The 72,089-nt window shown below is 34.8% G+C and overlaps 5 protein-coding genes and 1 long non-coding RNA gene across 8 annotated transcripts; 5 read left to right on the top strand and 1 right to left on the bottom strand.

The window, feature by feature from the left end:
* Positions 1–18,815: 18,815 nt before the first annotated feature.
* On the top strand, positions 18,816–26,239 carry LOC147393302 (F-box/kelch-repeat protein At1g55270-like). 3 transcript variants are annotated; one of them, XR_015182206.1, is made up of 5 exons: positions 18,816–18,988; positions 19,643–19,702; positions 22,297–23,773; positions 24,895–25,175; positions 25,289–26,239. XR_015182206.1 is itself a non-coding variant. In XM_086456349.1 (3 exons), the coding sequence occupies exons 1-3, from the start codon at positions 18,962–18,964 to the stop codon at positions 23,545–23,547; spliced, it is 1,338 nt and encodes a 445-aa protein (XP_086312475.1). In that variant the 5' UTR covers positions 18,816–18,961; the 3' UTR covers positions 23,548–24,048. The 3 variants fall into 3 exon arrangements, 1 of the variants encoding a protein (XP_086312475.1); XR_015182207.1 differs by lacking the exon at positions 24,895–25,175 and having other exon boundaries at positions 25,289–26,236; XM_086456349.1 differs by lacking the exons at positions 24,895–25,175; positions 25,289–26,239 and having other exon boundaries at positions 22,297–24,048.
* A 2,336-nt stretch (positions 26,240–28,575) lies between these two features.
* Positions 28,576–39,717, top strand: LOC147393301 (DNA-directed RNA polymerases II and IV subunit 5A-like). Its single transcript, XM_086455910.1, has 4 exons — positions 28,576–28,887; positions 29,323–29,502; positions 31,538–31,651; positions 39,408–39,717. The coding sequence occupies exons 1-4, from the start codon at positions 28,690–28,692 to the stop codon at positions 39,531–39,533; spliced, it is 618 nt and encodes a 205-aa protein (XP_086312036.1). The 5' UTR covers positions 28,576–28,689; the 3' UTR covers positions 39,534–39,717.
* Positions 39,718–50,569: 10,852 nt separating this feature from the next.
* Positions 50,570–51,249, top strand: LOC147393300 (uncharacterized). The gene is made up of 3 exons (XM_086455102.1): positions 50,570–50,760; positions 50,823–51,090; positions 51,154–51,249. The coding sequence occupies exons 1-3, from the start codon at positions 50,570–50,572 to the stop codon at positions 51,247–51,249; spliced, it is 555 nt and encodes a 184-aa protein (XP_086311228.1).
* Positions 51,250–55,890: 4,641 nt separating this feature from the next.
* Positions 55,891–59,945, top strand: LOC147393299 (pentatricopeptide repeat-containing protein At1g18485-like). Its single transcript, XM_086456655.1, has 2 exons — positions 55,891–56,390; positions 56,448–59,945. Exon 2 carries the CDS (start codon positions 56,487–56,489, stop codon positions 58,920–58,922), a length of 2,436 nt encoding a protein of 811 aa, XP_086312781.1. The 5' UTR covers positions 55,891–56,390; positions 56,448–56,486; the 3' UTR covers positions 58,923–59,945.
* Positions 59,946–60,842: 897 nt separating this feature from the next.
* On the bottom strand, positions 60,843–61,915 carry LOC147393298 (uncharacterized). The gene is made up of 4 exons (XM_086455101.1): positions 61,835–61,915; positions 61,146–61,299; positions 61,044–61,101; positions 60,843–60,954 (listed from the first exon to the last, which is right to left on the bottom strand). The coding sequence occupies exons 1-4, from the start codon at positions 61,913–61,915 to the stop codon at positions 60,843–60,845; spliced, it is 405 nt and encodes a 134-aa protein (XP_086311227.1).
* A 255-nt stretch (positions 61,916–62,170) lies between these two features.
* Positions 62,171–65,474, top strand: LOC147393297 (uncharacterized). Its single transcript, XR_015182251.1, has 3 exons — positions 62,171–62,652; positions 64,143–65,198; positions 65,291–65,474. It is a non-coding gene; the product is annotated as an uncharacterized LOC147393297 (long non-coding RNA).
* The last annotated feature ends 6,615 nt before the right edge of the window (positions 65,475–72,089 follow it).

The following is a 72,089-nucleotide window of genomic DNA, read 5'->3' as shown; positions in this document are numbered from 1 at the left end:
TGTTGGCTGCCATGTGCTGCATTGTAACTCTTCTCCTATTGACCTTTTGTCAAATCCTTGATAAGGATCGTAGTGGTTCGCGATTCCTAAGGTTGTAGCTAGTTTGGGTCTGCCTTAACCCAGTTAATCTTCCACCAAAAAAAAAAAAACATCACTTTAGGCATAAGTCACTATGCCCCATTTGCTAGGTGTATGATATCAGTGTTGAATTACTGATTAATAGCTCCACGCCGTGTTAGCCTGGATTATGAAGTGACAAATCTCATTCACTCTCTTTAACAAATCTCAATCATCAAAACCATGGTCAAGAATATCATTATTATTGATTAATTAAGTAATTCACATGTCATAGTGTTATAGTTCTAAAGGATAATTTTGAGGTACGTACCCCTCCCAATTTCAGTGAAAAATTAGTGACATTACTCAGTTTTTTAATTGATTACATACCCCTTGAATTTGGTCTTCGTTCAGGGACTATAAAATGATCGAAATGCATTTATATTCAATCTTATGCCAAAATCCCTACTTTATATATATATATATAGCGACCGTTAGCATTTTCCAACACTTTCACTTTTCAAAAATACCCTTATTAATTTTTTCTTAGAGTGAAAAAGACATGGGCATATTAGTCTTTTATATAATAAATGTTTGTTAACATATTAAATATTTTTCTTTTAGATAATATAAATATTAAAGACATATATGTGTCTTTAGATTTAAGGATCTTGTTAACATGTTGTAGACACCCCATTTTTGCATCCGCCTGATTAATCAACTCGTCAACCCGATCGCAATGATTCCCAATGATGGATGTGTATTCCATTGCTTTATTTTGTTACCAGATGTGTTTCAGAAATCCGGATGAGGTATCTCGAACTGACAAAATCTTAGAAACCATGCTACGCTAGGAAAATACGATCCCAGAAACATAAAATTCATCATCTTGCAAACAAAAAGAAGCTTTACGATAAAAATCACTAAAAATTGACCAAATTACCAAAATACCCCTAACCTCAAAACAACCCTAGAGCCTACGTTACGCTTAGGAAAACTCTCTCGAACACATAAAATAACAAATCGGAACCAAATAAATCATTTCACCAATTTTAACAGAATTTGATAAAATTACGAAAATGCCCCTCATAAAGTTCATGATCATTTCACACAAAAAATTTCATAAACGACAAAAACTAATATTTCCATTGAATTCCTTATAAAAAATTGATTCTAAAACATCCTAGAACATTAAAAACCGACTTAAAACGTGAAAAGTCCTCTCCGGGGGCAAAACGGTAATTTCACAATTTTCATAATTAAAAAATTCGAAATTAATAAATAAAATATTAAATAATTAAAGTGAAACATTAATGAAATTAATTTAAAATTTTGAACCGAAGAAATCAATCAATCGAATTTTCAAGTAAAATTGTTGAGGGTTCGTGAGATATTTCTTTAAGGACCCCTCCATTTGGGGGTCCAAAGAATTAAAGATATTTTAGAGGGGGATTCTCCAAAAATTAAAAGTAAATCAAGCAAGACTAAAGTCAAGGTATTAAAGTCAATCAAGCAAGACTAAAGTCAAAATTAAAGTCAATTAAACAAGACTGAAGTCAAGATATTAAAAGTCAATCAATTAAGACTAAAGTCAAAATATTAAAAATCAATCAAATAAGACCAAAAGTCATAATAGAATTCTAATTAAATAATAACTCTATCTAATAGAGTTCTAACTGAAAAACAATTCTACCTAAAACAATTCTAATTAAAACACAATTCTACCTAAAACAAGTCTAACTAAAACACAACTCTAATTAAAAGAACTTCAATTAAACACTAACTCTATCCAAATCAACCCCTAAAAACATCTATAAATAAAGGTCCCCACACCCTATTTTCGTATCAAATCATAAACCCTAAGAGAAGTAGGTCTAAAAGCCCCCATATCCTCCCATAAACCCTAGTTTTAGAGTCCCAACTCCTTACCTAACACCCCTCTTTCAATTTTAGCCTAGAAAACACCTAAAAGCCCTCCAAAAATATCCCAAAATCCGCAACAAACTTGAAGAGTTCAGATCCAAAAATAAGGAGATACCTTACCTCGGAGATCCGAAATCAAATCCGGATACAAAACGAAGCAAGGGAGTACGGTACAAGGAGTTATTTTTGTCAGATCTGAGGGACCAAAATCCTTGTTATCGAAAAGGTATAAAATTTTTTATTTTTATTTTTATCTAGGTTTTTAGCAATGTGATTTATTTGGGAATTTAGTAGAAACCGGCTTTGGCCGGGCGGGGTTGGTGCCTAACACCTTCCAACCCCGTAACGTGATCCCCGAACTCTTTTTCTCTTTCGTAGATTAGTTTGCCTTTTTTAGAGTCAGTTTGGTTCCTAGACCTTAACAACTAGGTGGCGACTCCCAAACCTCAAGGGTCAAAAGCGGATCCGCGCACCCCGCGGATCGAGGGCGCTTTCACATGTGCTCTTAGGGCACACTTTAACATGACCCTAGATTTAAAACTTTGTTTGTAATTAATGATTTGGCAATTAACGTTAACATAATAAATGTATTAGGCATAGTAAATACATTTATTGTGCAAAAGCCAAGATGCCCTTGTTTTTTTACTAAAAAAATGAAATGGACAAGAGTGTTTTTGGAAAGTGAAAGTGTTAGATTTAAATATTTTGGTTGCAATTAATGCTTTGGCAATTAATCTTAATATAATAAATGAATTTATTAAAAGTATAATAAATGCATTTATTATTATATAAAAGACCAACATGACCTTATCTTTTTCATTAAAAGACAAAATTAGTAGGGGTATTTTTTAAAAATGGAAGTGTTGCAGAATGCTAACATCCCCATGAGATCTTGAACGTTAGCATTCCCCTATATATATTTGATTGGGGGAGTGGAATTCTGTTTAACTCATTAATCCCTAAAATAAATTTTTTACCATTCTTCAAACTCAAGATTCCATCTCCTTACCTTCAAACCTAGAGGACAATATTGGATTTTTGGGGAGGTTGAAGATGATTAGTATGGGTAAGAAAAATTAAAGGCTTTGACAAGTGGAGAAATAAGACGTTAGGAACAATGTTTAATCTACTTAGGCAATGTTTCTCGATTATAAAAAGAAAGAAAACAAAAATCAAGGGCTTTTTTTGGCAAGAAGTTGAAGGCAAGAGCATTCTAGTCATTTTATTAGTTCCTTATGAAAGCTATGGTCCACGGATTTGTGATCAGTTTGAAAACTGGGGGATCTCTGATTTTCACCAAAATTCAAAGGGGTACTTCAAAATAAAAAAAATAAAAAAAAAATCCTAAAGAAGAAGAGGGATAAAAAAAATTAAAAAGAAAGAATGTGAAATGAGATACTCAAAACAGATAGGAGAACAATTGGAAGTTGGAATTAAGACAAAAAATGGAAAAAAAAAATTTGTTGCATATGAGAACATTTAAATTAACATAAAACATACTTTTGAGAGAATTGATTGGAGGAGCATGATTTGTTTAGCAAGTATTAAAGAGGAGTCAACGCAAAACTTGAATTATGGAGAGAGATGGAGTCCAAGAACTTTAGAATAAGTATAATAAAAATCAAATAAGTGAAATGTAAATTTAGTACGAACATCCAAGAAGAGGAATGTCCAATAAAAGTTGATGCTCGTGAACTACTTAAAAACGATCACATTTTTTCACTAAGATTTATTATACATAAGAAAGGAAAGATTGACAAAGATGTACGTAGCCCATAGGATTAGAGTTGGATGTTTAAAGTGGAAGTGTGCTTTTAGAGTACTACTATGTGGTCATCGAATACCAATTGAAAATGGAAGAATTTTTTTTATAAGATGATAGTAAGACCAATTATACTGTATAAACCTAAACATTGGGTGCTCAAGAAGGATCATACTAATAAATTGAGAATAGTAGAGATTATGATATATATATATATATATATATATATTATATATATATATATTATATATATATATATATATATTATATATATATATATATATGGTTAGAAGTTTTGGATTGAAGTGATTTTTTGTGAGGGTGATCTCTATGATGAGATGATCATCCTCACAAAGAATCAGCTCAATCTGAACCTTCTAACCCCATAAAAGTGATTTAGAATGTGGATCATCAATTTTTTACCAATAATTTGTAAAACACTTTTGATGGATTTAGAAGTTTCATATTGGGCTGATTTTTTGTGAGGGTGATCTTCTTGTCATATAGATCATCCTCACAAAAAATCAGTTCAATCCGAAACTTCTAACCTTTATTTTGAAAAATGATTGTTTTTACATATGTTTTTTATTTGTGTCCTTTGAACGCCCCTATACATATATATATATATATATATGATTAGTTCAAATAATCGAAAAACTAAGAGAAATATGGTATGTTCAACAAAAGCAGGCTATAATTTTAATTGAAAAAAATTAATTACAGTTGATGATTTTTTAAAAACGAAAAAGAGAAGATCTCAAAGAATGTGGATTGAGATAGTGAAAGCGGAGTGAACTCACTTTCAATAGCAAAAGACATGACTTTGGAGAAAATGAAATGGAGGGATACGATTAGTTTGCCCATGTCCAAATCCTCGCGATAAAGGCTTGATGGTGGTGATGATGATGATGAGAGTGATAACAAAATATTAAAGAAGGGAAGTTATAAATACACGCCACTTTTCTTTTAGGGCACCTCAAATATTTACATTTTTATTAACATCACTCCATCTTTAAGTGTCTGTTAAGGACACTCCATCAATAGCAATTTAAAACCAGCATATCTTGTTATAAGACTCATGTATTTCTGACTCCATTGATTCTGACGACTTTCGACTCCATTGATTCAAGGGCTCATGTATCTTTGATTCCATTGATTCCGGTAACCTTCGACTTTATTGTTTCAAAGGCTCATGTATCTTCGACTCCATTGATTCAAGGGTTCATGTATCTCCAACTCCATTGATTCTAGTGACCTTCAATTCCGACATCTGACATATTTGGATCAATGTTAAAATCGGATCCACTATTACATTTTGAAAACCAGTGTCAAAAGTGGACATCTGACATGCTTAGATCAATATCAAAAGTGCACATATGACACACATGTTAGACATTGTCACTTCTGTCCACTTTCATTTTTATTTTGACTATTAAAGCTCATGTCAAGAGTGGACATCATTGAGTGTATTTGAAGTATTAAAATAAATAACGTAAATACATTTGAGCTACCAAATGAAATCATTGAGATAAGAATGACTCGCATTTTACATTTTTTGAAATAATGTTTACAATTGGTCATCACATTCTGTGATATGTGGAATTCATAACCACTCTTGTTCATATCCTTTAAAATATGCAAATCTTCATTTGTAAGTCAAATGACAACAATTATCCCTACGATTTTTCCAATTTGTCAATATCAATCAAAAAGTTCATCACGGGAGTCAAAATCTACAATCAAATAACACATCATTAGTCTTACATATAAATGATCAGTTAAAGTGAAAAAAATTACATAATGAAATAAATATGCAATATTGAGTTTAAAATATCATATCAATTGAATGAGCTTTGATAGCCAATATATATAATATGTGTCAAATGTGCACTCTTGACATGAGCTTCAACATATCATATGTGCACTGTTGACACACTGAAAAAAAGTGATGTACAACCTGCACGACGTCAAAATGCGCCCAAAAACAATAGCTTTGGGCCATCGTTTTCCATGAAAATGACTACTTCTACCACCGCAAATTCTTTTGTTAAATATGTAGTCGCTATTGTAAAACGACTGTCAATATGAGTCATCAAAAACAACTGTTTTTGTCTGTCGGAAAAAACGACTGTCCATAGCCATCGTTTAATCTGTTGGAAATGTTTTATTTTAACGACAGCCTAGGATCAACAACTAAAGATTGAAGATATAAGAAAGGGAGATTAGAGAGTTCAATGTAGCCTTTGCAAACCATCCACAATGCAGATTAATTCTAAATATAACTCAATCCATGTAGCAAATCATTGCTCATGGATCGGAAAGTGGAGCCGTTTAATCATTGAATGTAACCAAAGATTATTCATGAAAATACTGATTTAATTAAGATTGTTTAACCTATATTTCAATTCTTCACAGAGCATATCCATTCTTGAACTTATCTAAGTAATCACTATCAAAGCTTGAATCATAAATATAAGTTAAGAGATCTAATCAAAGGAGAATTTACAGAATGTTTAACAAGATAAGTAAGAATAATGAATTTAAAACTACATTAAATGGATGGACTTGCTCTGGCATTATTGAACTCTCTAAGGAGATTCTACCCACTCATTGCAAAAATTATAACTGCAGAAATAAGAAAATACAGAAAATAACAGATGAAGAAGATAATGTAAAGTAAAGATGCAACTTGATTCCTTCTTGGATGGTTCTCCAAAAGAGTTACAATAAGAAAATAAATGATGAAATCACTCTTGTTGTTCTCACTACAATAAAAAACTCTCTCTAAAAGAAAAACTAAGAAAAATACAGAAAATTAGGGAGAAGAAGAGGGTCAAGAGGGACCCCTTATCTGAAATCAACCCTCCAATTTATAGCATTCGTAATCGGGTCATTGGATTGATTTTCCTGATGATTTGTTTCGAAAGAACCATTCTGTTATAACCACCGAAGTGTCTAGAACATCTTGTACAAATCTCGAGAAAAAATTCCTCGAAATCACCGCGGAGCACCAAGGCCTAATCGCCGCAGTGACGTGACACCCTTTTCAACTCAACTTTGGTTGGTTGCTTCCTTCTTACTCGCACGTTGTAACAGTAGTTGTTACATATTTTGTTGGTTTCCAAATGTACCCTTTTTGCCTGAAATTAGTAACAAATTTTCATTAGCTACATTAATTTGGAATTTTAATATAATTCATTATTATTTAAAGGAACTAGCATTTAAACGATGATAATCTTAATGTAATTACGGTCCCAAAATCGAATAGTTGGGACCTTATCACACCCCCAAACCTCAATTTTGCTAGTCCTGAGCAAAATTTAAATCTAAACAACTCCTCTTTCGTGAGGTTCCTGACTGTATTTAGCTTATGCAGTAAGCCCTTGAACCCCTAGGTTACCCCTAGTGGACGAGGTTGACTCGTGAGGGTTTGCAGAGAATATACCCACAAAATTCTAACACTTTACAAAAATTTTAAAATCAAAATCAAAGTATGTAAAGTGAACATAACAATATTTCATAAATCAGTCAAAGGTCATCTATGTTTGAATAAAGTTCTAAGTTTTTATTCCTCATTTTAGAAAATTTGAAAGATAAGTTGAGTGCTTCTGCGATTTTCTGATATATATATTTCTTTTTAAAAATAACATCTTTTTAGGAGCAAGATTTCACTTCCTAACTACTAAGAATGGTCGGTTATACCTAAGTTCTACTCGAAACTAAGCATATTGTCTGGGATTGTGAGAGGTGTGGATGTTCACTTTAATACCTCTAAGGGACTTTATCTGTGATATTCCAGTTTACTCACGCTTTTACCATTGACGGCTTTCACCCTACTACACTATTTGATCTCACCGGACTCTTTTCATTTTTGCAGTTCTAGCCATCTTTGACATTTTTCTTGTATTTTTTGCTTCTTTTTTCGATTTTATCACACTTCACCATTTTCTGGTGTTCTTTTTACAAAAAGCAGGTAGCCCTTTTCAAGGTACCCAGTCTAATCCTATGGTTGCTGTCCAAGTAATACTAACTTCAGTTTTGTTTTTCTTCTAACCAGCCAATCAAAGGACAAAGAAGTCATAGTTCACTAGACTAGGTTTCCCCTAATACTCTAGACAGAGAAGAAGGTCAACTTTTGTTCCATAAAATCTTTTTTTTTCAAGTATTCAATCAGAAGTGAATTTTTAAAGTAATTCTTTCAAGATTTTCTTAATGAGGAATAACCAAAAAGAACTTATGATAAAAAGTTAGGACATGAGCCTGAAATTTGAAATTCATATGTAAACAATACATAGAAAGAGTTTGAAAAAAATATTTTGCAAGTATTAAATTTTTGAATTTTTTTTAACATGAAATTAAACTAGCAATGAAATAAACATGAAACTAAACTACCAATGAAATGCAATGCAATTGTGAGCTAACCTAATACCCCCAAACCTAAATGACATATTGTCCTCAATATGCAAGTAGTAAGGAAAAATAAAAAGATTAGATTACACCTGAAATGAATTGGGTATTAATGTGCAAAGTCTTGTTACAACTAATCTGAAAAGAATGAAAGTTATAACAATGATAATTTCCTAAGCAGTTTTTTTTTTTTTTTTTTGAGATGCATAAAAGAAATCCTTCCTAAAATAGAAAAATAACCTAATTAAGAAATTAAAAACATCTTAATCTAAAATTTAAACCTATCTTAATCCGAACATTCAGTGGCCTATGTCTTCGTCTCCTCAATATAGACCAACATCTGTTGCTATTACTTAATCAACAATTGCTGACTAGGCTGCAGTCCTAATGGCGTTGATTGATTGATTTGGTTGAGAGTGGATTTTGAAGATGAAGATAATGAGAAAGGGATTAAGGTTAGAGGATTTTTTTTTTAAGAAAAATTTTATTTTCTAACTACACTACTTATTAAAATAAAAAGACATGAGTTGCCTCCCAAGCAGCGCTAAGTTTAACGTCTTCAGCCGGACCTATCAAAAGGTCCGAATCCTAGGTATTTTCCTAGCATCTAGTTTGACAGACACGACGATCGACTTCCCACCCCAAATGATAGGCAGACATATTTTTACTATCGTTAGGACATGAAAATTATTATTTTAAATGATCAACATCACTCGTTTATCCTCAATTCTTAGTGTCATCACCTTTTCGAAAAAAATTTCAACCATCGTATTCCAAAAGAGAATGAAAGTTATACAATAGGCAGAATCTTTACAATCTTGTGAAAAGATAGACTTGATGGGATACGAGGTTAGATCAGTAATGGTCGAAATTGGTGTGACTAACAAATTATAATTCATCCTTGGTTCTTCCTGGACAATAGTATCCTTAAATGGTGGATCAGTTTCCTTAGCCAAATTTGTATAATTGATTAACTCATTGGGAATTTGAAATATCGGTTGGCTCTCGGGGGTTGTCTCATTTGGAAATTGACCATTCTCTATTTCTTCTAAGGGCACAATAAGCTGACCTAGTTGGACTTCCATCATTGTTTAGGTTGGAATTGTAACCTCATTGGTTTGAATTTGAACTTCAATTGAGACAAGGTTATCAATTATTGACGAACAATCATCGAAATCTCAAAAGAGTAGAACTGGTCACTAAGGTTATTTTGAAAGAATGGTGGATTTTCTGGGATTGAGATATCCTCATTTTCGAATTTATCAAATTTTCTTTTTTCTAAGGATAACGTTAGGTGACTCAATTGAGATCCTATGTTGAGTAAGGCTTGACCCATATCCCATTGTTGTTGATGATTTAACAATTGTTGTTGATGATTTAATAACATTTGTTGATGAAGCTGTTGTTGTTAAATTAAGAAGGTAGACATCATAGACTCTAATGACGATGATTGAGGAGAAGACCAATATGAGTGAGTGGATGTTGGCTCAGGCTCTGTAGCTTTGTAACCGGAGAAATATTGAGAATCATAAGATTGTTGGGAAATTATGGTTGGATTCATCATCGAGGTGTCATGCAAATAAAAATCTTCATGGTTACCAAAATTACTACCCTGAGTGAACTCGTTCTGATACGGTATGGAATTTGGGGAAAAAAAACTATCTACGTGGTATGGTTGGTCGAACGAACTGGGTGTCGGCATCCAATACAAGTTTTGAGAATGATGCATATTGGCCTATGTAACATGAAGCATGGGCAGATTCGGACAATGCTCGAGAGAATGACCATAATTATCACATAAGACTCACTGGATCCAAGATGCTCTCCTAAACTCCATGATGATGTAAATCTGCTTGAGATTCTATATTTATACACTATTGATTTGCACATAAGAGAGGGAGGAATTCATACGCGAGAATTGGGTTCCTATGACTAGACAGCTCCTAACTGGTTCAAAGGATTAATCAAAGCCTCCAACCCAAATCTCTGAAATCAGAACAGTCAGTTTAATCCCCAGGGGAGAGGTGGCGCACAATGCTGAGCAAGGACACTCTTAAGTCACCTCTCATCTAAAATAGACGTGTGTCTATCCCCTGACTACACGTAGTACTACGGGACAGGGTTGCGCTTAGGCACTGTTCACGATCAAGAAGTGCAGTTGGTACAACTTTTGATAAATCTTTACTTAATGAGCTCGATGGAACCTAGGGTCAAGTCTAACCAAATTTTAATTATTTAAGTGGCTGTAAATTCAATTTTCCTAGAAGGACAAGATATCGGTGATGAAATCCGATTCTTATCTTATGGTGTCATCCTCGTAAGGGTGCCCTTATTACTAGGTGCAATCTAAGGTGTACATATTAGTCACTCAAAATCAATACAGAAACTCACTAGTGAGAGATGCGTGAGTGTTTCGAAAATTTACCTCCCGTTCTAGACGGGGGATGATCGAGCTGAGTCGACTCGGGCCACCAACACCAAATTTGGTGTACGAACCCGAGAGGCTGAGATAGTTTCATCCCACTATCGTCTGTCCTTAAATCTATTACAATCCGAGTCCTCTCGGATGAAATTAAAAATTAATACAAATTCAAGTTCCTAATACAAATTATTTTCTAGTAAAAAAAATAAAATGAAAAATAAGTTGGAGAGATGCTGTCTTCTTGGTGAGGGAAACAATTCGATGGATAAAAATTTCCACGTGTTACCTTTCGTCAACTTCCGTCGAGTCCGTCACCTGAAAATAACAAAATTATCCAAATCAGAATGCTAAGAAAAAAACCAATATGCCCATTACAATGTTCATGATGTCAGAAACTTTTTCAACAAAAATTATTGCCACGTCACCGCGGAGCACTAGGGGGTTACCGCTGAGCGATGAAATTTTGATGAAAATTGATTTTTCAAATTGGAATTGGTTTTTGATATCCTGAGGATTGTAATGAAAATATTTTCAATTTTTTTTCTGTTCATTTAGCTTCTGTTTCCAACTAAACAAGTTCGATTCTGTTTCGAAAATTGTTTCCGACTCTTTCCAAATTGAAAAATGAATCAACTTGCTGTCCCCGACGTCAGCACCATTTTGATCATTGTATCTTTGTGTAGAAATTGTTGAAAAATAGAGAAATTAAAAGATAAACTTTGGGTAAGTCGAATTCATTCCACAGGGACAATGAAGATTCAAAGATTCATTTGGATTAAAACCAAAACAGAGTTTAGAAACAAAAACATATTAGTTTTAAAAGCAAACCAAAGTTATCGCAGAAACTAGAATGGAAATCACTTGAAATTGAAATTAAAACAACAATTAAAGATTGAAGATATAAGAAAAGGAGATAAGAGAGTTCAATGTAGCATTTGCAAACCATCCACAATGCAGATTAATTCTAAATATAACTCAATCCATATAGCAAATCATTGCTCATGGATCGAAAAGTAGAGCCGTTTAATCATTGAATGTAACCAAAGATTATTCATGAAAATATTGATTTAATTAAGATTGCTTAACCTATATTCCAATTCTTCATAGAGCATAGCCATTCTTGAACTTATCTAAGTAATCACTATCAAAGCTTGAATCATAAATATAAGCTAAGGGATCTAATCAAAGGAGAATTTACAGAATGTTTAACAAGATAAGTAAGAATAATGAATTTAAAACTACATTAAATGGATGGTCTTGCTCTGGCATTATTGAACTCTCTAAGGAGACTTTAGCCACTCATTGCAAGGATTATAGTTGCAGAAATAAGAAAATATAGAAAATGACAGATGAAGAGGATTATGTAAAGTAAATATGCAACTTGATTCCTTCTTGATGGTTCTCCAAAAGAGTTACAATAAGAAAATAAATGATGAAATCACTCTTGTTGTTCTCACTACAATCAAAAGCTCTCTCTAAAAGAAAAACTAAGAAAAATACAGAGAAATTAGGGAGAAGAAGAGGGTCAAGAGGGACCCCTTCTCTGAAATCAACTCTCCAATTTATAGCATTCGTAATCGGGTCATTGGATCGATTTTTTGGATTATTTGCTTCAAAAGAACCATTATGTTACAATCGCCGAAGTGTCTAGAACATCTTGTACAAATCTTGAGGAAAAATTTCTCGAAATCACTGAGGAGCACCAAGGCCTAACCGTTGTGCGGTGACGTGGCACCCTTTTCAGCTCAGGTTTGGTTGATTACTTCCTTTTTACTCGCACGTTGTAACAGTAGTTGTTACATATTTTGTTGGTTTCCAAATGTACCATTTTCACCTGAAATTAGTAACAAATTTTCATTAGCTATATTAATTTGAGATCTTAATATAATTAATTATTATTTAAAGGAACTAGCATTTAAACGATGATAATCTTAGTGTAATTACGGTCCCAAAATCAAATAATTGGGACCTTATCAGATAGTCATTTTTCAATTTTCTATTAAAAAAAATAATTAATCATTTTAGGACATTCTATGTTGTTAGTTGTGCCCCTGTTGTAGACCAGACCGGGTCCACAGCTCTATTCGGGTTTGCAACACCACCTCCAAAATCAAATGGATCAACAAGTTTTTTAGTGTCTCCCTCAACAAATATAAGTTCTCCGTATGGATTAGTCACCCATATCGTTGAAAAAAATTATTTAGTAAGATAAATTATACTTGTCATCTTCAAGTTAATTTTTTTTTTTAATTTTAAATTATTGGGTTAAACAAGATCTTAAATTTGAGAATTAGCAATGGATACATACTCATTTTGATCATAAAGTTCTTAATCAAAAGAGTTGTCGCTTGCCCGGGTCATCTTCTTATTGTTGGTGTGCACAAATGGGATATTCAGTGTTTATAATTCTTCGCATAGACTTAATCAATCAAATTCCAATATCATTAACTTTAGATTTTAAAAATATCGGCCGATTCAATAAAAGTTAGAATTACTAAAGTGACTGAACAATACCTATCCATTTAGGAAAAATAATTAGAAGTAAAAAAAAAAAGAACATATACCAGTTGTGATAATTGCCGATTTGGTCATAGCTGGAGAGCATTTAGGATGCAATGACTTAATAATAAGTGGTACAATTCCAGCTACGTGAGGAGCAGCCATCGACATTCCCAAAAGAAAAGCGAAAGCTTGATTCTCATCTGGTTGTAGTGACTTTCCAGGGCTGATTGTTGCTAAGATATGTAAACCATTGACAGCTATGTTCGACTGCGGACATTATTTTTATATTTTTAAAATAGAAAAAATTTCAAAGACTGAAAAAAGTATTTCACTAAATCATTTTCTATTTCATCTACTAGTCCTTCAATATTTCTAATAAGATCACCTGAATACATCATAATTAACTTCCTTTCTAGATAATCCTTCTAAAGAATAAGATTTTGAAAAAAAAAAAAAAAAAATTGTCTAAAACTATATATAATAAGCTTACCTTCAGAATCGTAGGAACCAAAGAATTAGGACCTCGAGAAGAAAATCAAGAAATTGATGTTGATATTGGTTTACCAATAATAGTTTTGGTAGGGTTCAACAATACATGAGGTGATCTGCTATTTAACAATCAATGTAAATTGGAGTGATATGTTGTTATATTCGAATGATTCAGATTGATGAACGTATGGATACATATGAATATATGGTTTATACTCATCACCTAGAAGATCGAATGTATCTTAATAGCCGAGTTCCAAGCTTGTAGTTGAATACAATGTAAGAGAATCTAAAACTTTCCATCGCACCATCTGGGTTCTTAGCCACAATGATTCCAACAGCCTTCCTTTTAAACACCTCAAATAAAATTTCATCAATAGAGATATCTACGTTTGCGAATGGCAACAATCATTTGTTGTTGCTTATTTCATACATGAGGAGATAGCAAGCAGTACTATGAATATGCTTTTACTTGGGCTTTCGAAGAGGGTTCACAACCTTTCCAATCTTTGTGGCCTGAAATGAAAAAAAAAAAAAAAAAATGAATCTCCATGAGAAGCTATTCACCAACTTCTGTAAACACTAAATAAAGAAAGAGATTGAATGAATCAAAGAAAAATAAAACTTTGATACAAATTAAGAAAAGCCCACAGTAGGAAACAATTAATAGTAATTAAGAGATTTGAGTTCAATAAACTGGCTGGAGATACAATTCACACCTTTAAATTATTCACAGAGAGTGTCATCACTCGAAGTCTTTTTAATGATTTCAACTCATATAGGTTGGGTTCTCGGGTTGGTTCGGTTCCTTACACCCCCTGAACCAAGAATCGACTCGAACCATTCGATTTTACCTTTTTTAACCCAAAATTGAATCGGTACTCACTCCAAACCTAACCAAACCAGCCCAACACTCTCGATTTGGTTCAATTCTCGGTTTGAGCTGGATCAACTTGCACCCCTATAATGAACATAGTCCTAAGAGATAATATGAATGCTCCAACACACAAGAAAACTCCTTAAATGATTCAATTAAAGAGCTTGACTACACCCAACAAACAGGCTCAAACATCAAGATGGATTCAAGTTATTCAACCTCAATTTATAAAAGGGTAGTCTTATTCAACCTCAATATCATTTAGATTTCTTTCACTGCCACCAAATAATGGAAATCCCTTTAGGATATCATAAAGAAATGGAGGGAAATTCAAACTTCAATAGATTGGCACTCCAACAAAGATTGTCTCAGAATATGACCAATGCCCCTTCTCCCATTCTAAATCATTACTGATAGTGTCTTAGGAATAATAGTTGAACTTGAGATGCATAATAGTTGAAGACTAAGCCATCAACGAGCTATAGGTGAGAAATAAACAACTCCACTACTCCTGCCTTAGAACCCACTATCATACCTTTCTATCATCCATTAATGGGGTCCGAAGATATTTTTCTAATTGACCAACTCCCAACTCTAAGAATAATTGATATACTACACAAGGCTCCCAATTTTGAGTATTTGACAAGATACCCAAAAAAACTGGCATAAGCTTGAGAGGCCATAAGCTTGCTTACATGCATGTTTAGTTTAGACTTGCCTTACGAAAAAATGACACAACAAAATTACATGAAATAGTGAAGTTGAAGGTCCTAAAAGAGGATATGACCTCACTCTCAATAATAGAAGACTTTTATTTAGACATTGTGGAATGAAGGTACCAAAGTGAAGTTTAAATACTTGCAATAAATATGGGGAAAACATTTATATAATGTGGAGGACTCTATGTATGATAGCTGTTTTAAACTACTCTTGTATGAGAGGATCTCTGTTTTCCAACATTTTGCTGAGCAGTGACTGGAAACCGACATTCCCCAAAAATATTTTTGAATGATATCGTGGACTCTCCATTCTATAAAATAAAAAGTATAGAAAGAGATGGAAAGAAGGAGCTGGAAGTAGAGTAGTTGCAAAAATTTACCTTAAAACTAGGAGTTGATAGAGAAGATTAATGTTATCTTGCAATCACACCAAGATGGCCTCACATGATCACTAGAGAAATGTTAGAAACTTAGTAAAATTTGTATATTCATTAATTATTGAAAAAGAAAACTATAAATATACATAGGGTTTCTCAATGCAACGAAAATCCCTACCCTAAATAAAACTATGAAATAGAACCCATTGTGGAGCTCTTCTTCCTATTCCAATTGTGGAGTAATAGAGCACTACTACAGGGGCAAGTAAAACAATGATTTCGTGATTTTGTTGTCTTGTTATCCAGTTCCAATGAAACTTTGAATTGGTGAGTTCAAGTCCAACTTTCCAACCAACCAACCAAAAAATAAATAAGTAAATAAATAAAATTGGATTGGATGTGGTAGATAATAAAATAATAACATTACTTACTTGTAGTAGAAGAAAAGTTTTTATAATTATAAGAGATTCTTAAGGTATAAAAATGTATGTCTATCGTTACTTGACTAATCACATACAATATACATATTAATTAGAATTCGAAATTATAGTATTTGAGAAATGATAATAAAATGCTAACCCTCAAATAAAGTACTCAGCGCTACAAAATCGATCTTGTGTAAGCCAAACAACAAAATATTCAATTTATACAAACTTACAATTCCTATACTCCATATATCCTCTCACTTCTTTCTATACTCCATCTCAAGTATTATGTGTAGAATGAATATTTCACATCTTATGTACACCATATTTGGTGGGAATGCAAGTGGAATATTTGGCAGATTTGAAGCATTTTTTTTTTTTCATAAATCCAGATATGGGCATGTAAGATTACATATGTAAGTGAAAAAGTTATTTTATAGGCCTATGATTACATATGTTTTCCAGAATTTACTTTCCCGCATAAGGCTTTTTTACCCTATTTTTTTACATCCCATTCCTTGGAAAAATAATTTTCCCACCTCATAAAGTTGTCCCCACCCCCAAAACTAATACACAACTCAGATGTCCATTCATTCGAGTCTAGGAAACTACGTTGTCTAATTATTATTTTTACCTCATTTGGTGCATTTTTTTATATTTGACTTGATGATTTACCTAGTTGACTTTGCGAGTTGGTCCCATTGAATTTTGGAGTTGATTCACCTCGAGATTCAAATGAGCGTATTGTGTTCGTTGGAAAATGAATTTCCTACCCATAAAAAGAAATTACAAGTTTTGGGAAAATAGTGGACTTCCAGGCTTTTACAACTATCAGGAACCAGAACCACCAAATGGTATTTCTGTTTTTGGAGATGCCTTTTGATACACTGAACAAAAGTGATGTACAACCTGTGTCATATGTGCATTTGAGATTTGCAATAATGTGAGATACATATTAAATGGAGAAGAAGGAATGAAGAGGGGGGGTGTTTAAGAATGAGAAATGTAACCTAAACTAACATTTAAAGAAATAGTTTAATGATTTCAAATAATTATCATTGAAGATTCACTATTTTCCATTTTTCTTTTCCGATTAGATTTCTATTTTGATTATCGATGTTGTCATCGGTATTAAGCCTTGCAATTTTTTATGTCTTGGTCACCAAAACACGAAGATGTGTTGAAGATAGAGGAGAAAGAAGATGAAAATGAAAAACAAACTTATGAGGTGCCCTTGAAAATTTGTCTTTTCAAGTCTTTTAGAAAAGTTAAGACACTTTTGGTGGGCACTAAAAAAAGAGTGGCTGTGTCAATAAAATTTCCCATTATAGAAAACAAAAGAAATATCGTACCATGCTCACAATGAGTAAAGAAAAAGGGGTTTATTGGTTTAGGTGGGTACGACCAATGAGAGGACAAGAGAAGTTAGTTAAAAAATGAAGTACTCACATAGAAGGAAGTACTCTTATGGACAAACTCTTGACAAATGTAGAAAACCCAGAGGAGCAAGTATGTGGATGTTACATTAGGTGAGAAAATTACCTTTCTAACATACTTTTCACACAACCACTTCTCATTATCATTTGCCCTAATTTGGATTAGAATCATTTTTTAATTTAGAAGTTTTTATCCAAAATTCCTAAACTGCCCTCATATCTTTTTCAAAGAGCTTTTCAAACACTTAGATAAGAAAAGAAAGTTTTCACATAATTTATGCATTAATACATTATTCAAATAAAGTTTTGAAGTAGACTAATTTTTTGTGAAGATGATATCTATAATAAAGAGATCGTCATAAAAAATAAATAGTCAGTCAGGAAACTTTTAATCCCATAAAAAATTATTTACAAATTAAAGAATCATTGACTGTCAATTTTTACATTAACTTGCAAACAACTTTTGATGAGGTTAGAAGTCTTGAAATTGACTGATTTTTTGTGAGGATGATCTCCTTTTATCATAGAATTTATCCTTATAAACAATCAACCCATTCAAAAATTTTTAACTCATAATAGATAGGGCTGTCAACGGATGCTTATTGGTCCGGATACAGTAATATTCGAATCCGAATCCGAATCTTAAATTTTTATCTGATATCCGAGTTCAAATTTGATTAATTTGCATATTAAAAAAAATACAATTTTTCCTTATCCAATTGATTTTTCATTATTTTAAAAAAAAAAAACACCTACTATATAATATACTTTGTTTATAATAAATAAAAAAAATAAAATACTATATATTATATTATTTATATAAAAAATAAATAAAATAAAATAATATATATTATATATTATTTCTAATAGGATATTATCAGATACGAAATATTAATCTTCAAATCTGTATCCAATAAGGATTCGAATATATAAAATTATCCGAATTCGAATCCGATATCCAAAACTTTTGGATAATATCCTATTTTTCAAATTCGAATTCAAATCGGATTCGAATTTTCGACTCTCCATTGACACCCCGAATAATTGACAAATGGTTGTCAAATAAGGTTGTCACCTACTCCCAATGACACTTATCTCGAAGATTATTTTCAATTGTTGGATCTTCTATTTGTGACAATATTTTTTACAACACCATCGGATGCCGTTGGATCTTAAATGTACGTAAAATTGACATGTGTAATGCAGTCGACAACAAAACAGTCCACTGGAAATTAACAAAATTGGTTATGAGAAACCGTGGGCCAAAATAAATTTGAATTTACGCGCCTACAGAGACTCTTGACACGTAGAGGAAAACGCCTTGCATACTAAAAAGGAAGGATTCATGGGCGTTTAATCCTTGCCATCCATTAGTCCCCTGAGTTAATCTAACCACAATAATTACTCATCCGATGCATCGATATGTTAACCATGGTTAAGGGTCATAATGTGTATATAAACAATGCAGTTCTTTCATTGTAGCCATTCAAGGAATTTAAAGAGCAAAGCCATTGATTTCTACTCTGTTCAATTTCTTTCTTCATTGCCATTGTTTGTGGGATCTGATGGGTAATTTCTTCATAACTCCTAAGGTAAAGTCACTAAACCTTTGTTTTGATTTTCACTTACAATAGATGGAAATATATCTATCAATTAGCCAACTTATATGATGGATTTGAGGTCTTTCATCTTCAATAAACTCTACCCCACTATGCAATCCGAGTGCTCTAACCCTAAGTGATCAGGACCTTTGAATCTTGTCAACTCCTCGGTCAAAAAAAAAAAAAATTGGGTGATCTAATTTCTGATTGAATTGGTGGGTCATGCATAAAGATATGGTGGATGGGGTCTATTGATGTTGATAGACCTTTGGTTCAGCATAAATTTTCTCAAACCAGTTGATTTTTTTCTCTTCCCCTAAAAGAGTTGACCGACTGATATGCCTTTTGTCTTAAAATCAAAATTCAAGAAACAAATATTTTTAAAATCGAATAAATAGAAATAAATTAATTAAAACCATATGAAAATGAGAAGTTGGTGGAACCGTGGAAGCCATGGGTCCAGCTGTAATCGTCAGTTATAGAGAGAGAAGAGAAGAGAGAGAAGCAAAAAAATTTCTTCTTGGATCAATTTTTAAACTTTAAGAACCTCGATCTGAGTCTCTCTCCAAAGCTTCTCTGTCTCTCTTCTTCTAATTCTTTTGGTTTCTCTTAGAAAGATTTTGTTGATGAAGTTGTTATTTATAGATGGCGAATGTTGAATCTTCGTCGAATGCGCGGAGGATTGGTCGTGCTCGAGCTCCACTGGTAAGCAAAAACCTGATTTTTACCTTATTTGATTGATATTTCTTCAATTTGTGAATTTCTGAAGATACCCAAATAGAATTATTGATCAATTTCTATATCTGGAGAAATTTCTATAGTTATTTGACATTGATTTCTTCAATGCATATGTTTTTTTGAAGATACCCATTTGAAAATATTGTTAAATTTGATTTATCTGAGGAAAATCTCTTGAATCTAAGGGAATATTTGTGCCAGATGATCTGCTTGGTTTCAGTAATTTAGCTTAATTAGAAGGTTAAAAACATGAAATTGAGTTTGGTAGTTTTGATGCAAAGGGGTATAGAGAATGAGTGCGAAATCTTGTTATAATTTAGAGATGGTTTGGTGGATTTTTCAGTTCTGCTCATGGTTCTCGTCTGAGACTGCCCGAGTCATCTCGGTCTTGTTCATCTTACGAGGTAAACGAGATATCTCGGACGATGTTTTGAAAATTTCATCTGAGTCAACCAGGATTTTGTAGATTTTGATACATTTTTTAAGATTTTAAATATTTATTATATAAATAACCACATGATCGTATGACTAAACATTTCTTAAACTATGTTATTTTATTACAAAATTATAATTATTTTAATTTAAATATATGTAAATCAATCAATGTAAACCTAGTTTAATGGATTGTCTTGTCCATGGACGAGACGAGACGTCAAACCGACTTTTGAAACCATGGTTCTGTAGGGTTTTGAAAATATGAAGATTCCATTTTCCTTATTCAGAGGTGAAACAAGTTTCTTTGGTAGTTTATATATATATATTTGCATATTCTTATGTTCGATTGGCTTTGTTTGTTTTGTTACTGTTTTTTTTATTTTTGTTGATGTAAGTTGTTGAAGGTCTAATATGAGGCACAAAGGTGAGTTTGCAGATCATCTAGCCCTTGAAAGGGACTTTAGATGTTCTTGGCATAATTTTTTGTTTCATAATGGTGTTTATAATTCATTAGGTGTTTGCCATTTTTGGCAATCTAGAATCCTAGGCCTTGTTTAGGAATAGAATTAAGGTCCATAATGCTTAGTTCCATTTAGATATGGAATTGAAGTTGAGCTATCTTAGCATTGTAATGGGGGTGCTGGGACCTTACATAAGAAGCAAGTAAACCCTATTAGGGACGATGCAGTGCTCTTGATGGACAAAGAGTAAAGTTTCTTGGCAGTACTCTTGGTGTGCACAAAACACAAAACTATTCTACTACTGCTTAGTGTCAAAGTCATATTGCGACTTCCACACTGTTCTGAAGCGTTGTGGTGTGTCATGCATCATTGAATAGCATCTCAAAGGTGATTATGTTGTAGTCTCAAGGTGGAGCCTGTGTGGATGTATGTCAGGATAGATATCCAGCCATCTATATAAGATACACCATCAGTCATTCTTGGCTGCATAGGAATGTTCAAATGTCCACAGGTACAAAAGGGAAGCTGTCTCTATTTTACTCTTTCTTCTGGAGATTGGTAAGTCTAATTGCCAAGCTGTAATCGTCAACCTTGGCAATACATACTATCCTTCATGATTCTGGCATATTTGAAGTACCAAACTTTACTTAAACCCATGCCAATGTCTTTCCATGATTTGCACCTTTACCTGAATACTTAACCCTGAACATCCCTTCCCAAATTGCTGATTCTATAACATTCCATGGCTTTGTAAGCAAGTTTGCTATATCTGATGGTATACATGATTTCATAAATTTCAAAGGATTATAAGTCATAAATTTCTTAAGTATATGTTTCACTACAATGGTCGCTAGGGAACATTTCGACATCTATTTTCTACCTAGCTTCTTGTGGGGATATAAGTAGGTACTCACCGTTTCGTAGAGTTTAGGGATTTCCTATGACGAATGAAACCATATTTTTTTAGTTGTATTATCTCATGGAGTCAACTGTACTGCACCAGAGAAGAACCGTCCATTGTCGACAGTAAATTCTAAGGTGAGAATGAATATACAATAGGCAACAATTGAAAGTTGTGACCATGGCTTGCTATGTAGATTACTTGACTGGGAATGTCACCTGGAAGCTTCTGTTTCAATTTCTTAAATTTGATGGTCTGCTGTGAACAGCCCACGTAACTGTAGTGCTCTAAGTGTCACTCTACTAAATACCATCTTTCTCCATGGCTCTAATTCTTCTTCTTTTTTTACTACCAAAAATATTGTCTCTTCAGGAATCCTTGGCGTGTTACTGCCATGACTATCTAACTTTTTGCTTCAAACATGAAATAACCAACGTGTCCTCATTGGTTATGGTAGGGAACCTTGCCTTTAGTTCAATTAGTCATACATGATATGGGTACAAAAACCTTGATGCTTTTCACCCTTGCTTGCTATATATAGATTTGGTGATGCTTTTTTTTCTGTTTAGGTTTCCAATGCAACTTTTTTATATTCAACTCTTCTCTATCCACTTGGCTTCAAATTTTTCATAAATAGTAATGGCTTTAGCAAAAACATTGCTTTTGTCTCCACTCTTCATCTAAACTATCTTCGAAATTCTTTATATATAAGTTTCCCTAAAGAGTCCCCATGTTTGTATCTTGACATTGAATATATATTGCAGGTTGATTCTGTATCATGCTATGGCAGAGTAGATTCAGGCTTAAAAACAGTTGCTGGTGCTAGGAAGTTTGTCTCGGGAGCAAAACATTGTATCCGACCTGACATCGTACCTCATGCACACAAAGATAAGAACTTGCACAGAGAGAGGACCAGAGTCCAAGCCCCTCTCTTGCCCGGCCTTCCCGATGATCTCGCCATTGCTTGTCTAATCAGGGTTCCCCGTGTTGAGAATATAAAGCTCCGATTAGTCTGCAAGAGATGGTATCAACTTCTAGCTGGAAACTTCTTTCACTTACTCAGGAAAAGATTGGGATTAGCAGAGGAGTGGGTTTATGTAATCAAAAGAGATCGTGATGGAAAGATTTCATGGCATGCTTTTGACCCAACCTACCAGCTTTGGCAGCCACTGCCACCTGTCCCAGATGAGTATTCTCGAGCCGTAGGGTTTGGTTGTGCTGTTCTCAGTGGTTGTCGCCTATACTTGTTTGGAGGAAAAGATCCACTTAGAGGGTCTATGAGACGTGTCATCTTCTATAGTGCCAGGACAAATAGATGGCACCGCGCGGCAGATATGCTAAGGAAACGACATTTCTTTGGTTTTTGTGTCATAAATAACTGCCTCTATGTCGCGGGTGGGGAATGTGAAGGGATACAAAGGACTCTCCGTTCGGCTGAAGTTTATGATCCCAATAAGAACAGGTGGACCTTTATTGCGGATATGAGCACCGCAATGGTACCCTTCATTGGGGTTGTTTTTGATGGGAGGTGGTTCTTGAAAGGGCTCGGATCCCACCGCCAGGTTCTGAGTGAAGCTTATGCACCCGAAACCAATACTTGGACTCCTGTTAATGATGGGATGATATCTGGTTGGCGCAATCCAAGCATCTCTTTGAATGGGCGTCTCTATGCCTTAGACTGCAGAGATGGATGTAAGCTGAAAATCTATGACGAAACTACAGATTCGTGGACAAAGTTCATAGACAGTAAGCTCCACTTAGGGAACTCACAGGCCTTAGAGGCTGCTGCGCTTGTTTCCCTCAATGGGAAGCTTTGCATCATCCGTAACAACATGAGTATCAGCCTTGTGGACATTTCTAGTTCTGATAAACATGTTGAGAGTAACGCTCAACTTTGGAAGACTATTTCCAAGAAAGATCATTTTAAAACTATGGTCACTAATTTATGGTCAAGTATTGCAGGTCGAAGTGGTTTGAAGAGTCACATTGTGCATTGTCAAGTGCTTCAAGCATGAGGACAAAGCAGCTGAAACTTCTCTTTCTGTTCTTGATGGACTACCTTTAGTTGAGATTGAATAATTTTCTTTTTTATGGTGGTTGGTCATGGAGTTGGATTTTACTAAGTTCAAATTGCTTTTTATGAGAACTATTGCTTCGCAACTCGCAAGAGGCTTGAGAAGGAAATTGTTTCGTATACTTCATCTGGGTGTTGAAAGTAGATGCAAAAGCGTTGTTTTAGAGGTATCTTTATCCTACAATTCTACAATTTTTTTTTTTTAAATATATTTCCAAACTGTGATAATGTTATTATTATCAAAGAGGTTTGGGTACTAGATTGTTAGTACCGAGTATGGATAGAAGTAGACAACATATTTGAACATGTATGAAGAGAGAACAGTATTGGGTCTTAGCTATCTGTTTGGTTTCCGGGAAATTGTCTGTGAATATATATATATTTTCTTCAAAGACCATCCATGGATTACAATTTTAATTGTATCAATCAATTTGCTTCTATATTTGCTGTTTTTCTTTACCTCTTGCATATATTGATTGATGCCTGTGGTCCTCTTTGGAAAATAACTGATCTTGAATTTGCTTTTTCTGACACCAATGTATGTAGTAGATTCACGATCTGGTAAGGTGTCCAGTTCCTATAGATAGGAACGGTATCTATGTTACCATATTGTTGGTGGTGACATGCTTGAATGCAATATCTTGTATATTTGTTTATTTCAGTACTAAAACATTGCCATATTGTTGATAGGTTGTATCTTTATTAGAAATCACAATATCTCGTACATGGAGTATTTGAGATCCATCCCTACTCTAACTTTCAACTGGGAACCAAGCACCTTTGGACTCCGGTCCGATCCAGGTAGTCTTTTGACTAGGGACCGAACTGTCTAGTTTTGTGGATTTTGATTATCCCACATATGAATCTCGGGGATAATTGAATTGATTAGGATCTTTTGATCAAGAAAATTAAAGCCATAACCCATAACCCAGGGCATCATTAATTTCAACTTATTTCTACTAATCTAAGTCATAAGAGTTTTAAAACATTAAAAGCTAACTTGAAATAAGAAGCAATTCAAGCTCATTTAAATAAAGCCAACTTGAATATAGAAAATTTTCTATACAAACGTAATACACCTACACCTACCTACCCAAAATAAACTAAGTTTTAATTTTGACGGCATTAATTGATTCAGTATCTTTCTGGTATATTTGTTTTTGTCTGGATCTTCTACTACAATTTGGTCACAAACCAGACTTAGCTTTATATTAAAAGACTCCATTTTCTATTATTTTAATATAGTTATTAGAAGAATCTATAGAAAATTGTCTTAGATCATACGCAGACACTCAATGGAGGGGTTGAAGCTCTTAGGAACAAGGTTGAGTCCATTCAGTTTCAGAGTTCAATGGCCATTTAAATGGAATCAAATATGAATTCATCAATGAAGATCTTCACAACTAGAGCCCATTGTTACTTGCATCGAACCCAATTCAGAAGAAGATTCCATTACTCATCCATGAGACTGATACCCGAGTCCCTTATCATCCTCGAATTTATCAACAAGACCAGGAACCTTACAAGAGATCAAGAGCGTGATTCTAGGCTAAATTTGCAGATGATAAGGTGATGCTCACCATTTATATATCTAATTCAGTTTATGTCACAATTCTTTACAATCAAAATCATCTAGAGTATATTACGATTTATTTTGATCAACAGTTTTTTTCTTGGTGCAGTTCTTGGCAGAGATAGAGATTACATTTGCTTCGGTGGGAGAAAATCAAGTAAAGGAAGTTGAAGGAGCAGTACAAGCTTTAGATGTGATCAAGGGAAAGAAGTTCTTTGGAGGAGGGGAAAGGATTGGTTTTTGGACATTGTCATCGGTTGGATTGCTTATTAGTTAGAATTTGTGGAGGAATCGGGTTGCTTCAAGGTATTGAACTCGAAGAAGTTTCCATCATTCGATTTATGGATGAAGAACTTTCTAGAAGTTTCAATTATCAACGAGAACCTTCCACCTTGTGACGTGTTGCAGAGCTTTTTTTCCATGAGCTTCAACAACATAAGGTAGCTTCCATGGATACTTGAAAAATCCACTATCGACCACAAAGATTACACTCTTTGTCATGTACAATTCTCTCAGCCGCAAAGAACCTCACAAAGCAAAAACATTAAATAAATAAATATTAAAAAACAAAAAAAATCTCCCAAAAATATAAAAGAAAGTTGCTTCGGGGGCACTGCCCCAAAGGGCATGAGCCGAGTTCAGGCCAAGGCCCGGAGCTTTGGAAAATGTCCCCTTTGATATTGTTTTGCCTCTTGAAGTCGAAGCCCAATAGAATACTATACATCTATCTCACCAGAAGTCATGAAAAGGATGTTGCAATCTGTGCTGTTATCCTCGGAGCAGAATGTCATTTAGGAATCATCTTTTGCGTACTGTGATGTGCTTGAACTTGTCTAGAAGTGTATTGTACACTTCATGGATACGCTATTGCCGACATTGAGTGTATGATTCACAAAATATGTTACAGAGAGATGTCTAAGCAACACCAAAATTGATGCTCTTTGAGAGAGAGAGAGAGAGAGAGAATTGTTAATTATGTCTAAAATACCATGCTTTGGGTTCGGAAGATTACATCGCTCTCTGTATGCTAATGGGGCCTCACAATTTGGTAATTTTTTTTCTTCTAAGAACCAGACTAATTACTTATTACGAACAATCAAAATCTTGTTTAATCCAAGGTTAAAAAAAAAAAAGAAGGGAAATTTGGACATACAGGAGGAAATTGGACATCCATATTATGTATTGAATAACTTGTAATTTTGTTCTCAGATGTAACCGAGAAACTATCAACTTAACCAAAGCATTCCAATTATTTGTTACACAAACCAAATTTTGTTATTACATCTACAACACAACAAGGGAGCATCTTGAAAATGGAGATGCATACACACATATATACAAACAAGGGCACACAAAAAGGAAGCGTATGGAAACTTGAGATGCACGCACACATAGAAACATACACAAATAAAAGTCTACACATGGACACAATCAGATTGTCAAGCTGGAATCGATGGCTATGTGATATGGAGTCGCCGTCATTCATTGAGTTAACTGGGTGTGAAGGGCCATCCAACTTAATTTTTTAATTAAAAATGATTTTATTTTTCTGACGAGTTGACTCCGAGGTAATCTACGGTTCAAAGATTCGAGTTAGGGGTTCAATTGTGATTCGGGGAAGGTGTTAGGCACCTCGACTCACCCGTTTACACAATTAACTACTTAACGTCATTTAATTTTTAGACTCGCATGATTTTTTACTTATTTATTTTGATATTTACAATTTATGTACAATGAATCGGGTTGGATTGAGTTGAATCATATGGACTTGATCCACTTGTGGCACGATGGTTCGAGGACTTCTGGTTTGGTCACTCGCCCATTAATAAAGCGAAACACGTGACTTCTGGTTTGTATATTTTAATTAATTATATATATATATGGGTCCCGTTCGCCACCCTAAGCTTTACCCTACACTTTAACAAACGTATTTTGTCCTACATGGGTTAGAAGTTTTGGAATAGATTGATTTTTGGTAAAGATAATCTCTATGGTGAGGAGATCATCCTCACCAAAAATCAGCCCATTCCAAAATTTCTAACCCCATAAAAAATGGTTTACAAAAAATGGATGGTCCACGATTTTTCAACTTGTAAACATGGGGTTAAAACTTTTGAATGGGCTGATTTTTGGTGAGGATGATCTTCTAATCATAGAGACCATCCTCACCAAAAATCAGCCCATTCTAAAACTTCTAACCCATGTAGGACAAAACACGTTTGTTAAAGTGTAGGGCAAAGCTTAGGGTGTTGAACATTTCCCTATATATATATATGAATAAATAATTGTAAATTGAGTTAAATGGTTTACGTTAATGAGACAAGTTGACAAGTCCGAGATAACTTGGTCTCGTCCATAGACAAGATGAGACGTCAAACCGATATTTGAAACCATTTAAGAAACTAATAACAATAATTAAAAAAAAAAGCCTCTGAAAGAGAGATAGACTATGGTTTCAAATCTTATCCATAATGTTAAGTGTCTCAAAATATGTATTTTTTCATTGTTTTATAGAGTACTTAACTATATTTTCTAACATAAAACTAATATATATATATATATATTTTATGAAATCATGTATAATAGTTAATTCATCATAAGTTATATTTTATTAACTAAATTACATATATTTTTGCAGATTTCAAATATTTAATTATATGCCCATTTCTTACAGGTAAAACAGATAGAAATTGAAAAATCAAATAATGAATACCAAATTTAAAGTCAAAGTATTGTCTAAGAGATTTTTGCTTATCCGTCATACTTGACGTAATTCATTACATTTGGAATAAAATTCATTATATTAGATGCTTGTCGTGATGGATGGTCATTAGACAATAAAATATTTTAATGGAAGAAAATTTTGATCAATTAATTAAATTTATTTCGCAAGAATTTTTAATGAAAAATATTTCAAGTCAAGATTCTTAGTTGGATTTTTAATTTGAATTATTTGACAAGACTTGAATAGTAAGATTAAATTTAATTAGATTATTTTGGTATATTCATTTTCCCTAGATTATCTTAAACTGTAAGTTTTTCTTAGTTTTAATTATTTTTGATAAAATTTAATTTTTCTTTAAAATCATATATTTTTTTCTTATTTTTTTAAATATTAATCTCTCATTCCTCAGTGGAAGGATCTTATTTGTCAATCTAAATAAGTTTTTAATTATATATTTTTTATTGTTCTTTCAAAGACATCTTTGCGATGATAGACTCCGACTTAGTCAATTGGAATTTTGTATATTTTAATTAGAGTAATTCATTTTTTTAGAATTTATACAAATATTATCTAAATAATTGTAGACCGAGTTAAATGATTTATTTCGTCCGAGACGAGACAACCTGGTCTCGTCCAAACCACGCGCGAGACGGAGAAAGTTACAAAATTTAGAACTCTTGTAGGCTAGGGTTTTAGAAACCTATAACAGCAAGTAATTGCAGAGAGAGAAGAGAGAGAAAGAGAAAGAGAGAGAGAGAGAGAGAGAGAGAGAGAGAGAGAGAGAGATGTCTTCAGACGAAGAAATCACGAGATTATTCAGAATCAGACGAACAGTGATGCAAATGTTGAAGGATCGAGGATATCTAATTGGAGATTTCGAGGTCAACATGACGAGAGCAGATTTCCTCTCTAAATTTGGCGACAACCTCAAAAGAGAGGATCTTGTCATCAACAGGACCAAACGCGGCGATGACTCTGATCAGGTACTCAAATTCTTTCCTTCCTTCATTCATAGAATTTTAGGGTTCAAATAACTCAAATTGAAACATTGGTGTTAGATGCTAGAATCGAAGATATTCGATACTCAGATTTCTCTTTCAAACCAAACCCCCTTATTTTTTGATATCTATGGTGATTTCTGGAATCTCAATAGATATTTAGGGTTCAAAGATACTTAAACATTGGTGTTTGATGCTAGAATCAATCTTCAGAATTCTCTATCTATAGTGATTTCTGGAAACTCCTTTATTATACTTAAATAAATTGAAGGATGATTGGAATCAATTATTTGCAGAATGTCAATTGAATCTAGTTTCTTATTATTTAGATTGAAGGATGATTCAAACCATGTAATTTGTGGAACTTCTGTTCGATTATGTTTGATCACTTATTGTTTTATGTATTTTGTTATGAACCAGATATATGTTTTCTTTCCAGAGGAACAAAAGGTCGGTGTGAAGACGATGAAGACTTATACCAATCGTATGAAATCAGAGAATGTGTTCAGAGCGATATTGGTCGTTCAACAGAACCTAACCCCCTTTGCCAGGACTTGCATTAGTGAAATCTCTTCAAAGTTTCATTTGGAGGTTTTTCAGGTGATTGATTGGTGCTTCTTTTTCATGTAATCATTTTTTTAATAAATAATTAAAGAACATTATTAAAGGCGGTCGAGGGGACCAAATGAAAATATATGGAAGGAAAGAAACATAAAACAAAAGAAAAATGCAACCCAACCTGGCTACAATAGAGACATTGAACAAACACAAGCCCGTCTCCCCAATAAGTCCTTAAAAAAGTACACCTTTGAACTCATTGAAAAGCTTATTCCTCCCGAAGAATAACAAACCCAAAATAAAAATGACAATGAAATCATAAATTTACATTGTCATCCTTTGTGTATGGTTTAGTTAAGCAACTTTTCTATTCATTATAGGAGTTCAGTTAAACAACTTTTTACCAAAGAATTTTAAATTTGAAATTCAATCTTGTTTAGTTAAGCAATTTGGATTATTCTTTAATATGGGGAGATTAGGTATTAGTTGGGTAGGTTTTACCTATATTCTAGGTACATTGTAGTGGTAGAACTGATGCCAGTATTGAGGTTAATGCCTGCTATTAGATGGTTTCCTCAAAGAAGACCTCATAGGCAAAACATATACTCAAACCCTCTGATTGCATTTGTTTTGACATATAGGCCCTGCTTGGTATACTGCATATCATTTGCAAATGCAAATAATTTTCTGAAATCAATTTTACTGGTGCTTGGTTACACAATGCAAATGATTTGCATTGCAAACAATTTGCATGGATCACCTAAATTCTTAAGAAGTTTCAGCAGATGATTTGTGGCATAAAAAGTACTGCAAATCATTTGCAAATTCATAATGAAATTTTTTATTGCAAAGATTAACCAATCACAAACAAAGAAGATTTGCAAGAGATTCCCAATGGTTACCAAGCAATAATAAATCATACATTGCAGACCATTTGCAAATGCAAATGATTTGTTGTGTACCAAGAAGGGCCATTGAGGAAAAAAATCATACAAGAGTAGGGTTGTCTGATGAATGCGATTTTTTCTTGGGAAATCTCTTAGTTGGGATCCATTTGATGAATGATCTGGTCTCTTTGCATGCATGTTAGTCATATTGTCATGTTGTTGGTATTATGTTTTCTTTCTGGGTTACCCATGCGTGTAACTTCTATCCCCTATTTGATGTTGCCTTATTGCTAAATGTGTAAAAAGATGGTAATAACCAAGCTAGTTTTCCTGTACTGTTTTATGCATGGTGGGTACATGCATGGCCACAAGTACAGGTTCAAAACGGAAAGGGAAAATTTTGGAAAAATGTGATATACCCTGAACCCTAAAACTTATGAAAAATATAATTATATATACTTCATCAGACATGTATTTTTTCTTAGTTTTCAACATATTTTTGAGGAAAAAAATGCATTATTGAATATTTGTGTATGATACTATGTTTCTATAGATAAACATACAGGTTATGATACTAAAAAAGTCTGACCATCAACATATCTTTTTACAATGGAAAAAATTAACAACCATAACATAAAGACATTATCATCGAATCCCACGCTAAAATACATTCATGAATCACCAAATCACAAACAATCGTAAGGGCACCAAAAAAAAAATTTCAATAGCTAGGAATGACCTATTAGAAAACAAAAAACACACAAAAAAAGAAAGAAAGAAAAACATACAAAAATGCATTTATTTGCATGTTTTATTCGCTAAATGAATGAACCACATTTTAAATGCATCTTTTTAATAAAAAACAACAGCGTGGTTTTTGTGACTCTGGAATATATGGCACCTGTATCATTTTGTTGCTGATGGATTGTACATATCATGTACAAGATCGGTAGCTTTCTTTCACTTCTTTCATTGGTTACTACATAGATATGGTATGTTTAGTGACTTTGTGAACTCTCCTCAGTTTCTATTATTGTTCTTGTATTTCTTCATTGATTAGTGATAAACTATGAATTTGTCTTAAGGATTTCTTGCAACGAACAGTTGCTGCTTACACCTTATGTTTTTAACTTTAAAAAAGCGGATGAAAGAGAACATATTACATATGTATTCTAATAAGTTTGATACAGGAGGCGGAGCTGCTGGTCAACATCAAAGAGCACGTTCTAGTTCCTGAACATCAGGTGCTTACCACCGAAGAAAAGAAGACTTTGTTGGAGCGGTATACTCTGAAAGAAACACAGGTTAGTGCCAAGCAAGCATAATGGTATTGTTTCATTTCACATGGTTCATTTTGTTTGTTTCATTTTTGAATCAATATGGATATCTATTAACTATAAACAACATTCCATTGATGTTACCATCCAGTCGACTGGATCAATTATAAGCTTGTTTTTTAGTGAGAAGAATGATGGTTAAATATCATGATGCTTATTAGCTTGGTAAGTGGTGATTGTAAATATCTCTTGTAGTCAACTCAAAAAGTTATGCTGGACAATAAGACCAGTTTTTTTCCTCTTTATCCCTTAGGTTTAGGTTTATGCTTTTTAGATAGGCTAAACTACTGAAAAGAGATCTTGAATAAGTTCTGTTCAAAAGTATGGACAGTGGGATTTAGGTTGGGCAGAATTGATTTTAGGGCTATAATAAAAGGGAAAAATGAATTGAGATTTGGGATTGATTTAAACAACTGAAGGTTGTATTTTTGGGTTTAAGGTTCAGAATCGGGTCCTCAGATATGAAATTAATTGACATAAAATAACAATAAAAATAAAGAAACAAAGTGACTTAAATAAAGAAGGAAATGAGGCTTAATTATTGGGTTTAAGTTTTGGAATTGGTTCCTCAGATATAAAATTAGTAACTTACACCATAAAAAAAATAAAGGGAGAAAAGTAGCCCTAGAAATGAACTACACCTCAAACAACCACTTCCACAGCAGCCAAATCCTTTGATGCCTTGATACTTCAATATATCAAACAGACATATTTCTACATGATGTACATGGATAACTCATACATTGCAATCCTATCATTTCCTATTGTACTATTAAGGTTTTTTTTTTTAATTTTTATTTTTTAAACTCTTAGTGATTTGCATATTTAATAAGAATGCATACGGTATTATATAAAATTCTTGCTACAATACACTTTGCAATATTAGAAGGTCTATTACTTTTGACAGGATGTAAATACAAAAGGCTTGACACTTCTAAATTTTTTTTTAAAAGGCTTGATACTTTGCCTAGAAAAACTATAATGTAAAGCATGTATCTAGATATTAATAGCATACTCATATCCATATCCATGTCCTAGGTTTTAAGAAATGAGGAGTCACATTACAACTTTAAAGCATATTAACTCTCTTAGAGTTGAAAATGTATAGACAATGATATATGGTTGGCAACAATCTTATGTATACTTCAGCACTGCTGATCGGGCTCAGTCCCATTCTTCTTCTTGGGTCCTTTGCTGGGTGCACCTTATAGAAGCACAAATATCTAGGATCCAATAATTGAAGGGTTAGGGAGAAGACTGGGCTTTTGGAAAGTCAACTACCTTTAAAAAATGAGGTAAACTGACGTTGATAAGAAGTAGGGACAATGACTGCAAAGACCTATTTTTTGGAAATATGTACCAAAAGGCCTCTTCTAAAAACATATGGACTCTTTAGTACTCAATTTACCAAATATTAGTCTAAAAAGGATTTTTGAAGCGAGAATGCCGTAATTACCCTTTTAACGATTTTTGAGGTTTAAAGAAACGTGTTTATCTGAGAATATTTGAGGTACTCCTATGTTTTAAAATTAATGACATGCCCTTTGACTATGGTAAATATATAAATAATTTTAAATAATTAAAACATAATTTTAAACTCTACTTGAATGTTCATTGAATTGATTCAACTAAAAACTTAGCAAGTCGGCTCAAAAAAGATTATATTGAATTTTAAGAAATAAAAATATTTATTTTTTTATTTTTCACAGAAATATTAATAACCAAATAAATTGGTCAAGTTTTTTTAATTTGACTCTGTATATTTTTAGATCAGACCACATTGTAAAGTTGTTAAAAGGGTATTTCAGGTATTTTTCTTAAAAAAAGTCTTTAAAAGATCCTTAATAGATTAATATTTTATTAAGTGGGACTTAAATGGTCCGTGCTTTTTACTAGGGGCCATTCTGTACATATTCTCAAAAAGGAGTCCTTCAAAGTCGTTGTCCCTAAAAAGTACCCTAGCAAGCATCCCAACGTATTTCCTATTCCTATTCTAAATCCCCCAGGGTGTTGAAGTAAGGTTAAAAAGGTTAATTAGAGACTTCCTTTAGAATGATAGAGAAGGGAATTAGAAGTTCCATCTTATAACATAGAAACTATTTGCTTTGTGAAGAAAAATAGGGCTTAGATGTCAAGGGTTTTAAGTGAATGAATCATGCCCTCCTATGCAAATGGCTTGGAGGTTGGGGGTGGATCAAAGAAGCTTGTGGAGGAGGGTCATCAATGAAAAGTACATCGAGGTCCTTTTGTTGGGAGAATGGTAAGGTGAGGTCTTCCCAAGGTTGTAGTGTTTGGAAAGGTGTTACCAAGAATTTGACAGAATTCCTCAAGAAAATAACATTCAGGTTAGGTAGAGGAAGCAATGCCAGGTTTTTGGAGGATCAATGGTGTGGAGACTCATCTTTGTCTTAACAATTCCCAAATCTTTATTCCATTTCTTCTAAAATGACCAATTGGTTGAGGCCTTCATGGATTGTATTGGAAGTGAGTTGTCATGGGACTTAGGGTTTAAGATGGATTTTAGTGTTTGGGAGATTTAGGATATATCATATCTTATAGTCAAATCTCCCTCGCTCCTATTATATTGTCAAAAGAAGATTGTAGGGATTGGACATATTCCAAGGATACATGTTTCACAGTCAAGTCATTTCATAATTTCTTTAGCTATAGATAAAGTTCTAACCAATGATCATCAAATTAGGAGGTGGTTGTCAATGCCAAACTTTTTGTTTCGTGTGTCGGGCCAATAATGAATCAGTGAATCATCATCTCATTCATTGTTCTTTCTTCTGAGAGTTTCGGTTTCATTTCTTATCATTGTTCTGGACCCATTGGGTCTTCCCCAAGTCTATCCTACAGTTTTTCTAGTGTTGGTAAATAAAGGCATTCATGCATAAAGAGAGGATTTTGTGGTCACCACTCCCATTTGCGGTATGTTGGGGATCTAGAAAGAAAGGGACAAAAGAATCTTTGAAAGAAAAGAGAGCGTGATACAAGAATTGATTATTAACATCTTAAATTATCTATTTCTTTTAAGCTTTTTGATGAGTTTAGGGGGTCTTTTTCTAGGCTTTTCTTCTTAGACAGGATCTTATGTGTTTAGATTTGGGCTAGACCGAGATCTTTTACTTGTACTTAGATACGTGTTCTCAACCTTCTGCTTTTTCTCCTAATAAATCAAATAACTGAATAAAAAAATCTGTTGTACTTGAAACAGAAATTAGCAACTCTCCTAAAGTCTGGGACTTTTGAGTAGGAGTGTCAAATAATGAGCTTGGTAAACTGTGATAGAGGTTCCAAAAGTGAATTGTCATCGCAACTGTCCAAGATGCACTTCTTGAGCTTCTTTGGTGGATTGTTGATCCAAAGGCCAAAGGATACCATCTCAAATAATTTCCATATAGTTGACACTCAGAACCAAGCTACTACTTTTAAGACAAGAGCACAAATCCAGATATGGGCTTCAACTTTTCAAATTGAAGATCTTTCTACATTAAAGTTTGAAATGTCAATATGAGATCACAAAATGTCAATATTAGATGAATCTAGCAAGAGGGGTGGATACTAAGATCTCAATCCTTGATGACAGTACACTGCCTAGTATGAAAATCATTAGCCAGCTTATTCATGTTGCAATGTTGAGCAACATGGTCACTTTAACTGGAAATGTTCTTTTCCATGCAACATCTCGTAGGAAAGGGGTTTCCTTTAATCAGGTGCAGGAGTGAGGAATTTAATTTCTTAAAATGGAGGATTCATGATGCAATTAGGTGCATGAAAGTGAAAGAGAGCGTAAATTACTAAAAGGGGGTAAAATATTTTAATATTTACAAAAAAAAAAAAAAAAATCTATTCAAATTAAGTCGCTGGACAGTCCAACATTTTAGTAACTTGCTGGACTGTCCAACGTTTTAAATGGAGGCTAAATTGGTAGGGTGTTAAAAGTAAGATTAAAACGCTGGACAGTCCAGCGTTTTAATCATTTGGAGGGCAGTTTTGGTAAAACAATATTTTAACACATTAAAAAGTTTGACAGTTCAACAAGTTACTTAAACGTTGGACTGTCCAGTACGTATCTAAAAGCATACAACAAATTCGTATTTCCCTAACAACTGAAAAGAAAAATTGTACAACATACTTATACCAGAGCTACTTGTTGGAAAGTAAAAAATCAGAGAAACATGTACAAGATAAATATTGCACAGATAATGGCCTAGGGGTTCTCTTGGAATTCATGGCTGTGGTACTTTGTTTTTTTAATGAGAATTTTTTTTTTGAAGAAGAAGAAGAAAGAGGAGAATGATAGAAAGAAGGTCAAGAATACCTACCTCAAAAGAAAGGACTGACAAGAACAAAAGGACTAAAGCTAAGGAGTAAGGACTACTACCAACACTATTGTAGCAAATCAATGCCCATTTGAACAATCACTCCTCAAAAATTGAAACCCTTAAATTCAAGTTACTGCTTACACTAAAAGAAAATAAGTCCTAAAAAGGAAATATACCTTAGGGACATTGAAGAATTTGCTTTCGTGGGATTATGGGTTTGGAAATGCCTTTAATGATTGGGAGTTGGAGGAATCGGGAAGATCGTCAGATTATATGGCAGGGCTTTGGTGTCCCTGGATCTAGAAGATGGCAGGATATGGGAAGGGTCTAAGGATGGTTTATTCTCAGTCCGTTCCTTCTATCGCGCTGTGAGGGATGGTTATATTGTTTTTGGAGGCAGGTATATGGGGGCCGAAAGTTCTGTCTAAGCTCTCTTTGTTCATTTGAACCACAGCATTGGGGAAGACTTTAACATTGGATCAACTTATCTGTAGGGGCTTCCGTATGCCAAACTTTTTCTTATTTGGAGAGAAGGATAATCGGGGATATGCAGGATGGGAGGGAGAATGCATAGTTTTACAATAGGTTAGTGGAGGAAAGGGTATAAGTTTAGGTTTTTGTGCCTGGAATTGGAAATCCAGCAAGGATTATTGGGCTTGCTGGGTTTCTGATTAGATTCTGATGTCGAAACCAGAATGTAAAAGGTGAAGAAGAAAAATAGAGGAGAAGAAGATGAAGAGAAAAGGATATGGACACCATCATTAGGGTTTTCAAGGTTTGATTGGATGAAGAAAACCAGAAAATGGAAACAGAAATAGAAGATATAGGAGAGAAGAAGAAAATTAAGATAAAGGAGAATAACTTGCAAGGAATCACTACTAGGCAATAATGGCCACCACACTTGTTTTGGCTCCACACCAATCATAGGAATTTCTGAAAAATCTCTTTTTTCAATCTTTCCATTCATTCATGAAAAGAAAAAAGCTACAAATAGATAGAGTTTCTCTTCCAATGAAGACCCCTACCATAACCTACTAACTCCAAAATAAAAACTAACTAATGAATCCAAAAAAATAGAAACTCTAAATATTTATAAAAAAATCCATGTGGAATTCTCTACGAAGGACTAACATGAAAATAACTAAATTAAAACACTCCCTACTTAAAACGTGGGCCATCTAACTAACGGTTTCAAACCAAAAAAATAAACATAGGCCCCCCACCCCACCGCCCCCTCCACAAAAAAATCTAATAATAATTAAAATTTTAAATTATTAGTCTCATAATAAAATTTGGACTCCTAACAAATCTGGGCCATGGGCTGGTTTCCCCATCAATCAGAAAACCAAATCCTTATTCAATGCCCGGTTGCTTGTGAAATGTGGTCTTATTTCTTGTAGTTGTTTGGTATGTTGCCTTGTTTCCTGAAGTCGGTGATCTCATTATTTGGGTCTTGGCTGTTTTCGGGGGACTGCATTCACTGTGTCAAAGAGGATTTTGTGGCCAGTATCTCCCTTTGCATTTGTTGGGAGCAGGGGAAAGAGAGGAATCGTTGGGTTTTTTAGGGCAAGGAACTCTTGCTTCAAGATATCATTGTATTGATAATGGACATTTATTTTTGGTATTAAGTGTTCAAAGAGTTTAGTTTGGTATTTTTTACTATTTTAGGGTAGATGGGATTTTCCATTTGGTATGTAGAATTGCCCGTGTAATGCTACGTGCTTGGCCCTTGTCGTTGTTTGTTGTTGGTCATCTCGACCACTTCTAATATAATCTCTGCATTTACTTGTATAAATGAATAAAAAAAGAAACTAGAAAACCTGACCTTGAAAAACCTTCCCATTACTCCAAAGAATTATTTTCTTGCCACCAAAAGGAGGGTATAGCCAACCTTGGAATAGGAAGACCACCTAGGGAAAGACAGATTTGAAAAAGAGGTAAGAAGTGACAAAAGATGGACCTAGCACAATCACAATGAACGAGAATTTGGTCGACAAATTACCTATTACACTTACAATACTGAGGAAATTAACAGATGTGACACCTTGTGGTTACATTATTGAGGGTCAAGATCCTACACAAGGCCCCAGACTAGATGAAGAAGGAAATTTTTGTAGGAAGATTTTTGCCTCAGAGGGTTGAAGCTGGAAACATAAGATCAGAATAATGATTTAGAAACCTATAAAAGGAGTTTAACAAAAATATGCTATTCTGAAGGTGCCACTTAGCTAAGTGGTAAAGGCTTGAGGAGAGTTGATCCCACGACCTAGGTTCAAATCCTGTTGAACCCATCTTCACCTCCATCCACCAATAATCTCTCAAAAAAAAAATTGCTATAGCGACTTTTGAACTGAACTCTACAGTCAGCAACAGAGAGAGTAATTGATGATAGGCGAGGAATTAGATTAGCATTAGGCTCAATCTACCAATTGTTGTGGTCCTTTCTAAAGATGAGATCCCACAAACACCATCACATTCCCTGTACAAGAAGCACTTTGATGATCACACTGGGTAGAGCTCTGGAAACTATATACATAAGGGGGACAATCTCCACACCAACAATCTTCCAAAGATGAATTTGTCGCCCTTCCCAGCTCTGAAAGCTACGATCCATACTTTGCTTGAATAATTTTTTTCCACAATTCATCTTGGTCCTCCCCAATCCTCCACAACTATTTTCCCAGGTAGTAGTACTTGGTTAGAACTTAGACCAAAAGGTAAAACTATACATGAGTTAGGGTCAGACCATTGGCGTAGGATCCCTGCATTGTTGTTCCGTGACTTTGTAGAGGTAATGTTTGCACATGGGGCTTGGTTGTGTCTTATATTACTACTGCAACCTTCTTGTGTGGTTTAACTATCTTTTGATCTCAATTGAATTTGAGAAATTCTATAGACACCCCTTTTACTTATTACACTCCAATTACTTAAATTATTTATCACTTCCCAACTAAAAATTAACTAACACCATTTAAAATAAGAATTAACATTTCCACATCAAAATTTGCTCCATAATACTTGTGCAAGATAAAAAAGCCATGAATTGCCACTATCGACAATAACCCTTCAAAAAGAGCAAGTTGACGTCAATGATGATTGTCTACTTAGACCTTTTGATATTGAACTCGTTCTCTCTCCATCAAAAAGAAGAAAACATCCAGACATATTGTTCTTTCCTAAAGTGTGAGAATGATTTTCTCACCTTACTAATTTCTTCATTTTTAAAAAATTTAGTTGGGGTCTAATAAATAAAAGTTAGTGGGCCTAGGTAGGACAACGATTCCTTGGATATATATTTAAATTTGCTTATGCTGTCAGTTAGCTTCAAGGTCTTCAATATTATTAAAGCCTGATGTTTTTTTTTCTGCTCTTGTGATTTGATGGGTGGATTTCAGCTTCCACGTATTCAGATTACCGATCCAATTGCTAGATATTATGGGCTAAAGCGTGGGCAAGTCGTGAAGATCATCCGGCCGAGCGAGACAGCAGGCAGATATGTCACCTACCGCTATGTTGTCTAGTTAACTTTAGAGTCCATTATTGTACAATTAGTGTATGGAGATTGCATGACAGTTTTTTGAAAACCACAAATGACACTCTAGCATAGATGGATTTTCCTCAATTGTCTATTTGGAGTAAAGAAATTTATTGTGTTGGTTTGAAGTATCATCCTAATTGTTGCCAAATCCTGCACGTTTTCTTGGATGAGTAGAACATTATTGCAATTGAGGGTTATGCCTGTTAAGGATCCCTTGGATGAGGTTTTTTTATTTATTGTAGCCAACCTCAAATCTTTAGGATAATGCTTTGGTGATGTTGGTGGTGGAGAGCTTGGATGTTTTTCATTTTTTCACAGGGCGGACCTGTAAGGGACAAACTTTGATGTCTTTAGGTTTTTCTATTCTTTTAATCACGATTCAGGATGGTGTCAGTGCCCTATTCTTATTCTATGTGTCTATGCGTCGTGTTTTGGTGGGAGTTTAAGAAACTTTGAACTCCTAACCAAGTCGCATTTCTATACGGCATGCATCCCAATGTTTTATTTCCAATAAAAACGTGACAGAGACTGTATATTGTTATTGGAATGGGACACCAATTTTTTTTTTTTTTTTTCAAATCGTTCCTCAGTTCATACATTTGAAGAGAAAAAAAAAATGAAAATGATATTTATATTGGTTGGAGATTTCAATCATTTACACACAAAATAAAAATAAAAACACTTTTATCACTTTTAAGTGAAAAGAAGATAACTGTTGCTGTTTTATAACTTTAAAATGGAGGGCAAAGAAAAGTTTCAATTGCTAATAAGAACATGGTCATTAAACTACCCAACATAGAAAGGAGAAGTAACACGATGGTCATTTATGAGGCCAAACGTACTGTGTCAGCCATGTTTTTGAATTATTTAACTAGTCATATATCAATTTTAACATTTATTTATGGAAAATGCTAAAGTGACTTATTACACCACTACGTAGGACACTATACTGATGTCGAGCAGTGCATAGAATCATAAACATGGGTGCAAAACATCTATGGTCTCCATGTCAGCACGGTATAGGTGTGCTGGAGTCACATTAAGATTATCCTCAATTCACACTTTGCTGATGTGGAGGTGCGCACAGAACCATAGATGCTTCACTTGTATCTTGATGACAAACATCTATGGTTTCGTAAACCTTCCCATCAACAAAGTGTGAATTGAGGCCACTTCCACATTATTCTTATTTTAAATGGGTATATGTTGTACCGTCGCATGTGTGCACAAATCAGCTCATGATTTAAAATCGCAATTCTACGTCTTTTCTTGTTCATGGAATAGAACAAGACAACCATTTAAGTCGATTTTCAATTATTTCACAATATATGGGTCATGGGTCATAATTTGGTTAATCCTTCTTTGACAATTGTAATTGCCAATCATCATTCTCCATGGATTAGAGGATACAAAATAGGCTGATTTTTTGTAAGGATGATCTATACCTGTTTTTTGTGAGGATGATCTCTATCGGTTATAGATCATCCTCACCAAATATCAGCCCATTCTAGGACTTCTAATCCCCATCAAAAGTGATTTACAAGTTTACGGTAAAAATTAACAGTCCATAATTCTTCAACTTGTATATCACTTTTGATGGGACTCACAAAAAATCAAGCTATTTTACATCCTCTAATTTATGTAGAATGATGGTTGTCAATTATAATTGTCAAATAAGGATTGTCATTGGATCCCAACCTTATATATATATATATATATATATTAGTTTTTGGCCATGTTAACATAAAATACAATGGTTGAGATTTATCCTCGAGATTTGTTTTATCTAGATTCATGTTAATCTCGACTGTCGGATTTCATGTTTACATAGTTAAAATCATGTATTTTGTCATGAATTACTAGGGTGCGACCTTGTGGGGAATGCCAACGCCCATGTCCTTGTGGGGATGTTAGTATTCTCCACCACATTTACTTTCAATAATATATACGGGTCATGATTCCTTGATTCATGAAGAATGATTCATGAAAAAAATAATGATCCAAACCATTTAAACACCAAACCCAATGGTTGACATTTATTCTTGGGATAATTATCTTCAAGATATTTGTTATCAAGATACGCATTAATCTCAACTATTAGATATTGCATCTAAATAGCTGGGATCATGTGTTTTCTCATGAGTCAATAGATCCCAAACCAATATATACTTTCTCATTTTGTCTTTTAGTGAAGAAAGCGAGAGACTCAAGAGTATGTAGGTCTTTGTACAATAACATTATTATAAATATAAAAAAATCTTATAGACATATTTATAGGAGTCGTGATGTTTGACACCCCCATGTGGCATACTCTTCTATACACCTCAAACATGGAATGTGCTAGAACCATAGATTTTCCTCAGGATACACAATTGCACATCCCCATAAATATGTGTAGTTGCATATCCCAATAAAAAAGTCTATGGTTCTAGCACATACCACGTTAGTGGTGTATGTCACGTGGGGGTCTCAGATTATCATTATTCTTATAGAAGAATTGTTGGCATTGATTGTCAAAGCATTTACTACAAACAAGACATTTGAATCCAAAGACTAAAATGACCTTAACATTTACTATGTGAAAAATAAACATTTATTAGGTAAACAAATATTTATTATGAAAAAGACAAAATATACCATTATCTTTTTCATTAAAAAACAAAATGAGCAGGAGTATTATTAAAAAGAAGATGTGGTTGAAAATGTTAAAGTCCCATGATGTCTTAGACATTAGCATTCGCTTTCCAATGGTTATCTTCCCCTATAAGTTGGGGTTGAGATTTAATTTTCTTACAAATCTTGATGATAACTTTTTTACTCTATTATCTTTTCTCTTCTTCCCTTTCCAAGAATACCTTTTCAATTTTATTCTCTTTTATCTTTGACTCTATATTTTTAAAAGCACCTCTCCAATTTTATTTTCCTTCGATAATACCCCTCTAACTTTATTGCCCTTACTTGTCTATTCCTTTTCCAATAATATCTATACAACTTTATTATCTTTCCATTTTTACCCTTTTAACCCCAAATATGAACTCTAGTCTATATAATAAAACACAACAATTTCGTTTCGGAAGACTTCATGAAAGTCATCAAGGAATTGCAAGATAAAACGTGCCTGAACTATAGCCTTAACAACACTTTTGTGGCAATGATAGCCAAGAAAATCAGGGTGGATAAACTAGAAGATTTTAGACCCATTAGTTGGTGAGCTCGGTGTACAAACTTATATTTAAAGTGCTAGTTTTGTGGTTGAAAACTGTTCTCCCTAGTATTATTTATGAAGAGCAAGGGGCCTTTATTAGAGGTAGACAAATCCTGGATGGTGTTTTGATGGCCAATGAATGTCTTGATTCTAAGAATAAGAATAAGAAAGAGGGAATGATAATGAAAATAAACTTACAACAGGTGTATGACCATGTGAGTTGGGAATTCTCAGAATATATGATGGAGAGGATGAGCTTTGGTACAATGTGGATTAGTTGGATTATGAAATGTGTCACGACAGTGTCTTATTCGATTATGGTCAACGGTAGTTTGATTGACTTTTTCAGGGGTTCGAGAGGGTTAAGGCAAGGGGACCCATTATCTCTATTCTTGTTTCTTATTATAGTTGAAGCCCTGGGTAGATTGTTTAGAAGAACATTTAATTTAACGATGGACCTCTAATTTCTCACTTACAATTTGCAGATGACACAATAGTTTTTTTGGATCATTCAAAGGACAAAGTGAGGGTGCTTTGCGTTTTACTATGCTGTTTTGAGGCTATGTCAGGATTACATATTAATTTGCATAAGAGTAAGCTTTTCGGGGTAGGTGATGTGGATGATATTCACTTGATGGCCGCAACTTTGGGTTGTGGGCATAATATTTTACCCACGTCTCATTTGGGATTACAGTTGGAAGCACCCTACAATAATATCAAAATTTGAGACGGTGTGATGGAGAGATTGGAGAAAAGGTTGAGTATGTGGAAGGCTAATTATCTTTTGAAATGAGGGAAAGTTACCTTGATCAAAAACACATTGACAAGTATCCCAACTTACTTTCTCTTTCTGTTCACACTTCCGAGGTCTATCGAAATTAGATTGGAAAGGTTCATGAAGAACTTTTTGTGGAACGATAAGAGTGGTAGGAGGAAGTATCACTTGGTCAAATGGAAGGTGATTTGTAGGCCCAAGAAGAATGGGGGACTGGGGATAAGGGGGCTTAGATTAGCTAATAGAATGTTTTTAGGAAAATGACTTTGGTGGTTTGGCATGGAGGGGTAGTCTTTGGAGGAAGGTTATTATGACCAAGTACGGGGAGAGAAAACTAGGGTGATATAGCAATGAGGCTAAAGACTCTTATGGGTGTAGTGTTTGGAGAGGGGTTCTTAAAGTGAGCGAGGATTTTGAGAGAGGGATTAGATTCAAAGCGAGTATAGGGGACACAGTTAGATTTTGGGAGGATAGATGGTGCGACACATCGCCTCTGGCAACTCAATTTTCGTTATTGTACGCATGTTCTATTAAGAAGAATCGTTCCATATAGTAGTGTTTGATTCACAACGGTTCTAGTTCTATTTGAGATTTGGGGTTCATGAGAAACTTTAATGATTAGGAGCTAAATGAGGTGACATTTTTCCTTGATTTTCTGCATTTGGTTCATCTTAACGAAATCGAACATGATAAGTGATAATGGACGAGGGCTAAGGATTCAAAATTCTCTATCAGGTCCTTCCATGAGTGGCTCATCCCTTTTGCTGAGCGATCCTCATCGGGCCCATCATTTGGTCCAAGTCAGTTCCCTCTAAAATCTCATTTTTTTGTTTGGTTGGCTTCGCTTGGTAGGATTCTCACAATGGATAATTTGATTGATCGATGTTGGATCACCCCCAATTACTGTCCCCTTTGCTTGAGGGATGGGGAAACTATTGATCATATCTTAATTCATTGTTCCTTCTCTCATAATATTTTATCAACTTTCCTTGGTCTATTATGTATTAATTGGGTCTTTCCTCGTAAGTTTTCCTCATTGTTAGTAGAGTGGACTAGTAATACTTTCCATTCCAAAAAAAAAAAAAAATCCTGTGGGATATGCTTCCATCGACTATTGTTTGGAGGGGTTTAGAACAAGAGAAATTACTGGGTGTTCAAGTGTAAGATTAGAAGCTTTTATGCAGGTTTCTTGGAGATCTTGGGCAATTTATACCTTTGGTTAAAATAGAACATAGATTTTGCGGGATTTGCTTTTGATGATTTTATTTTTAGATGGAACTCCTTATGTAATCATTGATGTTTTAGTTTGTCTTGCTTTGCTACTCTTTGTAAGGCCTCTTTATACTTTGTTCTCCATTCTTTCTTCAATATATTATACTTTTCGAAAAAAAAAAAAAACACAACAATTTCCCTTTTATTCGTCTTATTCTATATCCCCCCATAAGTACCTCGAGGATATCTTTATTTTCTTTTCTCGTTACCTTCCAAGAATACCCCTAACTTTATTGCTTTTCCTCCACCATTTTTCAATAATAATTCTCTAACTCTATTATCTTTCCTCTTCTCTCTCCTCTTTTTCAATAATACCCCTCAAACTTTATTATCTTTCCTCTTTTATCCTGTTAACCCCAAAGAGGATGCATGTGATGTAGGTATGTGAGTGAACTCCAATTTTTATCTTATATATAAGATAAGATATATTAGAATATATTTTTTTTTACAAGATCATATTTTTATTTAGATTAAATTCTAAAATATTTAGTTAATAAAAAAAAAAAAAGAAATCTCGGTTGGTTTGGTTGAATTTTACTAATTTGATTCAAATTTTCAAAATATTACTCAAGTCAACTCATTTTTCACATGAGACAATGTGTGGTCTGATTCATGTTGCATATCCATTTCGTTCCTTAACTATACTGAGATGACTTAGGCAAGCCATCTTTATCTCGGAAGATATTTGAAACTATGGTTCAACTATATGGGCTAATTATTTTGTAAAAATACATGATTTTCTCGGTAAAACACCCATAGTAACTTTGTTGGGGTTCAATGCAATGATTAGTTCGTATAAAAGTCGATAAAATTTTACAAAAGAGTCAAATTTTTTGGAGAAATATGAATGATGTTTTTGTAATACCCTAAAAGTAAATAGGGGTTTCAGAGAAAACAAATATAGTTTTAATAGGGGTTTTGAGAAATTTGGTAAGTCCGAATTACCCTTTTTTGTATAATTATTCTTCATTTCTCACTAGGGACAAAATGGTAATTTCTACCACAAAACTATTTCGGTAAATTTAATTTTTTTTCTTTAAATGTTAAGGTTAGGTTGTATTTTGGTACTAGAGTGTTGGGTTGGATTCCTAACCCTGAACGGTGGAAAAATAAGAGTTTTGTACATTAGGGAGGTAATCGTCATTTTGATCACAATAATTTGCATTTTTGGACATTAAGACATCGAATTGCTTGTTGGGAAAAGAATAAAAGTTGTTTATAATTAAATTTTATACAAAATTTCAAGTTTTCTAAATTTTAGGAGATGAAAATTTATGGATAATTTTACTTTTTATAGTTTTGAGTTTTTTTTTCTCGAAGTACGTGTCAAAGTCAATCACCAAAAAGGAGGATATATTAGGTTTTCTATGGAATTTGAACTTCTAAGTCTATATTTAGATAAGTACCAAAAGAATATTTTTGTCTATTTTAATTAGGTGCAAATTAGGGTTTGGGAGGTTGGACCGAGGTCAAGTCAAGGTCTGATGAGTCTATGACTAAGAGCTCTTGCTCTAAACTGAGTGGTATGAAACTGTTGACTCCCAACCCAACTCAAAGAGTCGATATGATGCTTAGTCTACGATCATGAATTTGAGTTCCACTCTTAACTAAGTTACATGGGAGCAACCCCCAATTTGAAGAGTTGACATGACGCAAGTCTATGACTAAGAGCCAATGCTTTACATTAATCATGTTGCATTAAGGAAGCTCCAACCTCAATGGGTTGACGACAAGTCAACGATCAAAGATTCAAGCTTCATCTCAAACAGGTTGCTTTAGGGCAACTTTCAACCCAAAGGATAACAAAATGCTAAGCTTACCATTTATTATAATGAAAATTATTCTTAGAATCTTGGATATCTTCAAGATTTAAGGTCTTAAGAAGGGGAATTGTAGTGAACCACAAACATCCCCCTTGCTAGGGATTAACACAATTACTAAATCAAGGCAATTTGATATGTTATAATCCTCGTAAACCCGGTTAAAAAATATAGGTAGATTGGCTTCTTTGGTCGACCCCCTTTTATTATTCTCTCTAAGTGGTTTGACTACCTTGGTCGACATGTCTCTTGCTCCCTCAAAGTGGGTCTATTTATTTTCTCAAGGTGGTTCGGCTATTATGGTTGAACCCTCATCATGATTTTTCTAGGAGGCTCTACCCCATGGCCAACCCTTCATCATGGTACATCTAAGTGGTTTGGTCTTCCTACAGGAATCGACTCCTCTATCTCCAATCCACAGATGATTCAACTTCCTTGGGATCCAACCCCTCTTTCTCCAATCTACAGGTGGTTTGGTTTCCCCCTACGAAGCCGATCCTTCTCTCAAATACTTAAAGTGATTTGACCAAGTTTTACTAACAACACAACTACTACTGCTTCTTCTCCTACTCTTGCTCAATAATCAATGCTACTATTTCTTTTCCTTCTCTTGCTTTTGCTTGGTCATTGATGCTATTGCTTCTTCTCTTACTAAGTAGTTGATGTTACTCTTACTTATGCTTCTCCTACTAAGTAGTTGATGGTATTGTTGTTTCTTTTTCTCATGTTCTTACTTACTAGTTGTTACTACTACTCTTCTTCATACTTTTGAAAATTATTCTAAGGAGATTGATACACTAATGGAATTGTGTAAAACTACCTAAGTATTATCATATCAAAGTATTATAACTAGTCATCATAAAACTACCAAAGTAGAAAAAGTCATTACAACATGCTCTACCACCAAGGTAAAATACACACGGTGCTTAAAAGAGTTGCAAACACATAATTTGGTTAAGTCAACTCGAGAAACTAAACAATCACTTAGTTTGAGTCATTACATATTTAAAGTTATTTCTCATATAGGTTACAATAACTATGCGGAATGAGTCTTCATTATCATCAAATCATCATGGGCTTTTATTTTTCATAAATTCTAAATAACATAGGTGGATGGTTACAATTGCGTTTACTACCCTCGTTAATGAGCTCACTTTATAAATAGGGAGGCATTTCCCACTCAAACCCAAAACACAAGCCACACATAACTATAGTATTCTTATTTTCTTTTTGCTATACAATTTTCATTAAGTACTAAGTTGATCGTTGAAGGTTCTTTAGTTGGCATTACATCGGTGTCTTTTAAGATAAATGTGAATGAAGAAGACAATCCAAAAAAGGAAGGTTCGCTAGAGAAGATGATCGAAAATTCAGAGGATCATCAGAGAATAAGATCGGTGAGTTGCATTAATTATAACACGAATATCGGGGAATGGGATATTTGAAAAATCTCCCACAATTCAATTTTTTCCACTCCTTTGGGATGGAATATAAATGGGACAAAGAATATGGAGGAACTAAGTTTTAATAGTTCTACTGTTCGGAAGAAGAAGCTAAGGTTGATAAAGGAGGTGGTTGATCTGGAAAAAGTCAAGCGAAGTTTCCATTAAAGACTTTTCTTGTGGGAGATCAGGGAATGAAAAATTAGTTTTCAAAGTTGTTTAGTTTATCATCTTGGAATATAAGGGAATGAAATGCTAATAAGAAAAAGGTTGTGGTAAAAAATATGGTTTAGGGTATTAAACCGTAGAAAGTCACATTGCAAGAGTCAAAGTTGGAGGTTGTGGATGATGAAGTGATTAAAAAATTGTGGGGCTTCAAGGAGTTAGGGTGGTGGTTTCTTTCGATGATTGGTTCTGCTTGGGGTATCATTTTAATGCAGGATAAAAAAAGCATTGAAGTTGAAGAGACGCTTTGTGGTGCATTTTCAACCACTATCACGTGAGGGTGTGTTAATAATAACTTCCAGTGGGTGTTTTCAGGTGTTTATGGACCATCCAAAGATTGGGAAAGGAAGTAGTTGTGGGAGGAGTTAAATTATGTTAACGCTTATTGGGATAAGCCTTGGTGCCTCGAAAGAGATTTTAATATGATTAGATTCACTTATGAAAGGTTTGGGGGCTTTAGAATTTCTTCTAAGATGATAAACTTTGGAAAGTTCATGTAGGAAAATGGGTTAGTGGATTTTCCATTGGGTGGTAAGCACTTCACTTGTCCACCAAGCTAATCCAATTTTAAAGAAGTTGTATAGATTCTTGATTTCATCACAATGGGAGGAGCAGTTTCTAGAAGTTAGTTAGGAGAAAGTTTATATCCCAGCTTCGAACCATTACCAATGTTACTAAAGGTGGGTTTGAGTTTCACATGACCAACTCCCTTAAGGTTTGAGAATATGTGGTTGTCACATTGGAATTTCAAGGAGCTGATTGAAGGTTGGTGATCAGAGTTAAGTTTCGATGGTTGGCCAAGGGAGCTGTTTAGGAAGAAATTGAAAGTCATTAAGAAAAAACACAAGGAGTGGAATAAGTTGGAGTTTGGAAAAGTGGAATTGAAGAAGAAAGAGTTGCTCGTGGAGTTAAATGAGTTGAATCAAAATGAAGAGCCGAGTTAGCTTTTCTCGGGAGTTCATGCAAGAAGGGGTTTAATTCAAGAAGAGTTTAAGAATTGGGTGTTGGATCCTTAATTTAATATTGGGCTTATATGTGAATAATTATGTGTTGTGGACTGTTATATAAGGTTAAGCCTGTTTTAAAAGTGATCTACTAAGGTTCAAGTAATTTGGGCTTTAATGTATCTATTAGGATATGGGCCTTTAATGTGTAGAGACTTAAGGATAATTTCTATTTTTATGATAGGCTAAAATAGAAATACCAAAGGACAACAGGGGTTAGTTATCTATATCTATAGCAGTTATGGTCCCCAAATCACACATTCTATTCCATTCTTTCTGACTTCCCATCATCAGAGAGAGAGAGAGAGAGAGAGAGAGCAAAGAGAAAGCATAAAAGGATTTTCTAAGAAAATCGTGTTGATCTGGAAGGCCAACCGCTTGGCTCTAAAGAGTAATTGGTCGCTATGGATTCAGTTACGCTTCCGTATATTCGTCTTTCATTATCTTGGTGATTTGACATGGAGGATCTTTGATAAATTAGTTTTTTTTAAAAGTAAGGTTTCAACCTTGTTTTCTATCAAGTGGTATCAGAGCAATCTCCATGTTAAGTCATTGAGAATCCAATTTTCTTCCTAAATTAGGTTTTGGTTTTTTGGAATTTTGCTGTATATATATATATATATATCAATGTTTTGGATCAAATTTTTTATATATATTGAATATTAAGGCTTTTAGATCATTGCCTTTTGGATTTAGATTTTTTTTTTGGGAAATTTTTTTTATTGTTCTTGTTTCCCTATTTATGCTTTCGGACTCAAATTTTATATATATTCATTTGATCAAAATCAGTTTTTTTTTTTTGTGATTAAGTTTCAATTAAATTCAAATATAGGTATGTTTATATATATTTTGAGATGAATTAATTAAAACAACATGTCACCAAAGTGATCTCTCTTGTGGAAATTAATTTGTTTTGAAATATAAATGGTTGCGTGCATGTAACTTATATGAATATTGACCTGCCCAAAGGAAGGTTGATATTGAACAGAATTGCATGTGCACCTGTGGTAATAAATGCATGATGATTATTCGGTTTTACATGTGAACAATAAATCGGCTCAAAGGAAGATTTATTGTTCAACATGTTCTTATTGTCAGTGTTTGATTACTACATCAAGATATCACTTATATGTTAATATTTTTGTCCAAAGACAACATATTAATGGAGTGCCCGGTATCTTGAGATGAGATTTACCTTTATTTGAATTTATAATTATTTTTGTTTTGAGGCTTATGTGAGCTTGTTTTGTTTGGTGGTTGTTATCTAGATTCAGCTATGACTAATTTTGCTAATATTACTACCAACATCAACTCTATTCCTATGCTAAATGACACTAATTTCAAGTCATGGCAAGAGAACCTCCTGATAGTTCTTAGAGTCATGGATCTCGACCTTGCGTTAAGGGTTGGTTCTCCTACAACTCTTACTGATAAGAGTACCTCTGATGAAAATAGGGATGTGGAAAGGTGGGAGAAATCAAATCGCATGTGTATGATGATCATGAAAAAGCCATTCCGACAACATTCAGGGGCACAATGTCTAATAACATCACTACGACTAAGGAGTTCCTTATGGACATTGAAAAGAGGTTTGTCAAGAATGAAAAGGCTAAAATAGGTACGCTTTTGATAAGTCTAATCTCAATGAGATATAAGGGTGAAGGCAATATTAGGGAGTACATCATGGAGATGTCTCATCTTGCTTCCAAGCTAAAAGCACTTAAGCTAGAACTCTCTGAGGACTTTTTGGTGCATCTGGTTTTGATTTCTCTTCCGACACAGTTTAACCAGTTTAAGGTGAGTTACAATTGTCAAAAAGAGACTTGGTCTTTGAATGAGCTCATCTTACACTATGTTCAGGAAGAGGAGAGGTTGAATCAAGATAAGGCAGATAGTGTTCACCTGGCCTCAACTTCTAAGGACAAGGATAAGGGAAATAAAAGGAAAAAAGGATAAGGAAGCTGTAGATACGGCACCTGAAAAGAAATCGGATGAACCGATGGTATTGGTTGTTTCTTCTATGGTGCTGAAGGGCATAAGAAGAAGCATTGCACCAATTATCACTTATGGCGTGTTAGGAAAGGTATGTTTCTTAATTTGGTTTATTCTGAGGTTAATTTAACTTCGGTACCTAGACACACGTGGTAGATAGATTATGGTACAACAACTCACATCAGTGTGTCGATACAGGGTTGCCTGAGTTGCTGAAAACTAGGTGATGGTGAAAGATACATCTATGTGGGTGATGGTAAGATGGTTAAAGTTGAGGTAATAGGAAAATTTCATTTATTATTAAAGACTAGATTTTATTTGAATCTTAATGAGACGTTTATTGTACTGTCTTTTAGAAAAAATTTGATTTCTATTTCTACTTTGGACAAATATGGTTATTCTTGTTCATTCGGGAATGGAAAATTTAGTTTGTTTCATGATTCAAAACTAGTTGGTTCTAGTTCTTTACTAGGTTACGATAATATTAATTTAATTGATACATTTAATGAATCCCTATAATTAAGTACATGAGGTATACCAATGAGAATTCGGCTGTGTTATGGCACAAGAGATTATGTTATATCTCCAGATGGAGAATAGAGAGACTTGTGTTAGACGAAATCTAAACCCCTTAGATTTTACAAATTTTGATGTTTGTGTTAACTGTATAAAGGGGAAACAAACCAATAAAAGGAGATTTGAAGCCAATAGGACTTTGGACGTCTTAGAATTTATACATATGGATATTTGTGGGCCATTCCTTATGGTTGTTTGGAATGGTCAACAATATTTTTTAATGTTCATAGACAATTTTTCTAGATATGGCTATATATATCTCATTCATGTAAAGTCACAGTCGCTGGATGTGTTAAAAAATTATAAGGCTGAAGTTGAGAACCAACTCAACAAAAGGATAAAAAACGTCAGATCTAATCATGGTGGTGAGTATTATGGCAGATATGACGGTTCAGGTGAACAACGTCCAGGACTGTTTGCTAAGTTCTTAAAGGAATACGAAATCGTCCTATAGTACACTATGTCGGGTTCGCCCACTATGAATGGTGTTGTTGAAAGATGAAACAGAATGCTCAAGGACATGGTGAGAAGTATGATTTGTCATTCTACCTTACCCGTATCACTCTGGGGAGAAGTGTTTAAGACTGCAGCATATATCCTTAATAAGGTTCCAACTAAAGCGACTACCAAAACCCCTTATGAACTTTGGATAGGCAAAAAGCCTAGTTTAAAGTACTTGCACATTTGGGGATGTCCAGTTGAAGCAATACCTTATAGGCCTAATGAAAAGAAACTGGACTTAAGGACGGTGAGTTGCTATTTTATTGGATACTCTGAAAGATCCAGGGGGTACAAGTTTAATGACCCACAACTAAGTCGATTTTCGAGTAGGGAAATGCTCGATTCTTTGAGGATGTCGAGTTTGCGGGGGGGGGGGTACAGATAGATATTGTCTTTGAAGGGGAATATGTTGATATTTCCACAGGTGTTATTGGCATTGATCAGAATCCTATTCCTGACTTTGTTCAAGACACAACAGATCAAGACAATGTAGGAGAACCTCCCATTCAAGAAATTGTTTCAGAAGAACAAACTCTACCACCTCAAGAACCTATGACATCAAGGAGATCCACTAGAGAAAGGAAAAGTGCAGTGCTAGATGATTACATTGTATTTCTCCAAGAACATGAGGATGACATTGGAGTGATGGAAGATGATTTGATCAACTTCTGTCAAGCCATGGAAAGTTCTAACTCTCAAAAGTGGATTGATGCCATGAATGAGGAGATTAAGTCTATCAAAACAATGACGTGTGAAATCTTGTCCCATTGCTAGAAGATGCAAAACCTATTGATTGCAAATAGATATTTAAGACCAAGAGGGATTCAAAAGACAGTATGGAAAGGTACAAGGCCCGTCTTATCACAAAAGGCTTTACACAAAAAAAAGGTATCGACTATAAAAAACTTTCTCTCCAATTTCTTCAAACGACTCTTTCAGGACTATAATGGCATTGGTGGCACATTTCGATCTTGAATTTCATAAGATGGATGTAAAGACGGTGTTTCTCAATGGTGACATTGATGAATCGATCTATATGATGCCACCAAAGAACTTTGTGTTGGGAGACCCAAAGAATCTGGTTAGCAAACTTAAGAAATTCATTATGGGTTCAAACAAGCATCTCGACAAAGTTTCATCAAGTGAACATCTCACTCGATTCTGAGATGAATTTGGTTGATGATTGCATATACCATAAGTTTTGTGGGAGTAAGTACATTTTTCTGATTTTGTATGTCGATGACATTTTGCTTGCTAGCAACGATATATGCTTATTGCGCGAAACCAAGAGATTTCTAGCTAAGAATTTTGAGATGAAAGATTTTAGTGACACCTCTTTGTATTAGGCATACAGATACATCAGGATCGCTCTCGGGGTATTCTTGGATCATCATAAAATAGCTATATCAAAAAGGTTTTCAAGAGATATAGCATGCAAGATTGCAAACAAGTGATACCCTTGTGGCTAAGAGAGACAAGTTTAGTCTCTGTCAATGCCCTAAAAATGATTTTGAGTACGCTCAAGTTTGTACACATCCGGATATTGCGTATGTTGTTGGGATGTTAGGCAGATATTTAAGTAATCCAGGAATAAACCATTGGAAGGCAGACAAACGAGTCTTGCGGTACTTACAGAGAACAAAAGTCTACATGCTCACATATCGGAGGTTGAATCAACTTGAGTTTGTTGGGTATACTGACTCCGATTTTGTTGGATGTCAAGATAGTATGAAATCTACATCAGGCTATGTCTACTTGCTAGTTGGGGGTGCTATCTTTTGGAAGAGTGCTAAACAATCTCTTATAGCCTCTTTTACCATGACAGTAGAGTTCATAGCATGTTATGAGGCATCCAATAACAGAATATGGCTGCGAAATTTTGTCACGGGGCTGCGCATAATGGATGGTATTGAAAGACCACTTAAGTTAGTTTGTGACAATAAGTCAGCAGTGCTGTATTTCACTCACAATAGGAGCTCGACGAAGTCAAAGCATATAGACATCAAGTTCCTAGTTATCAAAGAAAGAGTTCAGAGTGGACAGGTGTCTATAGAGCACATTGGTACAAACTCCATGGTTGTGGATCCGCTTATTAAGGGATTGCCACCTAAGGTGTTTCATGAGCACACTGTTTGTATGGGTGTCATGTCATTTGAGGATATTCAGGTTTAGTGGGAGTTTGTAATTTAAATGTTTCTTTGATATAGACATATTTTCAGTTATTTCAGTTTATGGATATTTTGAGGTTATTCTCTACAAAAATAAAGTTTTAGTTTAATTTACACTTTGATTTTGGTATGGTTTGATCTCACTATGGTTTAAGGGTGGATTAATTGGAAATAGGTATGTTAAGATCACATTGTATGAAATTTCCATGCTACACATCCGCATCATGTCTATGTCATTTAGTTGTATTGGCATACATGACCATTGATGGGTCGAGTTACGACAGATGTAACGAAGGCCGCTTTGATCCTATGTTGGTATGATTAATGGACCGGATTGGATATAGATACATTTTGGTAATGACAACAAAGTTGAGCTCATACGGTTATTATTATTATTTTTTTGCAATGCATAATTATAAAGTTACACATATAGCCCAAGTAGGAGATTGTTGGATCCTTAATCCAACATTGGGCTTATATGTGAATAATTATGTGTTGTGGATAAGGTTAAGCCCATTTTAAAAGTGATCTACTAAGATTCAAGTAAATTGGGCTTTAATGTACCTGATAGGATATAGGCCTTTAACGTGTAGAGACTTAAGGGTAATTTCTATTTTTATGATGGGCTAAAATAGAAATACCAAAGGATAACAAAGGTTAGTTACCTATATATATAGCAGTTATCGTCTCCAAATCACATATTCTACTCCATTCTTTCTGACTTCCCATCATCAGAGAGAGAGAGAGAGAGAGAGAGAGCGCAAAAATGAAAGCATAAAAGGATTCTTTAAGAAAAACGTGTTGATTTGAAAGGCCAACCGCTTGGCTCTAAGTAATTGGTCGCTATAGATTCAGGTACGCTTCTGCATATTCGTCTTTCATTCTCTCAGTGATTTGACATGGAAGATCTTGGATTAATTAGTTTTATTTATTTATTAAGGTATCGACCTTGTTTTTTTTTAATCATTGGGTGAATATGGATGAGGTGTGTATGGCTAAAATTTGCGAGGCCTTAGGAAGTTTTGGGGGGGGATAATGAATGAGGTTTTGTCGGAAAAATGGTTGTGGAGGTTTGGTATTGAAAGGGATGGGTTGTGGCATGAGGTAATTGTGGCCAAAAACATGTAATTATGGGGAGGTTTCTCTTGGTTAGGAGAGTAATGAGGCTAACATGTACACGTGTAGTGTTTGGAATGGTATACTTAAGCACCTTCCCTAATTCAAGAAAAGGATGTCATTTAAAGTGGGGATAGGGGATAAAGTTAGATTTTGGGAGGACATGTGGTGTGGCGAGGTACCTTTAAAGGATACTTTTCCTTCTTTATTCATCATTTCAGGAAAAAAAAAAAAAAAAAACTTCTAGCTACAAACTTTCAAGGGATTGATCAAGGAGGCCCAAGTTGGGAATTTGGATTTAGAAGACCATCGAATGATTGGGAAGTGCCGGAGGTTGCTAGTTTATTGGAGAGTCTCGAAAGTTTTCCAATGGGGGGGAAAGAGAGGATTTGAGAGTATGGGCGACGAATAGTAAAGGTCTATTTACAATCAACGAGTTTTGCAATGATCTAAATAGGGGCATGGATTTAAGAGTGTGTCCCATCATGGTTTCAAAACTTGTCCGAGACTGAAACGTGTCGTTCAAGTCATCTCGATATCAGGCATGGACGAGATGGACAGGAAGGTCAATTTTTTGGACGAGATATTAAACCCCGTGTTCATTTTTCATTTATTTGAACAAGACATCTCAAACATATCTGAAAATCGTCCGAGACGGCTCGATATCTAGCATGGCCGAGACAAGACGCGAAACCGAGTTTTAAAACCATGTGTCCCATTCCCATTTATATGATTTCCCGTGAGGTTATAGAGTAGAGATGTGGCATGTGTCCCATTCCCATTTATATGATTTCCCGTGAGGTTATAGAGTAGAGTTGTGGTGAGAAGAGATGCAACCTTATGTTCTTCTACGCGTTTCTTCTTCGTTTAACTTCCTCAACCTTCTGTCTATCCAAACAATTTCACACAACTCCTCCCTCATGGACATGGGCGAGGAGGACAACCCATCTCTTGTCCGACACCTACTCTCTTATCCTCCACCATTCCTCCTCTGCTCAGTCCCTCAAACAACTCAAGCAGACCCACGCCTTAGCCCTTCTCCATGGTCTACTTCACCACTCTCTTTCCATCTCTGCCTCCCTTATGCTAACTTACGCTGCCTTCGGCTCCTCTCCAACCTCTCATCTCATCTTCGATAAACTACTACTTCACAATGACAATGCCTTCTTGTGGAACACCCTCATAAGGTCTTACTCAATCGATGGTGCCCATTACAATGCTTTGGACACTTATAATCGAATGGTTCGCAATGGTAGTGTTCGACTCGATGATCACACGTTCCCTTTCATTCTCAAGGTATGCTCAAATGTCTCTGCAATTGAAAAGGGTAAGGAGATCCATGGGTTGGTGTTTAAATTGGGTTTTGATACTGATGTCTTCGTGGGCAATACTCTGGTGTCTTTTTATGCAATGGTTAATCTATGGGATTCACACCAGGTGTTTGATGAAATGCGTGAAAGAGACATTGTGTCATGGAATTCGATTATTGCTGCATTTTCGGTTAATGGGTTTTTCTCAAATGCCCTCGATTTGTTCTTGAAATTGAAATTGACTACTTGGTTGAAGCCAAATTCGGTTACTGTAGTCAGTGTTCTTCCTGTGTGTGCAGAGCTTGAAGATTTGGAAACTGCGAGTCAAATCCATGGGTTTGTGGTGAAGGCTGGTTTGGATTTACAAGTTACTGTTTGCAATGCATTGATTGATTTATATGGGAAATGTGGGAAATTAGAGTCCTCGAAGAAGGTTTTTGATGGAATGGCCGAGAGGAATGTGGTTTCTTGGAATGCTATTATAGTTGGTTTTTCTCATAAAGGTCTTGTTAGAGATGCTTTGGATATGTTTAGGTTGATGGTATCTGTGAAAGAAAAGCTAGACTCTATTACGCTTTCTACTTTGCTACCGGTGTTGGTAGAATTGAAACTTTTCAACATGGGGAAGGAAATTCATGGGTATAGTATAAGGAGGTTTATTGAATGTGATGTTTTTGTCGCCAACTCACTGATTGATATGTATGCGAAATCGGGGCATTCAAGGGAAGCATCAAATGTGTTCTACAAAATGGATACTGGGAATGTTGTCACATGGAATGCAATGATTGCTAATTTTGCACAAAACAGGCTTGAGTTAGAAGCCTTGAGACTCGTAACTGAAATGCAAGTTCATGGAGAATGCCCAAATTCTATTACATTAACAAATATACTTCCTGCTTGTGCACGGATTGGTTTTCTTCGTCAAGGGAAGGAAATTCATGCCATATCAATCCGCAAGGGTTTCTCCTTAGACTTATTTGTCTCGAATGCTCTGACTGACATGTATGCTAAATGCGGATTATTAATTCTTGCAAGAAGTGTTTTCGACATTTCCCTTAGAGATGAAGTATCGTACAATATACTTATAGTGGGTTACTCTCAAAGTGAGCATTGTTTAGAATCCCTACACCTATTCTCAGAAATGAGGCTCACTAATCTAAAGCATGACACGGTTTCCTTCATGGGGGTCCTCTCGGCTTGTGCAAATTTAACCAACATCAAGCAAGGGAAGGAAGTCCATGGCTTGTTGGTTCGAAAGCTATTCCACTCACATCTCTTTGTCGCAAATTCACTTTTAGATTTTTACACCAAATGTGGGCGGCTAGACCTTGCTAGAAGGGTTTTTGATCAGATCCCTGACAAGGATGTGGCCTCATGGAATACCATGATCTTGGGTTATGGGATGCAAGGCAAAATGGAAGTTGTCATTGATTTGTTTAACTCAATGAGAGACGAAGGTGTTGAGTATGATTCAGTTTCCTATATTGCAGTTTTATCAACTTGTAGCCATGGTGGTCTGGTTGAGATGGGGATAAAGTACTTCCATGAAATGCTCTCTCGAGATATTAAGCCGACACATATGCACTATGCATGTATGGTTGATCTTCTTGGACGAGCTGGGCACATGGAGGAGGCAGTGAAGCTTATCAAAGGGTTGCCAATTGAACCGGACACCAATATTTGGGGTGCATTGCTTGGGGCATGCCGAGTGTATGGAAATATAGAGTTGGGGAGATGGGCAGCTGAGCATCTATTTGAGCTGAAACCGGATCATTGTGGCTACTACATACTTCTTTCAAATATGTACGCAGAAGCAGGGGAGTGGGATGAAGCAAATAGGATAAGGAAATTAATGAAGTTGAGGGGAGTGAAGAAGAATCCTGGTTGTAGCTGGGTGCATGTCCACGATCGGATGCATGCTTTTGTTGTCGGAGAGAGATTAGAGGGTCCAGTGATGGAGTTTTGACCAATGTTGGTCCAAGTTAAAATTGTCGATTTTTCATCTCCGTCTCCATTGAATAGGTAGGTTCTATGCACCTTACACCTCATGTCATAACTGTGGCCTGCCAATTTTGGCTTCCACTTATCGAAAGCACTTTTGGATCACAAAATGTTGTTCGGTACATACTTGGCTTCCTAAGTCGAAAGTACCTGGATCCACTATTGGTTTTTGTGGGAATCCAAATGAAAAAAAAAATAGCAAGTTTTTTGGATGGAAGTGTTCCTGATATTTTAGTTCATCATTGAAATACTCCTGAATTGATTCTAGGATGAACTCTACTTGTGTAAGGAGCATTGCTTGAACGCCGGCCAAACAATCAATGTCGATTCTTATGGGAGTAATTCTATAGTTGAAGGCATTTCTGCCCCATTGAGCCCTCAATGCTGGAAAAGCAAGAAATGTGTACAAGGAGTCTGATGCCAGGATGTTCAGACAGGATTGATGAGTTTTTCTTTTTTTCTTTTCTTCTGATAGGTATATTGATTAGTTGCACCACCATATACAATGTGGATGAGAGGTTGAATAAGATTTGTCTTCGAATTTTCTTTTAATTGTACTTTAAAAGTGTTCAACCTCCTTGTCAATTGATATATCACATACAATGTGGATGAGAGGTAGAATATGATTTGTCTTTGAATTTTCTTTAATTGTACTTTAAAATTGTTCACCCTTCTTGTCACTGCTTTACGTGGTAGATCACACCTTACCCCAAAGTGGTCAATAAAATAAATTCTCTCACACTATTTAGATGTATCTTGAGTTATATCTTCAGTAAGCTTTACATCTATTCTTACTCTCTCCGCCTGCATAAATTTTTTCTCTCTCACGATAATTTTTTTAGAGCATTCAACTTGCACCAAAGCACTCTTTGTCAATGGTTTTCTTAGTATTTTTTTTTGGACATGCTTGAATCATGTCAATATTATATGTATAGGGTCTCCATCAGGGGACAATGTTGGGGAGACAACATTGGGAGACAAAATTTGTCCTATATGGAGAGACACCACAGAGATCATCCTCACAAAAAATCAGCCCAATCTGAAAGTTTTATCAACTGGCAGCCATGGTGATCTGGTTGAGATGGGGATAAAGTACTTCCATGAAATGCTCTCTCAAGATATTAAGCCGACACACATGCACTATGCATGTATGGTTGATCTTCTTGGATGAGCTTGGCACATGGAGGAAGTAGTGAAGCTTATCAAAAGTTTGCCAATTGAACCGGACACCAATATTTGGGGTGGGCATTGCTTGGGGCACGCCGAGTGTATGGAAATATAGAGTTGGGGAGATGAGCAGCTGAGCATCTATTTGAGCTGAAACCGAAGAATTAGCACACATCTTGGGGTGGCATTAGTAAAAAATGGTGTGGCAATAGAAGGAGGCTCTCTGCAATGAAAAACTCACGGACTGGGTTGGGTTGGCCGAACCTAACCACAATGATCTCAAACACTTGCGGACCAAGTCAGCCTTGGAAATAGGTGGTATTTGGCTCAGTTGGCCATTAGATGGGCTGGTTTGGAATTAGATTTTGAGGTGTGATTAGCATCAGGTCATTTATTACTTGAGATCTCTAGGGCTGTAATTCAGAAAAACATAGTGTGATTAGATTTTGTTATAATCCGTGGACATATAAGCATGCTGCTGAACCATGTAAATCCTTGTGTTTGTGTGACTGTTTTTGTTCTCTTTATTGCTTCATTTTTCACAGTTGGATCCTAGAGAAGTCTCACCAAGTACAACACGACCACCAATGGCCTTACACATGAGTTATAGGAGCAATTTCTTCCCGTGTTAAATCAATCAACAAGTTCCCACTATATATCAAGATATTTAGGCCAAACCAAACAAACATGCTCACAAGTCTATAGAGAGAAACACACATCAAACAAGTTGGCAACTCATGGAGAGACCCAAATTACCTCCAATCCATTCAAAGTGCTGACCAACACTAATTATGATGGGAACAGTCTTTCCACCCACATATACCACAAATCTACATAAAACACAAATGACACTATAAAGAAAATTGTCACTGCAATCGAACTTAGATTCCAAGGCTGCATTCACACCATATTAAGAAACTTGTCACTGCAATCGAACTTAGATTCCATATCGACTTCTTCATCATCAAGGTCCTTCCCTGAAACCAATTGTCCACCAGTTTAGAACCTTCCACAAGCGTACGTGCCTCTTGTATAATCTGCATTATTTCTTCCACACTTTGGGCAGGTTTGCAATGATCAATGTTCTCGTAGTTTGTTTTCTCAGCTTCACCCAACTCTTTAGGCAAGTTCTCCAGAAACCAAGGATGGTTTTTTATCTCTGGGATTGTGATCCTCTTCAAGGAGAGTTCAATAGTTATAATTGAGGTCAAAGAAAGTTACAAAAGAGGTAAATTGTCCATGGAGAGAAATTCACTTTTGATGGATTGGTAACAAAAATTTGTGGGAGGAGGTTCCGGCAACCTTTGGATACATGTACGTAATTGGGTACGTAACGTCAGACCAGACGTTACTAACTTAGTCTGTCCTACTACTAGGCAGGACTGGCTCGCTCTAGGTACCGCTTAATCTGCTAGGACACATGTACGGTCTAGATAAAGTACCAATGTTCACTACAAGTAAAGAGGAAAATTTGACAGAAAAAATTAACGAGCCAAAGCCTAAGAATTTTAGAAACTGAATTTTGACGGTCTAGGACTGTCGAAATTCTAGATATTTCCAGATTTGACAGCTTAGTGCTATCGAATTTCTCCCATCCTTCATTAATTTGACAGTTTTGGCCCGTCGGAAAAAAAAGTTTTACAACGAAAATTCCACGCCAATTAGACCTTTTTGTCCGTCAAATTTGGGCTTTTTTCACATTGTGGTTACCCTCTCAAGGAAACGCAAAGTCTCGTCATCTTTTCGAGACATGTGTTTCTCTCCTGGTTGGTTGGTATTATCTCTCATCATTATTTCTGTCATCAATATATGGACGCATTAAAAGCAATGACGTTTCAATTCTTTTAAATGGCTGAGACGAATCATCTCTCATCTGTAGTCGTTTGCGTGTCCCACTAACGTCTTCACTAAATCCAAAGGCTGCAACGGTTAACCTTGAGGGGGTTGTCCTCCGCAGGCAGGCGTATGTACTCCTTCTTGCCTTACTATAAATAAGGGGTCCCCCAACACTTATTTCTACCATTCTACTTCCTTTGTGCATTCGTCTTCTAGTGCCTTTGAAGTTTTTTAGATTTTCAGCCATTTTTACCTCTCTCGTTCTGAGGTAATTTTCTCCCTGTTTTACTTTTTACTCCTATGTAGGTCTACCTTTTCGTTTAAGTAATAAAATTAATTATTTTTACTCCACCCTCCTTTAGCTTTGAGCTATTTAGTTTCACCTCCCTCAAGCACTAAATCGCAGAACCTATCTTCTTCTTCTTCCTCCTTGTTTTAGATGAACAAAGAACACAAAAAAAAAACTCTAAAATAGATCTCTCCTCTCTCTCTCACTCATTCTCACTTTCTCAACCATCTCAGCTCACTCATGTTCAAGCTCCCCCATTGATCTCGTCTTCAAGCTCTCGAATAACCGAATGAAGACGAAGAAGCTCCCATCTTCTTTCTCTCACTCGAACAAGAAGAAACTTAGTCCAACGCCCCTCTCTTTCTCTCTCTTGAATCCCACTCTCTCAATTTCACCGAACAAGGTCTGTAATATATCTCTTTTTTTTTTTAATTTTATTATAAAAAATAAAATAAAAAAATTATTATATTAAAACGGTGTTGATTTGCTCACAATGCTGTGAACAAAAAATTATTCGACCACTCGGATCAATTAAGTTGGACGGATAGGATCCGGATATGGGTTTGATAAAAAGGTCCAAATAAACAAGTTGGATATGGTTTTGGGTTGTACGATATGTGTCACATCCCGATCCGGATTTCAATAACAAATTCGGATCGTGGAAACCCAAATTGGGCCCACAATAAACGTTTAAATTCTCTAACGATTCATCTTCACTGGCTTTTTTATTTTGTTCTCTCTCTATTCTCTCTCAGTTTCTTTTGTTCTCTCTAACAGAAGAATTGACAGGCAACCCACCCGTTGGATTTCATTTGTTTTTTTTCATAATGGTTATTAGGTTTTTTTATTTTTTAAAGCGAATTCGAAGATCATCCTAGGCTGCATTTTAGGTTCAATTGATCTATCTAACTTTATCTTCTTGATAATTTGATAATGTTCATTGAATTTCAATATCTTTATATAAAAAAATTTTCGTTCTTGAATTCGAAATTAATTTTCATATAGATCCATCTGTTTCGCTCGAAGACATTCTTCCAACACAAATAAAAGAAACTTTCTTTTACGTTCATCTCAATATGAAAAGCATTCAATCTGATAATGAATCGATAGAACCATTAAGAATCCACTTTGAAAAATCTTAAAAAAGATTTTGAGAAAAGTTTACAACAACAATAAGTACCTGCCACTTGATCTTCGACCTAAGAAATCCAGAACCATTAGGAGATGCCTTACTAAGCACTAGGAAATAGTCTCATTTTAGGTATAATTTCTTAATTGGAGTCCTTATCACTTTTGTTTTCAAATTATTTTAATTGGTTCATATTTTTATTTTTAACGATGCTGATTTTTAGTTCACGACTTAGTTACATTACTCTATGGACTGACCACATTAATCTATAGATCTCACACAAGTCAATCTGCTTAATTTATATTTCTGAATTAGTCATCATGGACTAATCACATTCAGTACTTGGATGATTACTTCTCTAATATCCAATCTTAAATTCTTATATGTTTGGGTGATGAAACAAGTTATTTCAAATTATTTCAATCTTAAATTCTTAATTCAAACATCTCTATAATATGTAGTTTACACTATAAGATCTGTGCATATTATGCATCTCTATTAAACTCATTCTATCCTCTTTTTTCTATTTTTTCTCTTGGTGATCCTCATTAAAACTAGCTGGACCACTTTCAAAGTTCCTTTTTAATTACTATTACTAACCAAGATTAGAGTGATGTTTAGAATTGTCCTTTTATATAATCAACATTTCAATGAAAAATCATCATCTTATGTATGAGGTCAGCTAGATTAATTCCATGTCTCATGTGAAAGAGGGTTTTTTTTCAATCAAGCAGATTAACTAACTGGATTTGTTCTCTTTGCAGCTTATAGCTAGCCAAATCATAAAACTTCATGCCATCGCTGGTGTAGCTTCCAGTGATACTAGAGCTTCAAAAGAAGAGAATTGATTGAAGAGGTAAATTTATTTATCTGTCTGTAAATCTTCTTTGTCAAATTCCCATGTTGTAGATCTCTCTAAGTTCTAATATCTGCAAATACATCCAATATTGCCGGACAAAATGCCGCCCTCGGCAGGCACCATGTTACAAAACAATTATGTTAAAATTAGACAGGTAAGCTAACAATTAGCTCTACTCGAATAGGAATCACTATTTGATGGGTCTCTTTACTAGGAGTCTCTTAGGCTGAAGTTATCCCAATGGTGTAATTTCAGCCATATAGTTTCGTTTAATTCTTGGGTATAGTAAAAAATATAATGCAAATTGTCAGGCAGAAAGTCAATGAATTTGATTCTTAGGGTCTTTTAAGTGTATGAACTCTTTTTGTTCCTTAAGAGTACTAGAGTGTCTTGTTGTGATGATTAAATTTTCTCCTAATGAGTTGGTTCTTGTAGGATATTTTGATGTATGATTGGTGCATAGCTTTAACTGAAGTAATTGATTCATGCTTTTATAAATTGCATTGGATCGACAACATTGCTGTTTAGATTATTATTATTGTGTTAGTTCAAAAACTACTTTAGTTTGAGAAGAAATTATGTTATCAAAATACTAGAAACACTTCGCTTCCCTAGACATTGCCCTTGTTAAGACCCTTTGAAATGAAAATTTTGACCTAAACAATCATTTTGAGTGAAACTGTCAGAGTCCACTAACCCAACATTAAATATTTATTCATTGCCCTAGAACCAGCTCTACAAAGGGTAAATCATACTCTCCATGTGCTCACCATTACTTCCCCTTATCTTTGATTATTTATTGATATAAGTTTCTCCAACAAGATGGGGATGGATGTCTGTTTGTTGTTTTAGTTGTGGAGAATGAATTTCTATGGAGATATCAATGCCTTCTTTTTGGTTATTGACAACTTTCTCCAAGTGTGTAAACTACTCTGGTGTTAATGTTACAATGAACTTTCAGGTATGTGAATTTATCATTTTTTATTGCTATTTTTTGTGATTTTATCTTTAATAACCTTCTTATTCGGGTCTATGAAATTTGGCATGGTGAAGGTTTTTTTCTTTGAGAACAATGGCAATGTAGGGGAAATCCAAATCTTGAGGAAAATAAAAAGACACAGTAAAGCAGAGAAAGCCAGAAGAGATCAAAGGCATCATGACCATTTGCTTCTGATTGTGTTTTATTTCTAAGCAATTATGTGATTAAATTTCATTTGTAAATGCCCAATTACTTCAATTAGAGCTTGTTTAGTAATGAAATTTCAATATATAATATAAAATTTAAATTGTTTAGTTTAATTTGGAGCATGTTTTATAATTTTTCTTTTGTTTTTTTATTTTTTAGATTTTTTTATTACTATTTCGTTTATTGTGACTGGTGAATTAGAGGACCGTGCTATTGTTTGTTAAACCTCCATATTTGACGACCATACTCTATGGATTTTTTTTTAAGTTCATTCTACAATAATTTGATAGTTCAGAACCATCAAAAAAAAATTCTACAAGAAAATATTTTAAAGGCATATTTGACGGGATAGTCCGTCAAATTTCTCAAAATTTGACAGACTGAGACCGTCAAATATGGGCTTTTTTTACAAAGTGGATGCTTTGTCGGATGCGTCACCAATGGCGATGCATTCTTGATCATGTTGACAAGTATGAGTATGCTTTGGCGAAGATGTACCATTCCACCAACGCTCATGTTTTTTACATAAGTTGAATCATTCAGATATTCCCCATTTTTTTTTATTGATTTCGTTGTTTCAAGATCTAATTGGCAGACTTGAGTTTAGAAATGTATGCACTTCCTCGCAATCCTCGGTGTCTTTGAGACGTTTGAGATTAAGCCTAAAACTATGAAACTCAAGCCTTGATATATTTGAGATGCCCTGACTTAAAACTCCACAAAGTGTCCAAATTCACATTTTACGGTGGCTGAGATGCATAGGATCGTACTCTTCTTATTTTCTTTTCTTCAACCCAACTACACTAACACTGTTATTTGCCTTATATGAAATTAGGCTCTCATCTTTTCATGTGTTTGCTACATTCACCTAAGAAAAGGTGACTTTACCTTATCCAAAATATTTAGAAATAATGGTTTGACTGTTTGATTACTTGGTTATGGACTCCTTACCTCAACGTCCAAAGATTTGTATTAAAGATTGCACTTAAAAAACATAAAATTGATCAACCACAATTATGAGTAGATTTGATGGGCTTAAATGAGAAATAGCATGACCAACTGTATCATATCACCATCAATTTTTGTTCAATCCCCATCATCAAATCTTTTGGGGGCCCAAATATGCTGAACTTAAAGCTTCATAGGCTTCATATATAAAATAAAATAAAAAATGAAATAAAAACCATTAAATCTTTTGGGGTCTAATTTCATTAAACTCAAGGTTGAGTATATATAGAAGCATGTTATCATCTCTCTTTTTTCTCATCTTCCAAGACTTCTCCACTTCTGCAAAGGCTCAAAGATACACATGGGTTCCAAGCACCATCAAGATGAACCTCTTCAATTGGTGATGATAATGAACATGGCCTTAGTAGTGAACTCAAAGCTCAACTTCAAGAAGCTCAATTATATTTTTAAGATGGTACGCTTTGGACAAAATGGGGTTCACACCTTTTCAACACACGCGTGAGTTGATGTAGAAGGCTCTATTGTTGAGTCGTGACCGAGTCGCCTTAACCTCCAACTGAGTCAGTTTATATTTATTGATTCACCTCATATCGAACTGAGCTGATTTGGATGGGCTCACAGTGGGCCTAAATGGGTTCAAATTGGAAGCTTGCCTTCACGACTGCGATTTTGTTCAGGAAACCAATTTCAGTTAGGAAATCCAAAATTTTGCTTCTCCTATCATGGTTTCAAAACTTGTCCAAGACCGAGATCGAGACGTATCATCCAAGTTAACTCGATATCAGGACTGAACGATACAAATGCACAATTCACTTTTTTGATCGAGATTTAATACTTCACGTTCAACATTTTTATTTTTTGAACAAGACATCTCAAACTTATCAGGAAACTCATTCGAGACGACTCGGTATCGAGCCTGGATAAGACAAGATAAGATGCAAAACCGAGTTTTAAAACCATGTCTCTTATAGATATGGTAGGAGAGTGTTCTTTAACCAAGATTCTTAGAGATTGTATATTTGTCTTCTTCGCTTATCGATAGGATAAGAGAGAGTGTCCTTCTTTGATCAAAATTCTTGGCATTTTATATATATCATTGATGTTGCCCTCCTCTTCTATCACTTTATTTTACCCTTATTTTGTTAAAATTAGGACGTGGGAGGCAAGAGAGAACACAGATGAACTAACAAGTAATCTTTCTCTTCTATTATTATTATTTTTTTCAGTGGGGGAAGGCAAAAGTTGTACCAAAGTCTTTGCTTTTTCATCTCTTAAGAGTTGTGAATGTCTCATCATTAAGATTTCTTCATGACTGCAGAGATTCTAGAGGCCACAGATTCATAGGAAGATTTCTATTAGTCCCTATTTGTTCTGTAACAAAAAACAGGAAGGTATCTCTTTGTTTTCTCCTTATCTATTTTCTTGTGTGTGGGTAAGAATAGAAGCTGTACCCTCATTTTTTGCAGTACTGAAATTCGTCCAACTTTCTTTGGAAACTTGAGAGAATCTCAGTGTTGAAGTTTGTTTGTGAATCTACAAGAATCTGTGGGGGTACAATAGAACATTGTTCGAATTATTCTTAAGATTGGGAAAAAGCCAATTTGAACGAATAATTCACAGAGAACTAGATATGATGGGTATTTTTTACTAGATCTCATGTCGATCTTTAAACAATACGAGGTTGACTTCCTATTCTTTGAAGTGCTTCATCTCTTTATTCTTCTTTTTATTATTTGTATTCAATAACAAACATCATCACCCACCCTTCTCTAATTTTTTTTTATACCCCTTTATCTATTTGTTTCCACAGAGACAGGTACACCTTCATATCAATTATTGCTTTTCAAAACAGAGCACACCTATGTTCTTTTATATTTCTTCATTCTTTTTCTTTTTGTTGCTTTAATTTTGAGAACTCAAATAGGTGATGCAACTTTTTTTCTACCACTTTTCCGATAAAAGAAACTATTTTTTTAGGAAAAGTTTATCCCTAATTCCATGTTGCTGATTTATTGGGCACGATGATTTCTTTGGTACTTTAAGAATAATCACGGAAGAACAGACTTCTTGAAAAGATACTTCTCGACTTCGAGTTGATTTTGTCTAGAAAATCATTGAGAATATTTTTTTTTATTTTATGTATTCTTGTATTCTTGATGCATTAATCCTTTTTTAGCATGTTTCTTTTTATGGCATGTCTTACTTTATTAAAATACCAAGATGACCTTTAATTCAACATTCGACTCATATTTTCTTTTTAGATCATTAGATTCTTTTTGTGACGTTGCTCGGTATAGTATCTAACATACACATTTTTTTAGTGCAGTAGCTTTAATCTTGGCAACTAGCAACTTTAGTTTTCGTTTTTCCCTCTCGACAACTATACGAAAAAAATAATTTTTTTTTTCTTGAACTTGAATATCTTGGTACATTCCTTTTTATGTATGATGACTTGTAACAAGAAGCATAGATCAAGATATTAGGAAGCCATTCTTGTCAGCTAGTCTTTGTAGTGATTATATTTGTTAGTCATGCTCGGGGGCGAACAATGTTAATTTGTTGACAATACCACATGATGAGAAATATGCACACATCAACTGGTCAATCTCCAAAGCAGCTATTTATAAGTAATACTCGGGGGCGGACAACACCAACTGGCTCGAAGCACCGCATAATGAGAGACATGTACATGCCGGTTGACTAGTCTCCAAAGCAGTTATTTATCAGTGGTGCTCAGGGGCAGATAACACCAAGTGGATAAAAAAACCACATGGTGAAAGATTTGCATATACTAGTTGGTAAATCTCCATATCAACTATTTATCAGTAGTGCTCGGGGGTAGAGATAGACATCACCAACTGGCTAGAGACGTGTGTGATGATAGGCATATACACATTGGTTGGTTAGTCTCCAAAGTAGTTGTTTATCAATGGTGCTCGGGGTGGACAATGCCAATTAGCTAGAGACGCTATGTGATGAGAGGCATATATACATCGGTTGACCATTCTCTAAAGCAGCTGTTTATCAGTGGTGCTCAGGGGCAGACAATGCTAACTGGCTGGAAACGTTACGTAACGAAAAATATGTACACGTCAATTGACTAATCTCCAAAGCAATTGTGTATCAGTGGTGCTTGGGGGCGAACAACGCCAACTGACTAGAGGAATTACATGCTGAAGGATTTGCACATACCAGTTGGCTAATTTTTAAAGCAACTATTTATCAGGGGTGTTTGGGAGCGGACAACGCCAATTGTTGCCAGAGCATTATTGAGTATAATGCCTTTTTTATTCACTCTTATATACCTTTAGTCAACGTGACACTAATACTTGGTAAAACATGTCATTTTTGAATAAGTATATTTATTCTTATTATTTTTTTACTTCAAAGGGACACTCTTTCCAAAGGTTCAAGAAATAAGAATTGTTCCAAATGAAGCTTACCGCATGAAGGTTGGGTAGATGACTCAGATCATTCGCAAAGGGGAAAATGACTTGGTTTTCCCCATGTTATGATAATTGTTATCCAAGATAAGGAAATATCTCATCTGTAGAGTTGAGGCTTATCGTGCTGTAGACACCCCATTTTTCACTTGCCTAATTAATCAATTCGTCAACCCGATCGCAATGATTCCCAATGATGGATGATTATTCCAATGTTTTATTTGTTACTAGATATGTTTCAGAAATTCAGATGAGGTATCTCAAACTAATAAAATTGTAGAAACCATGTTATGCTAGGAAAATATAACCCCAAAAACATAGAAATCATCATCTTGCAGATGTAAAAAATGATCAAATTACCAAAATACCCCTAACATCAAAACATCCTTAAAGCCCCCTTACACTTAGAAAAATTCATTCGAATACATAAAACAATAAAATCAAATCAAATAAATCATCTCGCCAATTTTCACCAAATTCGACAAAATTACGAAAATACCCCTCATAAGGGTTGACAATCATTTCACGTAAAACAATTTCATAAATAACACAAACCAATAATTCCATTGAATTCCTTATGAAAAATTGATTCCAAAACATCCCGGAACATCGAAAACCGACTTGAAACGCAAAAGTTCTCTTCGGGGGCAAAACGATAATTTTTTAATTTTGAAATTAATAAATAAAATATTAATTTTAGTCAGTTAGAACAAACGTCAGTACTAAGTCAACAGTCAGAAATGGTTTCAGAATCTGAGCTTGTAGAGATCCGTAAGATTTTGACAATCTTTGTTACTGATATAAACAGTATAAAAGGCAAGGTAGAAGCCTTAGAACAGATTTCAGAATCAATAGGCAATCCCATTGACGACCCAAAAGGAAAGAAGGTAGAAAAAAGTGCAACAAGACATTCACATGAGGTCTTTGAACTTGATGAAAATGAAGAACCCATCGATGAAAATCCTATGTTAGCCAACATGATGTCTCAATTAGAGTCGGCTCTGAAGAGTATAAAGGGTATTGATGAGATTGCAATAGGTATTGAAGCTTTGAATCGTATCCCTAGGATTCAATTGCTAGAGAAATTTGTAATGCCTGAAATGGATAAGTTCAATGGAGTGGGTTGTGTCAAATCCATCTTAAAGTATATGTCACTAACATGCGCACTATAGGTCTTAACGCCGAACATATGACAAACTCTATTAGGACCAACTCTATGATGGCTGATGTTTCAAGATCCAACTACAGTAGGTACATGGGAGAATATATCAAAGGCTTTCTGGCACCAGTACAAATACAGTACTGAAATTGAAACTTCAAGAAAGGATTTGGAGTCAACTAAACAGAAGAATGGAGAAACATTTAACGATTTCATCGGTCGTTGGAGGGCCAAGGCTGCACAAATGTGGGATAGACCTTCAGAGAAAGAACAAGTGGCTATTATCTTAGAAAACCTCTCATAAGGATATACTCGGCATCTAGTCTCCCAATAGCTTCCTACATTCGAGTCTCTGTTGCAAGCCAGTAGCCAAGTGGAAGATGCTTTCGCTTTTAGAGTCTTTTCCGATCCTTCTGATAATAAACTTAAAAGCCTTTCACCAATTCCAAGTCTAGCATTAATTATGCCTATGTAGCCAATACGTCTAATACACCCGTCCAATCTACTATCCTGCCTAGTAACCAAGTTAATCTTAATCAACCTCGACCACGTAGGAAATTTATCAATCTTGGGATGCCTTTAAGCATTGTCTTTCAAAACTATTAAGTAAAGGGCTCATTGCACCTCTCCAACCTCGACCTTTGCCAAATCCACTCCCCACTTCTCACAATCCCAACTTATTTTGTGAGTTTCACCAAAATTCCGGTCATCTTACTAATCGTTGCATCGCTCTTCGTCACACAGTTCAAGATCTCATTGACACCAAAAAAGTTACTGTCCCTGCCTCTGAGCAATCAAATGTTATCACCAACCCTCTACCCACTCACCAACATCCTCAGACTTTGAACATGGTATCCAACACTCAACTCTCGTTTGACCCAATCCTTCTCATCCGCTTAGTCAATCATAAGCCTCCCAACCCCCCTCTTACTAGAGTAATGGTCCCTAATGAGTTTTCGCCACTAAATGCAGCCTTGGCCAAATGAAAAGAAGTAAGTTTGAACAAGGCAAAGATTCCAAAGAAGAAGACTCAATCCTACTACTTGGAAATGGTGTCCCGAGTTCTCAGTCTGTAATCAAGTCCGTTGTGGGTAA

This window comes from Akebia trifoliata, chromosome 10 (assembly GCF_017979445.1).
Source record: "Akebia trifoliata isolate Shusen 1 chromosome 10, ASM1797944v1, whole genome shotgun sequence".
In the NCBI taxonomy this organism is placed as follows: Eukaryota; Viridiplantae; Streptophyta; class Magnoliopsida; order Ranunculales; family Lardizabalaceae; genus Akebia; species Akebia trifoliata.
The sequence above is the reverse complement of the archived record's forward strand: the minus strand, read 5'-3'. Positions and strand labels throughout refer to the sequence as shown.

What these genes read in the sequence shown, in the direction of transcription:
- LOC147393301 (XM_086455910.1), top strand. Translation starts at nt 28,690, where the DNA reads ATGTCTTCAGACGAAGAAATCACGAGATTATTCAGAATCAGACGAACA. An exon ending in GCGGCGATGACTCTGATCAG is followed by an intron (nt 28,888 to 29,322) that starts GTACTCAAATTC and finishes GTTATGAACCAG; the next exon opens with ATATATGTTTTCTTTCCAGA. An exon ending in ATACTCTGAAAGAAACACAG is followed by an intron (nt 31,652 to 39,407) that starts GTTAGTGCCAAG and finishes GGTGGATTTCAG; the next exon opens with CTTCCACGTATTCAGATTAC.
- LOC147393300 (XM_086455102.1), top strand. Translation starts at nt 50,570, where the DNA reads ATGACTAATTTTGCTAATATTACTACCAACATCAACTCTATTCCTATG. An exon ending in GAAAATAGGGATGTGGAAAG is followed by an intron (nt 50,761 to 50,822) that starts GTGGGAGAAATC and finishes GACAACATTCAG; the next exon opens with GGGCACAATGTCTAATAACA. An exon ending in CACAGTTTAACCAGTTTAAG is followed by an intron (nt 51,091 to 51,153) that starts GTGAGTTACAAT and finishes CACTATGTTCAG; the next exon opens with GAAGAGGAGAGGTTGAATCA.
- LOC147393302 (XM_086456349.1), top strand. Translation starts at nt 18,962, where the DNA reads ATGGGTAATTTCTTCATAACTCCTAAG. An exon ending in ATTTCTTCATAACTCCTAAG is followed by an intron (nt 18,989 to 19,642) that starts GTAAAGTCACTA and finishes TGTTATTTATAG; the next exon opens with ATGGCGAATGTTGAATCTTC. An exon ending in GTCGTGCTCGAGCTCCACTG is followed by an intron (nt 19,703 to 22,296) that starts GTAAGCAAAAAC and finishes TATATATTGCAG; the next exon opens with GTTGATTCTGTATCATGCTA.
- LOC147393298 (XM_086455101.1), bottom strand. Translation starts at nt 61,915, where the DNA reads ATGATGAGAGATAATACCAACCAACCAGGAGAGAAACACATGTCTCGA. An exon ending in CTTTGCGTTTCCTTGAGAGG is followed by an intron (nt 61,300 to 61,834) that starts GTAACCACAATG and finishes CTCTCCTTGAAG; the next exon opens with AGGATCACAATCCCAGAGAT. An exon ending in GCAGATTATACAAGAGGCAC is followed by an intron (nt 61,102 to 61,145) that starts GTACGCTTGTGG and finishes AATTGGTTTCAG; the next exon opens with GGAAGGACCTTGATGATGAA.
- LOC147393299 (XM_086456655.1), top strand. Translation starts at nt 56,487, where the DNA reads ATGTTCTTCTACGCGTTTCTTCTTCGTTTAACTTCCTCAACCTTCTGT.